Source organism: Cenococcum geophilum (genome assembly GCF_001692895.1).
Source record: "Cenococcum geophilum 1.58 unplaced genomic scaffold K441scaffold_39, whole genome shotgun sequence".
Taxonomy (NCBI): domain Eukaryota; kingdom Fungi; phylum Ascomycota; class Dothideomycetes; order Gloniales; family Gloniaceae; genus Cenococcum; species Cenococcum geophilum.
Window position 1 is genome coordinate 1,267,559 of NW_027137597.1, and position 68,946 is coordinate 1,336,504.

The window sequence follows — 68,946 nt, forward strand, 5'->3', positions numbered from 1 at the left end:
GAGACCAGTGTTTTTAGCCTATAAAGGTATTACCAGATCTTAGCATCTAATTCTCTAGCTTAATTCCTAACCTAGCCTAAGATTTAGCTTAGTAGTTATAGGGTAGTCTGCTCGTAGTAGGCCACGACTTATTAGCCGGTTTTACAGTTCGTCTACCATCCCGCCCATTTATATATTCGCCAATTGCAAAAAATTAGGGATAGCCAATTTATTAGCTTCTTCCATTATAAAGCGCATTAACGGCGTTTAACTTCTATAGATTAGTGAGTTTGTTTCCTTATTAGCACAGTATTATGTACTATATTCTATTACAATCTCATAATTTATAAATCACTAACGCTGGGAAGGAACGTTACTCTAAGAATTATACCGCCTACCTCTTAGAGTTCGCCGCCCGCAGATAGCTTAGATACTTACATTCTCCGCTATATAATAAACTTTAAAGGATCTACTCTGCTTTATTAGTCTCGTAATACAGTTCTATAAACACTACCACTTCTTTATATTTATATAGCAGCTCTAGATATTATACTTAGCATAAATAAATAGTTTAAAGGAATGAATTTTATGCATTATAAAGGGTATTAAAAAGGGTATTATAAAAGGCGTGTATTATTTACCGCACTGAAATAATGCGTATAGCTCCTTATATATTAGCACCCTTAGATAATTCTAGTTTTATATAACCGTATAGCATCAGTATATAATTTGGTTACTTAACCCTCTAGTACTATTATTACTAACACTTAACATCGCTAAACGCTCTCGTTCCTCTCGATTCAAGCTAGCAGAATATTATATTAACTAGATTCTGCGCTCTATTATATAGCGTAGTAAGGCACGGGACTAGTATAGAAGATATCTCTTTATATTATAAACACCTTTTTCCTCCTAGCTACTTATAGGTTGTATTTCTATTTTGTGTAACTAGACCTTTAAAAGTCTAACGAGTTAAAACCCCTCCACTTTCTGTTCTTTTTAAATGTTTGTCTTCTCTTCCAAGTTCCCTTTTTAAAGCCATTTCCAGTGCACTAAGTAAAAGGTATAAGGCGGTGGACTAATCCTTATATAAGAAGTAGTATAAAGCTGACGAGTTAAAGAGCATTAGAAAGTCTATTATTGGATATTTAGTACTCTATCTAGGCATTAAAGAGGCGAAAACAAAAGCCAAATTCTATTAGGTAGGTGTTATCCTTTATCGAAATTTATAAGTTACTTTACCTATAGGAGACTAAGCACCCTAGCAGAACATCTATAAACCGACCTTAGAATTATATACAAGGCCACTACCGGCTTCACTATCGGCTACTATAAAGATTAAGATAGCTAACTACAACCGAGAGATCTGTATAGATACTTACGAAGTTAAAACTTAATGGCAGACTTTATAAAGCTTAAAGGCATCAAGCTAGGGTAGGGTAAGAGAAGGTTTAGGGAGAGTGTTTTTATGTTACTAGAACAGATTAAGGAGCCGGTGCTTAAAGGCGTTTTAGGGGAGGTTAAATAAGGGTTTAGTAATGGGCCAGAAGAGATATATATTGGGTGCTATAAGCTAATTCAGTTTGACAGAGGTATATATATACATTTAGGGCTCAATAACTTTTTTTCTTAAATTAGGGACAACTGCATATTTATAGTAGGTAAGAATATATACGGGGTTAGTATTTCACTACTAACTAATAATATTTATAGATGAGCTGTTCGTTACTAGGCTTGCTACGAAACTATATTAAGACTAACTTTAAGGCTTCTATTGCGCATAGCGCGCTTCTAATAACGCAAATATATATAAAGAGCAAGCAGTATAATAATAAACACAGTACTGGCGATTACTATACCCGTAACTCCCCCGCCTCTTAGAGGTTTAAAAGATAAGTATTTAGAAGCATTTTGTCCTCTTATAAGAATATTATACCTACTTTCTATTTAGAATACACTTCTATATTATAGGGCTTGACCTACTCTAGACTCTAGAATATAGTTTTATATATTTAAATTGCTTTCTTTTAGAAGGCTAGGAATATTCTATATATAAATTCTAAAATAGGGCTAGAACTTAAAGAGACTAATTAAAAAGAACAATATATTTATATCTGGCCACGCTACCTTTACCCCTAATAGCTAAAAATAGGGGACCTAGAAACGGGCTCTATAGGTTTAAACACTACACTAACTAATAAGTAAACTAGTTTTAGGTCCGCATAGAACCTAATTATAGTCCTTAGTTCTAGCGACTATTGGAATTATTCTTATACTAGATCTCTAAACATTAGGTAATAGTTAGACTAAATTCTTCTCCCCCTCCTTTATACCTAAAATAGGCTACTAAATTTCGCTTATAAATATGGTAGTTGTGCTTAAAAAGGCTTTAGGTATTTCCCTAAGCTTTAAATACCTAATAATGGACTCCCTTAAGTGGGAGAAATTTCGTAATATAAGGAGCAGCATCACTACTAGTAAATTAATCTTAATTAGCTAGTTTATCTAGCCTAGGTATAAGTTACCTATACTACTCCGAAGGAGGATAATAAAGTATAACGTCTGTCCCTAGGTTATAGAAAACCCACTATACCGGAAAATATAAGGGGTACTTTAACTTTAAGTAACTATAACTCTACGCATACGTTGAGCTTTACTATAATTCTATACAAGTTGTATGCTATAGCTACCTTTAAATATTTAGGATCCCTCCTACCTATAAATTACATTTATATCGTTACCTTCGCGCCTAATTTGCAGAGAGCCTCCTTTTATAGCGTAATAATGTCCCTTTACTATAGTACCACCATTAAGCTCTTACTACTTATAATACTTATATTAGGGTCTTATCTAAGCCTTAGAGCCTTATTATAATAGTAGGAAGTTATTATTAGTATTATATCTGCTATAGCGCGTAAGTTAAAGTACCCCTTATATATTTCGGCACGGAGGGTATCTTAGCACGCAGGGAGGGACGGTAATAGCTTTCTAAGCTTTGCCCTCTTATAAATAGTTAGTACTAATCTCCTAAATATTACCGCTCTACTTAAACACGTATGCGCGACTTAAATCCTTATTAAGTTACCTCTTTTTATTAGCTTTAGAAGAGAATAGTAGATTTTATTTCACGAAATATATATTATATTAATTAACATAATTAATAGACTACGGTTACGAGGTAGGATATAGTCTTAAATAATACTTAGGAGGAGGAGGCAATTAAAATAGCAAGTAAAATCTTTAACTTGTTAGAAGTCGTTCGCCTAGACTATATACACTATGCCTTTATATTTATAATATGCTTATAATCTTAAATTTAAGTAGCACTAGGAGCTCGGCAATTAACCCTTCTATTATCGTATACGAGCACGCCGTTTCCGTTATCTTCCGCTATACTATTTATCTTCTTTATTAGTTTTATAGAGTATATAGATGTTTTACACTTCTACTTACTAAGATTAATAGTAGACGTTTTAAACGTATTAGGAGCACCTATTATATAATTGCAAGTTAATTCCAATGTATTGCTTTTTAAGGTATAGTCTAAACAGAAGCTAAAGGCACGCGGCTGCCCCGTATTAGCACGTATTTCTACTTTACTTCTTCCCTTTTTTCCCCTTAAGTAGTAGATTAAAGACTTACTTAAATAAATACCCTATATTCCCTATAGCATTTATAATACATTAATCTAGATTTACGCTTAAAAATATAGGTACGGCATTAATTAATACGCACGCGGCGCTAAATATATTGCCCTTAAAGCTAAAATTGAAGTAATTAGCGTCTGGGCTTAGGAGTTAGAAGCCAGCTAAGACGGTGTCTTGACGCTATATAAGGGTTAGGGTAATAGGGGATAAGAAGATAAGTTAAGAGATAACGCTAAGAAGGAAAGCGGAGCTAAAAGTTCGTAAGGGATATATTACTAGGATTGTAAATACGTTATAGGATAGAAGGTAGTAAATCTTAGTTTCGCGTAGTTTTTTTTTTTAGGTAGGGGAATTTGTGTAATTACTAATAAGTTAAAAACGGACATCCTTTTATACTCGCTTAATTATTATTTAAGCATCTATTTATAGATAGGATATAGGGATTAAATAATAGGAAGGATACCTAATTTTAAGCGCAGCTATAAAATATGTCTTAAAATAGAGAAGTATTTTAGGGATGCTAAGGGGGCTAAATATGGTCCCCTTAACATAAATAGTAATAGGGAAACATCTTTGGTTCTGCGGTCTTATCCGGCTTACGTGGCCTATTAATGCCTATAGAGTAACCCAATTAAGACGCTTAGCCGTATTAGCCACCATATATAAGATAACGGCAATTGCAAATGCTAATAGCTAAAGTAACGTTACACTAGTTCTTATTTAAACGTTTAAGATCCCTAAAAAGGTATTACATAGTTAGGGTATTACGTTTTTGCCGCTTATACTTAGTTCTAACTATAAGGGACTTAGATACTGCTAATTATTTATATATATTTAAATAAAGTGCTAACCTAAAACTAAACGCCATAAAGAACTGCGTGCATTCTAAGCTATTTAAGAAATTTTATGCTTCTGCTAACTTACGCCGTTAGTAGTTAGACCTTCCCGACATAGCCTTCTAACGTATTACAACGAAATATCCCTATAAAGCGCCCTTTTTCTCCGCTAGTTATACTCCTAGTTTTTAATTAAAGTTTTTTTTATAAATGGCTATTATAATCTCTAAATACGACCTTTAGCACCCCTAATTTCCGCCTCTATTACCTATCCTTTATTCTTGCAATATATTCTTAAATAATAGCCGGTATAAGAGTAGTTAGTAGTATTATTATAATAGTATAGCAGAGAGCTCCTAAACATAATCTACTTACCTTACCTTTCTCTATCTTAATCTCGGAAAATAGTTCTTTAGTCTTTAACTGGAAAATATATAAAATAACAGTAGGTATAAAGAGAGGGATATAATATACTATACCTAATACTAAATGAATTACTACCCTTAATTAAACGCTAAGCCTTAAAAGAATAGCTGCAATATAAAATAAGCCGCTAAATATTGAATAGAAGAATATAGTGGCTAAGATAAGCATTAAAACCTGTCCTATAATTAAGCAGTCCTAGATATATATAAAAGTGACTTTTATTAAAATCCCTTTTAGAGATTAAAGGTTATTAAGTTGGTCTCTAAGAAAGCTTTTAACCTCTTTTAGCACTATATTAGAGAGAGCTAATAGTAAGTTATTGTATATTATATTATAAGTAAATCTAATACAGAATTGTTTTATACCTAATAAGCAATTTTTAGGAATTAATTCCTTAATGGCTTTGGGAATAGCTATAGCGGCAGCGTTTACGGCGCTTTGTACTTAGCTAATAGCACTAAAGATAGCCGTTGCAACGCTATTGGTAACACTTATAACTTCGGTCTAAAAAGATTAAAGAATGTCTTGCTTTAGAAGGGCGTATAGTATAATAAAGGGATTATCTAGAGGTTTAACAGTAAAATTAAACTAAATTTAAGAACCTATTAGTTAAAGCCACTTATATAAATCTGGATAGAGAGTAATGTCTTATACTTAAGGTTATAATATCTACCTTTATATTGCTTTCCTTATATAGTACCTATAGCGCTAAAACTATATAATAGATGATAGTAAGTATAAAGGTAACTAAGACACCTCGCTTTAGCTACGTTCCTCCCTTTACTATAGTAAGAGGATAATAGACTTTAAGAGAATGCTTTAAAACTAGTTATATTAAAATAGGAATAGGCTAGTTTCTATATAAATTCTTTTAATACTTATATAAGAACTTTTAGTCCTAAAAATAGTCCTAAGTAATATAAAAATAGCTAACCTATAGTGATGTAACGGGGGCCCAGAATTAGGCCCTTTCTATTTTTTTTATAAATTAATATTATTAGATAATTTTATAAAATCTATGCTAGAAATATATATATATTATACTATCTCGTCTCCTTATTAACTAATAACATCTCTAATTATTAGTATATACATTTTTATTATTATTAAACGCCTACTATAGGCTATAGCCTTTACTAGGTCTTAGCCTATACTCTAAAACCGTTTAAAAACCCACATCTATTGTTTTTCTCATTGGGTTTTTAATTAGGCCTATAAATAATAACTAACGGAATTAAGTGCCTTAATCCAAAAACCTCTACTATAATACTTAATACTTAATAACAGGAATAACGTAGACGGCGTATTCCTAAATATTACTATACGTCTATATAATGATATTAATTTAGGTAGTAAGTTATTAGCGTTACTATACAATGATAGCAGTTCCGAGGAGAGAGTTTTGCTTAAGTTATTAAGCCCTAGAAAGTATATACTTAGGTAAAGTATTAGTAGCTAAAATCTTTATAAATTATAACTACTTGCTAGTCTAAAGTTAAGGATATATCTTTTTCTTAAGTTAGAGCGCGAAGCCTAACGCCTAATCACTTATTATATTTTTAAGGTAGTTTTTATACTTAGTATAACTAGGACGAAGATAAACGGATATTTAGTTTAACTAAAAGAACGCTTTTTGTTCTATACTCTTTTATTCCTACTTTATATACTTACTTACTCGCTCGCTCTTATAACCTTTTAAATACCTCTTATTTTTAGCGAATTTTAAATACTTAAATTTTTTAACTATCTAAATTACTGGCTTAGATTGGGGATTTAACCTAATAAAAGATATCGCAACCTCCTAGAGGCGCTTAGGTTTTTAACTCCTCTAATAGAAGCCCAATTAAATTAAGCCCTTAAATATACTTTATTACGCTGTTTTAAGCCTCTTATTAAAGTTGCTAGTTAGTATTCCTAAGCTAACTTACTTCTTCCTCTACCTGCTACCTAAGCTCTATCTCTATAGATATCTTATCTTTTAATTTACTTAACTCTTAGGCTAACCTAGCATTTTCCATTCGCAGCTTATTAATTTTTGCACTAAAGCTAACCTCTAGGTAGTTTAATGTCTATAAGAAGTTAGAAAACCTAATAATTTAAAACATCTTATATATATTTACTGATATTATAACGCCTTGCGCTTTTGCAGAGTTTATCTTTACGGTAGCTATAACCTATATAGCCTTAAAGGTTATATTAACTCCTTTATATAATTCCTTATAAGCACTAATAGAATAATCGCTTATATTTTTTTAAAAAATTCTTAAGAATAGTTCCTCCTTTTCTAGTAGCACTTTCTAAATATAAGGATTGTCTGGGCTAGGAATAAGACGAACTTATAACGGCTCTATTATAATTCCTAACTTACTCCCTATAGAAGCGTTAGTTATAATTAAATAGAGCTTACTCGGTCTTATATATATGTTTTAATAATTACTTCTAGCACTTGTTCCTCTACTTTCCGCGTTTAATATTACTCAATTATATTAAAGCCATTTTAGTTTATACCTCTATAATCCATAAAAATACAAATAAAAGATTTATTTATTTATTTAAACTAAGTAATATAAGGCTGCTTAGCTTGGTATAAAAATAACATAGGTTTTAATAAGATGCGATTTAGGACCCTAGAACTAGTCCTAGGATACTTATTTTAAATAGGGTCCCTTTTCTAGGAACCTTCTATTTATAGTATAACTAATATATACTATAGGAAAGATAATAGCGCAACATTTTTAAGAGGCAAGTGGTAGTAATACTAAAATTAGCGTAGGCCCGTATTACTGTATTAATTCTTATTATTTAGAATTTAAGAACTCTAGTCTATATAGTAAGGACATAGTTAGGGGCGTAAATCTCTATTGGTAAACTATAACTATAACTATTAAAGGTATTCTTAAAGTATCCTTAACAAAGTTAAAAGTTAAAGGAAAAGGGAAAAAAATTATAATAGAAAATAGTGCCTAATGTATCCGTCTAATTATAATAGGCTTGACCTTAAGCCTAGCAGGGAGTGAGAGTAGTAATTAAACGATAATCTCTTGGACCCCGGCCACGGTTATTCTAAGACGCTGAGGCGCTTCCGGGCTTTAAAGGCCTTAATTAAATTATTATATATATCTATCTTATCTTCCTAAGTGTTTTCGCTATTAGGATAACCTTTTTACTTAACTAGATATTGGATTTTCCTACGTCTACTAATTTAGCGGACGCGCTTTTCGACTAGCCGTTTAACGGTGAACTGATTATCCTCCGCGTTTATAGGGGTAAGTAGGCCAATATCTCAAATAGCTTATATAGAGGTTAATTCTCCAATATTACCCTTGGTGTATTTGGCTAGTAATAGTAGCATCGGGAAAATATTCGCAGGATGAGATTCAAGTAGACTTTGGTTTTCGCGTTTCGCGTAATTGATATACAATTTAACCAACTCGACACGCAATTAACCAACTTAACATATAATTGACCAACTTAACATGCAATTTAACTAACTTAACACGCAGTTAACCTACTTAACATGCAATTTAACCAACTTAATACACAGTTGACCTACTTAACATGCAATTTAACTAACTTAACACGCAGTTAACCTACTTAATATACAATTTAACTAACTTAACACGCAGTTAACCTACTTAACATATAATTTAACTAACTTAACACGCAGTTAACCTACTTAATATGCAATTTAACTAACTTAACACGCAGTTAACCTACTTAACATATAATTTAACTAACTTAATACGCAGTTGACCTACTTAACATACAATTTAACTAACTTAACACGCAGTTGACCTACTTAATATATAATTTAATTAACTTAACACGCAATTGACCTACTTAATATATAATTTAACTAACTTAACATGTAGTTAACCTACTTAACAACTTTAAAAGCTAACTGTATATTTCTTAACGTGCGATTAAGGTAAAGTTATATACTATATATTTAACTATTATATATAATCCTATACAATCTTATACAATCTCATACAATCTCATACAATCTTATAGTCTTATTACTTGGAGGCTCTGCACGAGGCTCTACACGAAGCTCTGCGTACAGAGGCTCTGCACGAAGCTCTGCGCATAGAGGCTCTGCACAAAGCTCTGCACGAAGCTTCGCATAAGAGGCTCTTCACCGAGGCTCTACACGAAGCTCTGCGTACAGAGGCTCTTGCACGAAGCTCTGCACGAAGCTCTGCACGAAGCTCTGCACGAAGCTCTGCACGAAGCTCTGCACGAAGCTCTGCACGAGGCTCTGCACGAGGCTCTGCGCGAGGCTCTGCGCGAAGCTCTGCGTTACAGAGGCTCTGCACGGAGGCTCTTGCGAGAAGCTCTGCGTACAGAGGCTCTGCACGAGGCTCTGCGCGAAGCTCTGGCGTACAGAGGCTCTACAACGAAGCTTCTGCATCGGGTCCCCGCTATATTCCCCGATAGCCTCTACACGTGCCTCTACCCTATGTAACCACCTTATTTTTTACCCTTCCTTCCTTCCTTTATATCCTCCCCTACCTAGGGAGGCACCAGAACGGCAGCCAGCAGAGGACCGTTGCTAGAACTAGACGACCCGTCGCCAGAACCAGATGACCGTTACCAGAACTAGACGACCATCGCCAACCAGACGACCGTCGCCAGAACCAGACGACTGTCGCCAGAACCCAGACGACCGTCGCCAGCCAGGACGACCGTTACCAGAACCAGACGACCGTTGCCAGAGCCAGACGACCGTCGCCAAGAACCAGACGACCGTTGCCAGAGCCAGACGACCGTCGCCAGAACCAGACGACCGTTGCCAGCGCCAGACGACCGTCGCCAGAACCAGACGACCGTCGCCAGCCAGACGGACCGTTACCAGAACCAGACGACCGTTGCCAGAGCCAGATGACCGTCGCCAGAACTAGACGACCGTCGCCAGAACCAGGACGACCGTCGCCAGCTAGACGACCGTTACTAGAACTAGACGACCGTTGCCAGAGCCAGACGACCGTCGCCAGAACCAGACGACCGTTGCCAGCGCTAGACGACCGTCGCCAGAACTAGACAACCGTCGCCAGCCAGACGACCGTTACCAGAACCACACAACCGTCGCCAGACGACCGTCGCCAGAGCTAGACGACCGTCGCCAGAAACCAGACGATCGTCGCTAGAACCAGACCGACCGTTACCAGGAACTAGGACGACCGTCGCCAGAACCAGAAGACCGTCCGCCAGAGCCAGACGAACAACGACTAGCCAGCGAACACTATAAACGATTTAATCGATCGATCGAATCAAGGCAGCATAGACAGGTAGGCACAAACAGGGAGATGCTGACGGGTAGGCAGATGCTGACAGGTAGGCAGATGCAGACTGGTAATTAGATGCAGATAGGCAAGCAGATGCAGACAGGTAAGTAAATGCTGACGGGTAGGCAGATATAGATAGGTAGGCAGATGCAAATAGGTAGGCGATGCAGACAGGTAGGGCGATGCAGACAGGTAGGCAATGCAGATAGGTAGGCGATGTAGATAGGTAGGCAATGTAAACAGGTAGGCGATGCAGATAGGTAGGCGATGCAGACAGGTAGGCGATATAGACAGGTAGGCAATGCAGATATGTAGGCGAGGCAGACAGGTAGGGCAATGTAGACAGTAGGCGATGTAGGTAGGTAGGTAGATAGGTAGGTAGGTAAGTCAATAGGTAGAATAGGTAGAAGAGAACCATTGCTATATTATATTAAATTATCTAAAATAATATTTATTTTACTAGCCTTATAAATAGCCTAAAAGTAGCTTTTATTTATTAAAATATGCTATTAGTATAAAAGAGGTAAATATAATTGTGGTTGCCAAATGCGCAGATTGCTGGCAGGTTTCGCGCAGGTTGCGCGCAGGTTGCGCGCAGACTGCGCGCAGGCTGCGTGTCAAAAAAACACGATATAGGCTAGTCGGTCGAGTTGCCAAATGCCCTCAACTGCGCGCCAATTGCGTCAACCACCAACCATTGAGGCCATTGGTAGGGTACCATATTTTGCCGATGAGGCTATTAATCTATAGATTAAAAGTAGAGGTATATCCTAAGTATATATTATAAGGGGTTATGCTGGAATTAATATACCTAGGGCTAAGTAAATTAGCACTATTAAGAATAACTAGAGCGTTTAGAGCGCTATACTCCTACTTCTTAATCTCTATATATCCTAAGCTTAGAGTAGCATTGGTTAAGTTTTTTAGTTTTACGCCGTAAAATAAGGCTTTAATAGTTAAATAGTCCTCTATATCTCTTACGTATATAAGATAATCTATACCCTAGTTAGACGTAATAATCTTAGCCGTTAGTTATTAATACGTACGCGAAGTTAAAGTTATATTAGAATCTTTTTAATTTAGAGCAAGCGTTCTATCTTTACTAGGGTTTATAAGGTCTACTATATTAATTATATTATGCTTAAATATTATACTACTCCGGGTTACTACTTAAGGGAGAAATCTAGGGTTAATTTTCTTAGGTATTCTACTGCACATAGATAGCGGCGGGGTGTTGGTATTAGAAAAACTTCCGTTCTTAGTTTAGCTACTACTTATATAACTACCGAAATCTAATATTAAATAGCTTAAGGGTGTTATAGATCTGTTAGACGGGTATTAGCTAATACTTTCTATTATCTTATTAATAAAACCGTATCCTACTTTAGCTAGAGCTTTATTACCTATACTTAATTCCTTCTTATAGCTGGACCTCTGCCTCTTAACTTTAGCTAGCTATATTTCTATCTTACAGTCTTCTTTTAATCTTTTTAGTGATTTTAGTTCCTTAATAAAGTTAAGGCAATAAATATTTTAGAGATGGAATTTTAGCTTCCTAACTAAATTAAATATTGCCCTATATTGTAAACCTAGGTAAGGGCAATTTAGCGGTTTACTCTTATTTAGGGTTTCTATATACCTATAAATATGCTCTTTCTATATAGCCCGTTTTAGGAATTAATATATTTATACCGTAGCTAGCGTAGTACTACTAAGGTAGAAAGGATAGTAGCCGGTAGTAGTAAGCACCCTATTATATATAAGAGGGTCGTATTAAATAGGAAGTGTTTTACGGTTGTCTAGATACGCTTTATAGTGGTCGCTTTATTATACTTCCCTAAAAATCCACTAGTTATATTAGAAGTATAACTTAAAAAAGCCATTGTACCTCTTTTTATAGTAGTTGTATGTCACAGTACGTGCGGACTGTCAAGGTACGATGTACGAGGTGACTGTATATGATTGACAAACGATGTCGTGTGAGGATCTATGTAGGAGGTGAGGCGGTATATATACGTGTCGCTCAGGGGTCAGGTCCGTGCTCATGTATACGCGTACACGAGCCATAACAACGCGTCAGGTCAGTGCCGTGACATTGTATATATACCTCTAATCGTAAGTGGTTTTTATCTTTATATCGCCGAGCGGAGATTAAGCTGTCTTCCGCTAGCCTGTTAAGTTAGAGTAATAGTACTTCTCTAGCTCTAAGCCTAGTTAAAACTCTACTTTAGTATCCTTTTAATATAGCGTAACTATGTCGCGGAGAGCGCTAAGACCTATAGGGCTTTATAAGGTAGCGACCTTAAAAAAAAAATATGTAAGGCGGTCCCGTTTAGGTATAAGAAATTAAGTTCGGTTAAATATAGTCTAGTAATAGTATGGTAAGGTATTATCCTTACTATTAATATCTGGTCTATATAGCTGCACCTTCTACTACTTATAGAGTTCTTTAGTAGTTAGTTTGTATTTCTGCGTATAAAGCTTCGTTTAATAGGTTATAGAGTTTATATCCTTCTTCCCTTTTAAAGCGGCAATCTCCTTCTCTATATTAATATATTTTAAGCTATTCTTAAATTTATACTGCTTCTCCGCTAAAAGAGATTGCTATAGTTTTAGGTTATAAGGAAGAGATAAACCGCGGAAGAAGTTATTAATAATGCTACATAGTTTGGTGCGGAAGTAGCTCGCCTAGCTATCTATACCACTATTATTGGGTATATAGTAATTATTAAACGTATTTAAATCTCTCTACCTAGCGTGCTTTATTTTTTAAGCGGCTAAATATAGCTTGTCTTTACCAGAAATTAATTAGTAAGTAGCCTAAAGATAGAAGGAATAACTAGATATATACTAATCTAGTATAAATCCTCTACCCTAAAGTTGTAAATTATAGGCGGCTAAGGGTATTCTGTGTAGATGCCTAGCGCTTTAAGGCGGAAGCTAAATGCGTTTACCTTCTTAATTTTCTGTCTTATGGATATGCTCTTAAAGAAAGGTATATTAAGTATACTTTCTTTCCATTATAAATAAAGTATCTCCCCCTTCGGTGGTACTATATTAAGGAGCTCTTTAATAGTATTATAGTCCCTAAATACCTTTACTGTAATAAGTATGGCCAGTATTAGGAGTATAGGGCTATAAATAAGAGGTATTAATATTATACCCTTATATAGAGAGTGTTCTGGCCTACTAATATAAGAATTAAAACCGCCGCTTAAATTAATAGGCTAAGTAACCTAGCGCTTACCTTTTGTCTAATATTGTGGTTATGTTTTTAGTATTTTAAATAATTTAAATAGCAAACTCTGCGTTTTTATACTTATTGCGAAATACTACAAAAGTTATATCTTATATTATAACTAAGTTAATCTATTTGCCTACTACGCTATATATATATATATATTAGGGAGGGGAAGGGGGGGGTTTCCTTACCTTATAGTGTAAACCCTAGCTAAAACCCGCTTAATAGCTAGACTTAATATATTTACCAACTCGCGCGGAAGAATAAATAATAGCTATAAGGTCTGCCTAATTATTTACTCTTATTAGTAAGTTCTTTAATTAATGTCTGATACGGATCCTATCTAGGCCCACGCAGACTACTCTGTACACAAGGGAAACTTATAAATTGACAAGAAGAAAACCCTTGTTGATATAGGGGACGGAAAAACCCTATAAGCCACCTCAGTAGGATGAAAAACCCCTGTTTTGCCATGTCCGTCCGTAGCGGCGGCCCTGCGGGCCTACGGCTACGTCCTGTCCTCCTTGGATGATTCGAACTCCTTAGGAACCACTGCTTCCTTCTTTGGCTTATCCAAAGCTAGGGTTCACTACGTCCTAGCTAGGCCTTGCCGTTCGATTGCTGTGCTTATGCTTGTAGTTATGCCCCGTATCTTAACCACCCCCTATATACTATCTCTTGTTAACCATTGCCATATACGCCATGCCTCCCCCCCCCTAAGGCCTATCGAAGGCGTAAGGGGGATTTATCCGTTCTACCATCCTAATACTAAAAGACGAAAGCGGGATGTGTGTGTATATCTGGGTATCTTTTGTGCCTAGGCCCTAGTCACTAGGCCCTCTCTAAGGGCACCACTCCGTCGAGAGGAGACAAGGAAAACCGTACGGGGTTATCCAGCTGCCGCTTTCAGTAGTATTACGGCAGTATGGCGAGTAACCGCATGCTCCGCGGGCGATCGCCCTAGGGGTTAGGAGGGGCCGTATATTTGCTCGTTCGTTCGTTTGTTCGCGTTTACTTATTTATTAATATAAGGTCGTCGATGCTTTCTACTGGGGGACGGGGGATAATATCGAATACCGCGTATCCATGTTGGATCGTACAGGTGCCCTGGATAGGAGAACGTAGTAGTCATCGCATTGTAGAGAGCCAACAGTAGTGGTTTTTAAGATCTCACCATCCGAAAATTTCTCACCACCGCCCTCAACGCCCACAACCACCACCGGTCCTGTCCGCACGCTATGCGACGTCTCTGCGTTGGCTCTGGATCTGAACTTCGAAGACCAGGTTCGTAGCCGTCACCACGTACAGGTGCAGAGTCCGATTTCGACGGCCTATTTACTCTTATTACTAGTTATTTATACGCAACCCAATCTACTATTTATAGCTGCCTTTCTAAATAAATAAAGTAGTTCTTAGTTATAAACCTTCTTAGCCTTTTTTTCCTAGGTATTTTTAGTTTATTAGCTAGCGGGCCTTTAATAAACTAAATAAAATTAGAACTCTAATAAGGAGAAAATAGGAAAATATAGATGAAATATATATTTATAATAAAGAGGGTTATATTTATGGGTATTGCGGTATTAATATAACGCCAGCTAGTTATAAAATCTTTTTAGTACTAGCTAATAGTATCTAAGGCTGCTGTTAGATTATCCTTAACGCCATTAATACTATATGCTATATTCTTAATAAAATCTTTTAAGGATTTTAGGTTATATAGAGAAGAACTAGGATTTTCTTTAGCGAATCTATTTAGTAAAGGGTTAGAGTAGGATAGAATCCGACCGCTATAGTACGCTAATTATAACTTACTAGTACTATAGCTCTACCTTTCTAAGATAAGCTTTCTCTATCTTTAGCTTAAGACGCTTTTAAACTTTACTACTATCTATACCCTCTCTACTTTGGTTAAAGCCCTTTACCCTTACTGCGGTAAGGAACTCGCAAGGGTTCTTCTTTTTTAGTATTTAATAGAGAAACGGACAAGGTAAGTAGAAGCTAAGGTAAAGAAGGAAGGGAAGAGGAATATAAAGACGAGCTTGTAGGAGTGGACTGGCGAGCTGCGGAATAGCAGATAAAAGGAGAAAGAGAGAGAAGATAGGATGGAAATTAAGTGGTAAGTAGGTAGAATGGAGCGAACGGGCGCGACTAGAGGAGATCTTATAGCAAGAGATAAGGCACCTCCTCTTTAACTAATACCTTTGGGGACGCTATGTTATATATAGACGCAGCTTAGGACGGGCGAATGCTCTATTTTAAGGGGGGCCTAGTTTTAGGAACCTGTGGGCCTAAAACACAGCCCTTAAAATTATTGTGTAGAGTTAATAATTTACATCAGTAAGGACGTAGTACTTTTAAGGCATAATTAGTTAATAAGATAGAGGAGCAGTAACGTAACTAAGTAGCCTAAGCATGACCTAAGCGGGAGGGTGAGTAGCCTAAGTAGCGGGTGAGTTGAGGGTGCTTGGCGCCTGAGTAGAGCGGCGATGCTGACTAACCGAGTCGGATTCCGCCAAGGGGAGTTTTAGTCTGCGACTACCGTAGTTATTACTTCCGGGTCCCCGAATATCTATATTAATTATTCCGCGAATCCAGTCTAGCTTATAAATATATATCGTACTTCCTAATTAGTAGTTGTTATACCGTTGTCTTATATCTCTATAAGGTAAGGTTTAAACCATTTAAGTGCCCTCCCCATTAAGAACAATCCTACGTACGCTACTTAATCCATAGGTGTCGCCAATTTTGCTCCTTTTTATGTAACTTTAAAGTGTATTTGCGTAAGGAATCCTTTAAGCTTTAATCTTTCTCCTAAGAATTGTTTAATTAAAGGTAACTTAACCTTAGCTACTTCTATTCTATTAACCCTATTTTTAAGTGCCGTGTTATTATCTATTAACTAATTAACTATCGCCTATAACTGTTTGACTGTGACTAGTTGCGAGTTATTATCTGCTATACTAGTATCGTTACCTAATCCTAAGGTTATTGCTGCCGTTAATGGCGTTATGGTGGCTGCTTTTAGTGGCATGTTGTTTAACTTCTTAATACCGTAACTAGGTAGTAATTGTGTAACGGAACCTTGTAGCGGGTACTACAATAGGTTCTGTTAATAGGCTAGGTGTGTAAGTAATACAAGGAAGTCAACAACGTAATAATAACTAGTGGAGTGGTTGCCTAACAGATTAACTCTAATTATATTCTAAGAATTACTACAAAGAAGGAACTATCTAGGTAGGGACTGTAGTCCTTTAAATACACGACCGTACTCCTAAGAAATTCTCTTTATACGTAATGTACGTATAGTACGTAAGGTACGTAAGTTCCTCTTATTTCTCTTGTTCTTTACGTAGCATATTATATAACCTTAGTTACTATTCCTCATTATATAGTTCTACCGGCTCTATCCTGGACCGTGCTTATATTAACTAACTAGCTTCTTCTAACTCTTCCCCAAGTAGTCGTAATATCGTACTTAAAGCGTCCGTAACACTAAGCGCCTAGGTAAAATTAGGGCTAATTCCTTTTAATCCTACTATTATACTTAGCCAAATTTAAATGCTATTACCACGGGTAATAACGCCTATAGATGTAGGTTTTATAGAAAATTACCTTTTAGAGACACTAGCTTATGCGCGTACGCTTATAGTACTAGCTAATCTACTAGATTAGGAGGAGGACGAAGATATATAGTATATTCTGCACGAAAAGTTTATATATAGTAGCCTAGCAATTGCGGTTGCAGCTAAGGCTGTATATAGAGACTTATTACGCACTACTGCTATAGCGTAGAAGCATAAGGATATATAAAAGGATGCTCGGCAGTTACTTTAAACGGGAGGCGTACTTTATATACAAGATAGGTGCAATACTATAGAGAATTCTGAACTCTTAGTGTTGTAGGATACATAAGAGAAGCTAAAGAAGCTTAAGAAAAGGGCTGCTAATAAGGTAATTAAGGCCTAGAAGCGTAAAGAGATAGATACACGTAATGTTATAAGGGCCTACAATAAGGCCAACGGAATTGTAGTACGGCGAGGGCCTTATAAAAATAAGTAGTGAATATATCGTGATTTTCTGGGTTCCTTGGTGGGCTGTGCACCGTGCTGGCAGCCACCTAGCTAGCGAGGTGGTGTTGGTTGAGTTTACGAAACCAAAACGTCACGGGTATTTGTTGGATTTTGCTTATGCTTTTTAACAAAACTCAAGAAGGAAGACGGCGTAGCTGTTATTCCGACGCTAGCCAAAAAAATCACGTCTGGGCTCACTGAGGTAAATAGTAGAGGTGTCTCAACCCGAAGTCCCGAGGTCCGTGCGTCGTCAGTCGAATCATCACTCCTTGCTCAGAAATTTACGGCCAGTGAATATCAATACGACGCCTCTTACTACCACCACTATCCCAAGTGCTGTCCTCCACGGCCACCGCCTTCTCCTCAACCTCCTCCCTCAGTAAATCTACGCCATTGGAAGTCGCGGGGAAGCTTCAGAAGGCGACTTAGCGCCTCGGAGAGAAACCCTACCGCCATCAACATCACCAACCTCCACCTCTTTCAAGATGACGATGTGCGTCCAAATTCTCCTCTCTCAACCAATTTAACATTCCAACTAACCTGCTGCACAGATGGGACACCCTAACCGGCCATAAATCCAGCTCGCCGCCCACAACCACTTCGCCCAACCCCACCGGCACCCTCGACTCACGGGACTCTTTCACACCCACACCATTCGACCCTACATCCGCACAAGACGTCTCATCCTTCTTGACCGACCCAGCGCTACTACATCCGCTCGCGGGCCTGAACCAAGGCACTCTCGACTACCTAACCCTCGAAGAGAGTGTCCTGAGCGACCTTCCCGGCTCACGCTCTGTGCTGCCATCCCGAGGCTGGAGCGACGACCTATGTTATGGAACCGGCGTGACATACCTCACGGCGCTGACAATCGGCGGCGCATGGGGGCTCGCAGAAGGGTTGCAGAAAACAAGTCCGACAGCGAGCCCGCGGCTACGGCTGAATAGTGTGCTCAACGCTGTGACGCGGCGCGGGCCGTTTCTAGGGAACTCGGCCGGCGTAGTCGCGATGGTATATAATGGGGTTAACTCGACGATCGGGTACTACAGGGGAAAACACGATTTTACGAACAGCGTGGTGGCGGGTGCGTTGAGCGGTATGATTTTCAAGAGCACGAGGGGCGTCAAGCCAATGATGGTTTCGGGAGGCATTGTAGCGAGCGCGGCGGGGGCGTGGGCGGTATGCTTATTTTCTACATTTGCTGGAGGGATCGCGGGCTGACTTTTACTTTAGGTGACGAGACGCGTTTTCTTCTAGAATAACGATTATAGCATTCCCCCGGGTTTGGGCTGCGATATGAAGCTTTCCACTTTATCTGATTGGCTATTTTCTCCTTTCGGAACAGGGTTTGGGGTTACTTTGGGGGTTTCAGGTTTGCGCGCACCTCGCCATTAGCGTCTTTTTCTATTACATTGTTCATACATGGATCTCCCCTCTCCTCACGGGTGTTTTGAGTGTATCATAGAAAGGTGGGGATAGGCTGCTGAAGAAACATCAGCAGGCCTGTTTATTGCATAGAGGCATCGATTAGGCATGATTACACGCGAAGATGGAGGAGGCGTAGAGCTGTGTAGTGTAGGATCATGAATGTGGAATACCTAATTATCAGGAAATAACGCATTTGGCCCTGCGATCTCGAAAGTTAGGAGGATTGCGTAGGCGATTAGCCCGCGTATCAGTCCTACTCTCAGTGCATATTTCACTGCTTTACTAGCTACTTGTCATCCTTTACGTTCCATGTACGTTACTCTTCTCTTTATCGTACTACGCAAGATCCAGACCTCTATAGCGGCTTTCCAGAATGCTAAACGAAGGAGTAGTGCAGAGGGTGCCACGGTAAAAACTTACTCAATGAACAACTTGCTACGTAGGAGGTATGATATGCCGAGGAAGCCTCCCGCTGCGTTAAGCAGAAAGAGCACGAAAGCAGCTAGCATGAGCACTTCGAGGAAAATGAGGGCTATGAGGGCTATGAGATCGGTGAATCAAGAGCAGGCATAGAAGTCTTGGTCGAAGGGATAGGTTGGCTCAAGGGGAGCAAAAGGACGATTCACAGGAGTACGAAATGTAAGGTCTGTCCGAAGGGCCAAGAATTCTCGGCAAGAACTCCTGGGTTCGCGCCAATGTCATCTCCGATGAAAGTATAGCGGACCGAAGCTCGGGTCGCGGATGATGGCAGTGTACAAAAGACATTTGATGGTGTAGAGCGTACTTCTTCTGACTGCATATGGAGAATCAAACAAATGTTTACTTAATGAAACGGCCGTAGCCATCAAAAGAAAAGGACGAGTAAATATCATCAATACAGTAACAAAGTCAGACAAAGAAGGTAACAACAAGGCTCTTTTCTAGAACCCACTACCTCGCCGTCGCAGCATTATCGGCTCGTATTAACATTGTATTGCCAAGAGCAACTTACACTTCCACTAAATTATTGTTGAGCTTAGATGGCGGGCTTGTTTCATATTCGTCGTCAAGCATGGCTACCTACAGGAAGATGTGATAGCGGGGCGGACGAGGTTTCCCTGAGTGCCAAGCCAGCCTATTTAATCTTGGCACCGAACTTTTTAGCGAACTCCACCAAATTTTTTTGTGCCGCTATCGATATGGCAGCTCGCCTTCAATATACCGTCCAAACTACCCACCACCAGCGAACATGAAGACCACGTGGAAGGACATTCCAGTGGTGCCAACCTCCCAGGAGTTTTTGGATATTGTCCTCAGTAGAACTCAGCGACGACTACCCACGCAGATTCGCGCCGGTTTCAAGATCAGCAGAATTCGAGGTGCGACCGTTTCCTACCATACTGTATATGGAAGTGCTAATCCAGGATATTACTACAGCTTTCTACACTCGCAAAGTCAAATATACTGCAGAAACCTTCTCAGAGCGTCTTTCAGCAACACTCGAAGCATTCCCGCGACTACAAGACATACATCCATTTCGTAAGGACCTCAAGATGGCGAGAATAATTACTTAAACGATGTAACTAACCAGGGTGGTATATCAGACAGAGATTTACTTAATACTCTTTATGATGCCGAGTATGTGATCAGCTTTTCCGATCCAGAAACATACAGTGGCTAACTTGGATAATTTGTAGCCATTTCCGAATCGCCCTCGGTCAACTCTCAACTGCGAAATCTCTTATAGAAGCAGTCGCCCGCGATTATGTTAGGCTTCTCAAATATGGACAATCCTTATTCCAGTGCAAGCAGCTCAAGCGCGCTGCACTGGGTCGGATGGCAACAATATGCAAGAGGTTGAAGGACCCGCTGGTGTACTTGGAGCAAGTTCGACAGCATCTGGGACGTCTACCTTCTATTGACCCCAACACCCGGACGCTGCTGATTTGCGGATATCCTAATGTGGGCAAGTCATCGTAAGTAGATCTCACGTTTTGCGCACGAAACTTGTTAGGCAAATATACTAAGACCACTCTAAGTTTCTTGAAGAACATCTCGAGAGCGGATGTTGATATCCAGCCCTATGCGTTCACGACCAAGTCTCTTTTTGTCGGCCACTTCGACTACAAAATGCTCCGTTTCCAAGCCATTGATACCCCAGGAATCCTTGACCACCCTCTCGAAGAAATGAACACAATTGAAATGCAATCTATTACCGCTATCGCACATTTACGCTCCGCTATTCTATATTTCATGGACCTCTCTGAGCAGTGTGGCTACTCGGTATCCGCGCAAATCGACCTTTTCCACAGTATCAGGCCGCTCTTCGCAAATAAGCTAGTATTTGTAGTCATCAACAAGATCGACATAATGCGTCCGGAAGACCTAGATGCAGAAACACAAGAGAAGCTACAGGGGATGCTGAAGTCTGGCGAAGTCGAGCTTCTCCAGCTCTCCTGCACAACGACGGAAGGCCTCATGAACGTCCGCAACGCAGCATGCGACCGTCTACTTGCGGTCCGCAATGCTGAGAAGCTGAAAGCTGGGACAAACAGCTCTGGAGAGGTGACAGGACGATTAGGCGACTTGCTCAGGAGGATCCATGTGGCTCAGCCGATGGGCGGTGTTACGCGTGAAGTTTTCATTCCGGATGTGGCGAGGAATAAGATGAAATACGACAAATCAGACCCGAATAGACCGAAGCTGGAGCGCGACATCGAAGAAGAAAACGGCGGCGCCGGCGTGTACAACATTAACCTTCACAAAAACTACATCCTAGACGATCCAGAGTGGAAAGAAGATCGTGTTCCTGAGGTTTTCAATGGCAAAAACGTGTATGACTTCATCGACCCGGATATCGAAGCCAAACTCACCGCGCTGGAAGAAGAGGAGGAAAAATTAGAGGCCGAAGGGTACTACGAGTCTGAGGAGGACTTGGAGGATGCCGAGGAGGCAGAAATCAGGTATAAGGCCGAGCTGATCAGAGAGAAGAGGCAGCTCATTAGGAATGAAGCAAAGATGAGGAAGAGCTTGAAGAACCGGGCAGTAATCCCAAGAACTGCGAAGGCGAAGAAATTGTCCCAAATGGAGTCTCACCTCGGCAGTCTCGGATACGACACCACTTCTCTAGACGCAAGGGCACGGAGCCAAAGCCGAGGCAGGAGCTTTTTGCGCGGGCGTTCGGAAGCTACAGACGGAGATGCGATGGATATCGATACGCCCAAATCTGCATTTGAGCGAGCGAAGAGTAGAGGCAGGAGTCAGAGCACGAACAGAAGGGATGACGGCGTCACAAACGAGGCTGCAAGGACGAAAGCGGAGAGGCTCGCTAAACTGAGTCAGAAGAAGATGAATAGGATGGCCAGGCAGGGTGAGGCCGATAGGCATACTACAGGTGCTTTGACGAAGCACTTGGTGAGTATCCTCCTAGTGATTTTTAATGCGCGTTACTAATATTTGAATTAGGTCACAGGAAAGCGTGGTATGGGCAAGACGAACAGGCGATAAGTGGGCTTGCTGCAGACATATGGCATGCTACCTGTTGCTATGAATCGGTTTCTTCAATGGTGTTAGTAGATGATAGGGTGATATCAACAAAACTGGCGTTCAGGACCATGCATCTCGTGACAGATGAGTTTCAGGGTTTCATAATTTGTCTATATAAGGAATCATCATATGAAAGCTTCCTCCCGGCTTTGATACATTTGCGCATTAGCGTGCAGCTAACCTCTAGGTTATGCCAACAACAAGAATTTTGGGTTAGACCTTATTCTTCAAGTATATCCTTGCCAGCTAACAAAAGTTGAAGGGAAGCTACAGTTTATGTCCTCTGAGATCACAGACCGACGTCCCCAAGATATTTGCGAGCCTGCCCTCTTTCTATTGAACCTGTAATAAAGACTTTAGGCCGTAATACTCGTCCTAGGCCTTAAGCTTTCCAGGGGCTTGGCCAATGCTCTGTCTTCCTTTAAAATCCACTCGGGTGCACCTCTCTGTTCTTGATTAGCAACCTTCCATCTCAAAACACCCTTTTATAGAACAGCAAGACTCATACCCCAAGTCAAGTACGCCAGCATCCCTGGATAGGGCAGAGTATTACCAAAACCGGCATACAGCGTATCGATTATGGCATCGCCCACAGTATCGACATGCATCAGTGGCATAAGGAAGTGGGATTGGCTCATCTCTCCTTTGAAAAGTGGTGTCTTAACGAAACCAAGGACCGCCAACGACGTGCGCACTTTCGAAGCCTAATATCGGGATCTGGGTTCTAGACTGAGAGCCTGTTAAAACCGTTGTATCAGTCATTGGGACATCTCGTAGTCAGGGTTCGGCATGGACCAGATATCTCCTACCTCATGGAATGCGATGATCCCGCTTTAGATGCCGCGTAATCCGCAAGCCCAGCCGGTGGAATGTATCCGCTCATAGAGCTGACGTAGAGGATATAGCCATGATTTGTGTTGATCATGCTAGGGGGAAATTCTTTGATAAGCAGTAAGGGCACTGCTAAGCTTGTTTGAATGGTGAGAGTAACATCGTGGTAGGAGCTTTCTGCAATAGTTTGCCCACGGGCCGAACCAGCATTATTGACTATATGCTTGTCAACATTCAGGAGAATATTTAGTCATATGATGGTAATATACTTAAGAATGGGACTTCTTTTATGCGATCACAGATGTTCTTGATCTCCTAAATATCACTCAAATCGACTTTGTAGTAGTTGATGCGCTTAGACTCTAGGAGCACATCTATTAATAATATATTTTTCTAAAATTCTATCAACTAAGCATTCATTCTACTTACGAAACTCGGGAGACAAAGGCGCAATGTCAACCGCAACCACTGTGACACCATCGTCTGCCAATCTACTAGCCACGCTGGCCTCAATACCACTACTGCCTTCGGTCACCACAATAATCTCACTCTTAGCGTTCCATGGCTTGGTATGAACCCAATTATTCCTCATCAACTTGGGTAAGAAGTTGTTGATGTGCTATTGTTCGTGCTTCAAACACCAGAACAAACTGCACAAGAGAAACCCAGAGGAATATGCTCAACGAATGTAAAATATTGTTAATCACTCGTAAGGAACCCCTGAACACCTAAACTGCGGCCCATTATACCAACCGTATCAAAAGCCTAACCCCACCGCGAGAATCGCGACCCTAAACCCGTCGGCCTAAATATGGCGGCAGATTCGAACGTTGCCCAAAATTCCTTCTTTGCCTTGAGTCCCTTGGGCGGAGAGATGTCTACTTTCTTCTGCATCTTTGTCCCGTGAATCCAGTCCGTAAGGCCGAGAGTGCTGTAGTTAACTCGGGACTTGGAATGGTGCAGGTCGTGCAACTCAGCGGGCGGTAGCTTAAGGAAGTCGTACCCGCTATGGTCCGCGGCGGCCTCCCGAAGCTCAAAGATGGAGAATATAAACAATGAAAGGAAATGCGTTCCCTTAAGCGCTAGGGGTAGCATTATCGGAAGTACATTGGCGATCAGATGCTCGAGTGGATGCGCATACTCAGCCGCGAAAGAAACGGTATTGTATACTTATGATGCTTCTTGTGGATGTGGGCGTAGATGCTTGGATGGTGCAGGGAGGTAGCTTGCTGAAACTCGGTCCAATAGGCGAACAGGAAGTAGAATGCCAGCGGCCAGGCATGATTAAACAGGGTGAGGAGCATGCAATGGCGTATCTCTACCCATGTGGACTGCCGTTCTGGACTCTGTATTTCATGCCGGCGCGAGAAATCCGGAAAGAGAATGTCCATTAGCAGGCACATGGTCGCAGGAAGGAGGAAGCCTGCGACCTGACTAGCCACCAGCCCCCCATTTCAATCAAACCTGGAGAGTATTGAGTGCAGGAGCGTACCCAGAACGACTCGAAATGGTTGTAGAGATNCATGATACGGCTTTGATTAAATTATTAGGCGTTGAGAAAGAACTTTCTCAGAAACGACGGTTTAGACAACAAAAAATGGGTCAGAAATTTATCTACAGACAACTGCTCATTGACTCCAACTGCTCTATATGTAAGCCTCAAAGGAGAAGAAAGAAGAGGAATTACAACAGCTATCGCTCACGAATGGCCTTCTAGGGCAACTGGCGATTAATGGTCGGAAGTTGTCCCGGCGGGATTGCGCTAGCGATGAGTATTAGGGTGCGGGATACGTCCGACGAGAAACGGGCACAAAGTTGAGACTGCTGTTTAGCGGCGGGTCAAACGATCCGTTGTTGGTACCCGCAGTAAGCCGACGTGAAGGGCACCCTCGGGAATGCCACAAATGAATGGACCAGACCCGCATTTCTTCATAGCACCAGTGATGCCAGAGAAGGGATTGATAATGTCAGACGGGTAGGACAACTCTCTTCGTGTGTACGCGCCCACCAGGTCTCTGTATATGTCAGACTGCCAGCTCCAGCGATTGCCGTCGAACCGCCGGAGACGCGCTGAAGCGAGAGGGTTTATGTAATTTCGAATTGGACTTCTGCGAGATATCCGGACGTATGCTCGGTAAGTTTCTATTAGCATGAAGACCAGAAAGAGCCACTATGGTCAACACAGCGTGACTGTAAATGGCATCCATTTAGTTGATGTCCCGGTGCTTTTGCTCGGCGTCGTCTTGGGCGATACATAGACAGGCAGTCCACAGATACTGCTCTTGGAGCGCGGAGACGAGAATAAGTGCGTCCTGGATGACCAAGGGTAATGCGAGAGATTCTGTTATTAGTACCCCTAGACGTTGTAATGCGTTTAGGTTAGATCTGGTGGCTTGAAGGCACTGGACACCACCCCATACGTAACTCAGAGATACGTATCCGGATTCTGAAGTAGAACGCACCAGGCGTTTATTTGTCACATCTATCAAGAGCAGGTCGGCCATTCGGCCCAATCTTTCTTGAAGCACTGTCCTAAAACACGTCTCTTAATGGTAATTTCTACACTCATCAAGCCAGCATTGTATTAAGGGAACATAGACCTACCCTCTACCGGGCGGATACACTGACTTTGAGGAAGAAGTGGGTGACCTTGAGGAAGTTGCAGAGATCCGGGATAGCGGCTCGTCTACATCTTTGCTCTCAACTTGGCCAAATGGGTCTCTCTGGGGTATTAGTGCTACATAGATACAGAAGCCGGTTACCGTCAAACGAGGGCTGATCGCGCACAAAAAAGACTGAGTTCATCCTTCTTCTTTGAGAATACGCGAAAATATTCCCGTTCTGCCCCTTTGTATGCGACTTGCACGAAATTTCTCAGGTCATCAGAATTGCGGACGTTTCTTCTTGGCTGGGATTCAACTGACTCAACATCACGAGAACGATATCGCAGAGCGCATCTTTCAAGCTTCCAAACATGATTCCTCCCTTCTTCTTGCCGTTTAGGAAAGCCAGAGCGCGCTTGCGACAAATTTGACACAGATCGCCTTTTGGTCACCGCTCTCCGCCCTTGGCCTCAGCTAAGCCACTCGAGCGTCGTATCCACGAAAAGGGTGGCATTTGGCCTAACACGATAATTATGCTGCGTTAGGATCGTAAAGCGTTATTTAAATTGTTAAGATTTGAGGCTTTGGTGTTGGGCCAGTGTCTCCTGAGAGGTGTTCTGGTGTCAATGATGAAACCGGCTTGGCCAAGCCACTACGGACCTCGGGAAAGACAGGACCAGAGCAGTCATGAAACATAATCCGAGAAATTCTAGCACAACTCCACCATCTTCATTACTCCTCCAGGGCTGCGATCTGAATCACCACTTTTCAGACGTTCTTCCAGCATGCCGAATCTTCTTGAGCTTCCAAGAGAGCTGCGGGATATAATATATATGGCTGTTCTAACAGCCGAAGCTCCGAGGCCATCGTTATCTAGCAACCGTTTGAGACCTTGGAATGCCCACAAGATAGCTGCTCATGNGGCCAATGCGCAACCAGGCGAGTTTGGGAATACTTATTCTCTAGATGAACCACCGAGTACATGTACTTCTCTCCTATGCAGCAGCCATCAGGTCAATGAGGAACTCAGTGAAGCAATATCTCGCGCAAAGTCCCGCGGGCAGATGCCACTCAAGATCGATTGTCTTGTCGAGGATGAGCGCATCATCTATGTTACCTGGATTTCATTTCCGCTGGCCAGAACGCACATTGAACGACCTTGGTTCAAGTCTCCGAAATGGTCGACAAACCTCCATCAGCTGCGGGTTGATGTGAGGCTTACGGGGACCCGCAAGCGTAAATGGGCGGATCCCCTTATTACCAGTAAACCTCCTGGCCGTATTGCTTGGGGAGTATGCGCTGCGTTGAAGCGCATCCTCGACTATGGGCCGGACTTTTCAGCGCAGCAGAAAGCTTCAAGGACGTACATAATAGACGAGCTGGTTCTCAATGTCATAACGCCCTCCGAGATTCCTCCAGAAGGATTTCTCCCAGAAGATTATCAAGCTCAGGACTTAAGGGATGGACTGATTCATCCAAAGTCTGTTGCGCGAGAACTGAATGAAGTCTGGAACTACATATGGGCGCCAGGTTTTGATCCACTGAGGAATCACTATTGGCCCTTGATTGAGAGGATAGGGATTGTCAGGGTGTGCATTGATGGCGAAACGTGGAGAACGCGAGAGCTGCAGCTTGAACTGAAGAGGGGTCAGGACGAAAGAAGGAGAATTGCACTTCGAGGCCGGTAAAATTCTTCAACATCCTGCAGTAGGGTCGCAAAATGCAAGCTCTCTCGTAGCAGATATAGTGGTGTTCTTGGTCCTATGTGCTGATGATCGCGAAAAACGTCCGGCACGGCGTTGGTCGGAGGAAAGGGATCTATGCACCAGGTGTTGGTCTGTGATCCTTTTGTTATTTTTGTTATTTTGGGATTAGCAAGCCTCGCTGGACAACACACGTCCACGACATTTTCCTTCATCCTGCCCTTCTTGGGGATAACTTGTGCATCTCAAGCAGACATCTCCTCGGCTACATGCTGATCAATTATATACGACCTCTGATATGTGCGTGATCTCGCCCAATTAGCACTTGCTAAAGAAGGATCTGGAAGAGTCCTCCACACGCGTTCCTCGCTTACATAAGCAGACTCCCTTTGTTCCTGTGCCGTTTTTGTGCATGTTCCGGAGGCGATTTCTCCTGCGACCCGCATGAGGCTGCAGGACCCCTGACGCCAAGCGGCTCTGATGTTTTGTGAAACAGCAACACGCATTCTCCCTTTGTTGCAGGCCCCGCCGCTCCAACCTCACCATGTCTTCGCTTGTGCTATTGGCGGCCATCTCAGGGGTACCGGAGCAGGGTACAAGGAGCGTCAGGCGGGCTTTTGTGACCCCGGATTACAGTCTTTGACAGCACTCCTGGAGCTGAAAATCTTTTGCTTCATAAGAAGCAGGCGGATCTCAAATCAATTTGCTGCTATTCCATCCACTCTTTTGTAGTCTTTCCTTCGCTCTCCCATACAAATATTTTTGGAATACTCTGAAGCTGCTGGACAGTTTGACCTTCTCATCGATCACTTTTACAGTACTGTTTGCCATCGATCATAATGGAGTCGAGTAAGGACCTCCAACCAAATGAGACCGAACTTAGATCGAATGGTGTCAATGGCACGCAAAACATGCCTATGTCTCCAGTGTCATGGAAACAGCCACTTGCCATGCGTAAGCGGCGGACCACTACGAGTGTTGAGTTGGACGACTACTTTGTAAGCCTTTTCTTCGCAGCCAGATTAATACGAATACTACGGTATTTCTAACAGCGTACTAGGTCGGTCCTCGCGACATGAATAGACACTCCAAATGGCCCTTTTTCATGCGAATGCACGGCAGCGTCCTGCCCAAGATGATTCTACCCTTGACCATTGTATCATGCTGGGCAAGTCTGATCACGATCGTCTCCGAATTGTTGTTCAAGCTTAAAGTATCCAATCTCCTGCTCACGGTTCTGGGTTTCGTCGTCGGTCTCGCGCTTTCCTTCCGCAGCTCCACAGCCTACGAGCGTTACGCAGAAGGTCGGAAATACTGGGCTCAGCTCACCTTTGCCTCTCAAAACCTGGCGCGGACGATTTGGGTACATGCGAAGGAGCGAGAGGGTGATCTAGGGAAAGAGGATGTGCTTGCAAAACTGTACGTGTTGTCTTGCTTATATGCTCAAGCTTTGTACTAACACGCCGGGGTTGTAGCACTGGACTCAACCTCATCGTTGCATTCGCCAATGCCCTCAAGCATAAGCTACGCTTCGAGCCTGGTATCAATTACGACGATCTTCGTGGATATGTTGAATATCTTGACACCTTTGCCAAAGCCGCTGAAAAGGACCTAGAAAAGCCGGGCAAAAAAAGCCCCTGGAAGTCAGCGGGCGAATACCTCGGAGTGCCTTTCGCGGAATCCAACCCCAGGAAGCTGATCAAGCGTTCCAAGAAGCCTCTTGGAAACTTGCCAGTGGAAATCCTTACGCATCTTTCAGCCTACGTTGATAGCCTCATCACCAATGGAACCCTCTCCGTTCCTATTTACCAGACCCAAGCAGGTATATATCCCATATTCCCATCCTCAATTATTACCCAAGCCCACTAACTTTCCCCAGTCAATTCGGTTGTTGCTCTGAACGAAGTTCTCACCGGCACTGAGCGCGTCCTCCACACCCCTCTCCCAGTTGCCTACTGTATCGCCATCTCGCAAATCACCTGGGTCTACGTTATGATGCTTCCATTCCAGTTAGTGGACTCCCTCCGTTGGGTCACTATTCCCGGAACCATTTTTGCCGCCTACATCATCCTCGGTATTGCTGCTATCGGCCGCGAAATCGAAAACCCCTTCGGCATGGATGTCAACGATCTGCCCCTCGACGTCTATTGCGACGAACTCGCTACAGATATTGATATCATTACTAGCTCCCCAGCCCCAATCGCGGAGGATTTCATCCAGAGTAGCGAGAATCTAGTGCTATTCCCGCTCAGCTTCAAGGGCTATGATGCGTGGAAGGATAGGAGCAAGTACGAGATTAGGCAGGCTTTGATGACGAAGACGAAGGCGGATATGATAGTTAGAAAAAGTATGAGTGTAGAGAAGGATAGTGAGGATTTCGATGAGAAGGAGCATGCGCCGCAGGAAGCGCATGTGTGAGGTGGTAAAGCTTGACCTGTAGTTCAATTGTGAGTGTTTGGATATAGACGAGGGTAAGGGGCGTAGATTAACATTTCATGGGCTTTGGTTGCATTATCACTAGAATTATCGTATGGTTGAAGCACAAGGGCATGATAAAGCGTATTAGATGCCACCCTCAATCAGTCGTCTTGTATTTATTCCGGTACTCTAACCTCTTGAGGTCGTCCTCAGTCCTCAGCCCTTTCAGGTATTCCACAATATCATCTAACGTCAGTATAGCGAGCACTGGAATCCCATACTGCTTCCTGACCTCACTAATAGCGCTAGGCCTGGACGTCATCGTCTGTGGCACTAGGTGTTTTTTCTAGCCTGTCAAAGGCAACGATAACCCTCACTACTTTTCCGCCTTCCTTCCTATTGATCTCAATAGTCTCCCGTATTGTTGTCCCTGCAGTGATTACATCGTCGATGATGACGATCCTCAGCCCAGCCAATGGCGCACCAATGATATTGCCACCCTCACCATGATCCTTCGCCTCTTTGCGGTTGAAGCTATGGATTATGTTCCTGTACTTTTCCACATCTAGATCCGCAAGTTTATCAACGGTCGCCGAGGCGAGTGGAATGCCTTTGTACGCAGGAAGAGGATATCGAACTAGAAGGAGAGGTTTGCGGCAGCATGAGAAGCGAGCGTATGGGCGTATTCTAAGGATATTGAGCGGAGCAGTCGCGCACGGTGGAAGAGGCCAGCGTTAAATAAGTAAGGCGATATGCGTTTCGACTTAAGTGTGAAAGTGCCAAATTTGAGGGCGTCGGTGGAGACAGTCACTCAAGAAAGATGATTTGTAGGGAAGAAGGGAAGGTTGATTTGAGGCCATTTGAGGGCGAGGACAGCAATTGAAATACGCTGAGAGGTATACCTTGTATGAGGACAGCAGTGGGTGGCATCAAAAAATTGTTGGTTGTTTTTCCGCTCCGAGTCCATACCCCACCAAGCCCAAATCCCAAGTTACTTAAGTACCTGGAACCTGTTGACCGGACGATCCAGAATGAGAACTCTGTCTTGTTGGAATGAGACTTTAGAGCCTCTATATATACAAGAGGTAGGTAATCCAAACTAATGTAGGACGACGATCGCGATCGGCGCTCGGTCGACAGAAACATCATCCTATTCACAACTTATCCCAAATTATTTAAATGACTCCATTCTGGCATTTATTCCATATTTGGTCGTGGCCTTCGAAGCAATTCTTATCTTAATGGTTCCCACTAAACGTGGATTTTTTGACTGGGAACCGGCACTTGCATATACCGTCGTCATCATGCTTGCTCTGTCTCCTGCGGCACTGGCAGGGCGGATTAGATCCGAGGGCGTCATCCGTAACATCATTGCTGGTTATATCCTACGCATGTTAATGATCCCGAGCCAACTCATTTAGGCCCTGTTCCCTGAAGCGCCTGCATAGCCGTATCCCTTAACACGTCAGGGTCCTCAGGATAAGTGGTCCGTGCGGAACATCGTTCTCAAAACAACGCGTGTATCTATATAGAATTCAATCATCAATTACACCACCACTATGCCTTCTAATCGTGCTAGAATTGACGTAGACCTTGTTCAGAAGACTCAATATAAGGTCCCCCCAAACAAGACGGCGAAAACAGCACCTCCTAAGCCCTGGCCGCTGCCCGAATTCAAACCTCTCCATATTGACAATTGGGACAACCATGGCTCACCAAACCTGCCTCCAAACGTCGATACACATGATCCTTTTAGGCTATTTAGCCTCTTCTTTACGGATGAGATTATGGATAAGCTTGTAGAGTGGACGAACAAGCACGCGGAGCTCTATCCACCAGATGAGGAAACGGCACACCCACGCGCATGGCAGCCAACATGTAGGCAGGAACTCTACGCGTACTTTGGTGTGCTTATTCATATGGGAATCACCATAGAATCAGCCATTGAAGACTACTGGAAGGATTTAAACTCGCATGGTACCGAGCATATCGTCAAAAAGTATATGGGAGTTGTTCGATTTCAGCAGCTTGATCGCCACTTTCGAGCCTCACCACCATGGCCAAAGTCTGATAAAACACCTAAAACGACGTTCACCCGAATCGATGAGCTTAGTGAGCATATTCGGCTTACTTGCAGAAGGCTCTACTCCCCCGGAACCCACCTCGCCGTCGATGAAACGATCCAGCGCTTTATGGGCCGTGCCTCTGAAATCGTCAATATTCCATCTAAACCTACACCAGAAGGCTTCAAAATATGGGTTTTAGCGAATGAGGGCTATATATTAGACTTCATGTGGCACGCTAAAGGTGATGGGAAGGGCCCGGTTGATTTGGATGAATCCTTTGTTAATAAGGAAGGCTTTTCAAAGACGCAGGCAGTAGTCCTCGATTTCCTCCTCCAAAAAGACGAAACAGAGGAACGCCTCTACCCACCTAAAAAGCACGTTGTATGGCTTGATAATCTGTTTACAAGCGTCAAGCTCCTTACAAAACTACGAGACCTTGGTATTGGAGGCGCAGGAACCGTTCGAACGACCAAAACAGTGCGGGAGGAACAGGGGGACCTAGAAGGCGATATTCAGGAGGCTTCATCTATATTAGGAAAGAAGAAGGTGCCTGCCGAGCAAATCAATCGAGCGCTCGCTGAGCTAAAATTGACCCACGCAGCCCAAATACCATAGAGAGAACTCTATAGGGCGGTCTCTAAGAACGGTCAGGTAATGGAGTTCGCCTGGAAGGACGCCAATGTAGTGCTTTTTATGAGTAGTGTTGATGACGGTGAGTTTTACAATTCAACTCTAAGGCTCAAAATCTAATGACGTCATACATCACCAGGTCGCCAAACCAAAGTTACCTTGCGAAAACGTCCTCCCCTTACTGCCAGTGGCGCCAGACAGACTAGGAAGGTCTTTGGCGATGATGTGGAGAAGATGTTGCCTATTCCTACCTTCATATTCTGGTACAATCACTATATGTGCGGCGTTGATATTGCTGATCAATTGCGCTCGTACTTTACAACGCAGAGGACCCACAGGCAAACTTGGAAGCCTCTATGGCACTTCCTTCTTGATACAGTAATTGGCAATTGCTTTCTACTGTCCTCTTATACTCCCACCGATCGCCGCGCGAGCCGTCAAGAAGGCCATAAACAATTCCGAATCGACCTCCGCACAGCCTTATTCGAGCGTTCGATTCGGAAGCGAAAGCACCCAGCACCCGAACACCCATCTCGACGTTCTACAAAGGATATAATATGGGTCCCTACAGCGCAGCATAAGCTGATTAAGCTGTTTACAAAGGAGGTTCATTGCTCAGCTTGCATAGAGGCCGGCAGGTGTACTCAGGTGCAGAATATTGGGCGTCGAAAGGCTCTATCAGATCTTTCACCCAATACTACAAGGAAGCCTCGCGATAGTAAGGAATGGGAGAGGCGGCAGCGTCCTCCAAGGACTCATTTTGGCTGCAGTATATGCAAAATACCATTCTGCAGGAAGGACGACTGCTGGGGGCCTCATATTGAGCGACTCAACTCCAAAGAATAAGCTTATATATCAATTTATTATAAAATCAAAAGCTTTGTATTCCTGAGTACGGGCACCGAATTTATGTGATCTAATTGGCTACTCCTTATCGATAACCTGAGGACCCGAATTGACGTGTTAAGGGATAGGCCTCATAGGCTCGAAAAGTTGCGCATAATCATCATAGAGTTATAGAGTTCGACTTAACCGTTCGTCTAATTTCGGAATATCCTCAACTCACGCCTGAATCTATGTGGGGGCTCGGAACAACCCACCAAAGCCTAAAAAACTGGGGTCTTAATGCATAAACTAGCACATAGCCCTGGGTGGCAGATCTGCCCATATCCAGTCACTCTTACCTCGCAGTAGGCATAACGACATTTTATGGACCTAAACTTTAATTTTATATCACGACTCCGCGCACGTGAAGACTTCACCTATGCATAAACCGGAAGAACTTTTGGGGCTGTGTGGGGGTTGGTAGATCAGGTCTATCATGGATGTAGACACCAATAGATCCTTCAGGGAACAGGGCCTTATGAAGAAGACGTATACAAAGGATTTCTCTACAAATTGTCTGACCCCGACCCCGGAGGAACAGTTTTGTTGGGCGGAAGACCCCCTTTCAATAGCGAAACAGCCGCGAATTGTAAGCTCGCCCTTGGTAAAGAAGTTGCAACGGTTGCTAATATGGTCCGGGACTCGCTCCCAAGAAACAATAGTGTTTTCGTAGTTTAATGTTATTAACTGATCCGTCTTATGTGACTTTTTTTGTCAAAGACTCAAGGCCTTTCCCACGCCTCTGCCATACCATCTCGTATGTTCTTGTCCAACAACTAAATCGAATTCGGTACTTGAATATACGAATCTTACAAACATGAGTTGATAGAGGAGAAATGGCTGGACAGTTAGGAAGTACGATATGTTATTGGAAAGCAGGACAGGCGGTATAAGGATCTAAACTCCTAAATCTGCATGCAGTTATAATTAAAATAGCTGACTAGACTAACGATAGCTCTTCACGCATACTTCATCAGTATTTATGACTATTTATGGAAATGGTTAAGAGCCCCTAATATAGGAACACTTATAAATAGAATGACCTCAAAGCACACTTAAAACCGCACTATAAGAAAAAAAACACCCGAAAAGACCAAAAGGACTAAAAAGATACGGCAGCTGGTATTCGCTAGTGGTCACCCAACTAACTACTAATCAAGCCGGTTGATTGCTTAAGTACCTGAGAGCGGACGGGATCGGCTGTTTTCAATCACCTATGAGTCGTATCTGACAAGAGCGCTGAAAAAAATAATTCTTATATCCCCATGAGACACCTGGAATAATTTCTCCATAAGTCCAGAACGTGCGTACTCTGCATTCGGTAGTCAAATGTCTAAAACAGTAAGATGTCTTGAAAGCGCTCCTAGGCTCCTCTACCACGGTGCAATTGCAGCGTGCTCAAATTTGTCCTCAAAACCTAGACACCCTCCACCTTGATTGTTTTCTCGTCTCACTCTGGCAACATGTCGGTCGTTACTATTACATATACATCCACAGATTTCTTTAATTTAATATTATCCCTTCTCTTGGGTATTTTCTTTTACATTGTTGACAAAAGCCATTGGTACGCAGAACGCTGTGGAAAAATATCAGGTTTCTTCCGTCGACATCGGCCTAAGAGTGATTGGGACGAAAGAGTGGAGAGGCTCAGCTTTCTCATCCAGTTCCTCATCTGCTGGTCAGGACCTTGGCTCCTGAGTCAAATCGTGAGCTCCGATTCCCTGCCTTGAAGTAACCTCCACTGACTGACTTCAATGTAGTTTGGCTCCTGGTGGAAGTGGTCACTTAAAATACTATGAACCGGGCCCAGTCTATACTTCATCAATGTGGTTCGTTGCTTAATTCTCTCCCATTGACCTCTCGAAGAAATCCTCAACCTTTTCCCTCCGGATCTTGCTGACAGCGATGATTCAACGCAGGGGATCTTCGGAACTCCAACCTTGGAATCCCACAGCGGAAATATCCAGACTGAACCCTCCAAGAACATTCCATTAGCGCGTGTTGATCACGCACGGCCGTCAAACGTATCGTTTCCTGCTTCGGACACAAATTTCCCGAAAGGGTATAAACTTTCACCGTTTCATCTACGAGATCAACGAGATCAACGAGATCAACGAGATCAACAGCCGGTTTTTTTTTCAGAGTCTATCCACTGACGCGTCCTCAGAAAAATCACAAAATTAAGGCAATTTCCGACCAATGCGATGCTCGTACAGTCTCCTTATTTTTAACGTTCTCAAAGAATATCTGCCATTTAAGCAATACTCACCGAGTCAGGAGTACTTCAGCTGGCTATCATATGACTCTTCCACATCTGAGAATGGGCCACAATAACTCAGAAGGCGATATCAACGAGGCCCACCAGTCGACTTCTAAAAGAAGTAGTCAACAACCGAATCAGACCGTAGATTTTCAACAACAACACTCTATGTGCTGACAGCTGTTAATTTTCAAGTCCAACCGCAGCAGCCGGAAAGGAAAAAGCATAAGTGTAACTGCAAATATGCCTCATTATATAGAAGGAAGTATGGATACATTCGGTAGTCAACTTCAGGTCAGTAGTCAATCAAGCAGACATGTTGAAGCACTCTTGAGCTCCCGGCGCAATGCTGTGTTTGTAGCACTTTCCACTTGGGATCTTTTAGAAGAGACGCTTCCCATATCTTCTCTTTTCCCTCTTTGTCTGACTTCAAATATATCAGCTCCTTAAACGAGTGGAACCGGTCAGTGCATGTCGTAGGACCAGCAGATGATCTGCATCTCCCACTGTTACTCGCGCTTAATAGCGGGTTTGTTATTCTTCTCATTTGCCTCTCGAAGTCACCCAAGATGTTAGGGGAGGTGACTGGCGGACTCCAAATCTCGGCGGATAACGGACCTATTGAATTGTCTAGGTTAAGATCGTCTACCATCTGTTTAACTACCTGTTCGCCAACTCTTCTGCGCAGTAGGGAAACCGCATAAAAAATGAAACCCCAGATTTTTTTTAAAGAAACAAAGTCCCAAGTCAGTTCTCTTACCCACACACTGCCTCATGTGCTTTCCTCCAATTTGGATTCTTGCTAACACTTGCCGTCGTAGAAAAATTGACAAGCTAGCAGCACCCCTTCGCTTTGGGCCAGGGTCTGGCGCCGTCGACCATTATTCAGGATTTCCCCCTCCGGGGCTTGGGAGTAGAGGCCCAGACGAGTCCGAAATACGATTTTTGTCTTGAGCTCACGAAGTTAATGAGCCTGACACCGTTGACCGTTAGCTTCGTATCTTCCTTCGAGGTCCGAAGCAAAGTTCCAGGGCAGAGACATGGACAATACAAATTTTCTTCTGAGCTCCTGAAGCAACCCCGCATCTCTCATTCGTAAGCTTGGGGATTGCAAATCGTAACTGAGTGGCTTCAGCATCACTTCTCGGGGATGTGGAAAGCGAATCACCAGATTTCAAGAGGCGTGGAGCATTGCAGACATAGGTAGTCGTTGATGCGTAAGGCGAAACAAGTTTTTTTAAGTCAAACAACGAGAACTAGTTGTTTAGATAACGTCTAGCTTCGGGTGAACAGCAATGCGTGCAACAGCAAGAATCACATTCACAGAGATATATACAAAAAGACAAACCGCATGCATACATCGACTATCTCCCACCACCCACACTACGCAGAAACACAGTAGCTGTATCCCAACCAAAGGTTCGAGCAATCGCTGCTCAGCTGCGTATTCCAGCTCATAAGCTGCGCCATTGTAATGCCGAATTTCTGCTCCACAACGCCGCAGTAGTCGCCACTCTGAACGGTATACCAGCCCTTGCAGCTCGCCGACGCGCCGGGAGCCTTCTGGGCCGACGGCGACGGATCGCCGACCGTAGTGGCGCCGCCCGTGTTCCCGCCCGTGGTCGCAGGCGTGCCGGTGTTGTCGTTGCCGCCAGAGGTCGTCTTGCCGGTCATGGAGCCGATGGTGGCTTCGGAGCATGTGTGCGCTGCGGAGACCCAGCCAGTCAGGCGGTTGGCGATGTCCGAGGCGTAGCAGTGGGTTGCAACGCCGGCGCCGAGGTTGCCGCCGGCCGCGATCGAGCCCGAGTTGTAGATGCGCGCCGCCTTGTAGTACATGCTCACGTCCGTGGCGCCGGACTCGGCGAGGCATTGCTTCAACCCGTCGCCGCTGCTGGTGCCGGCCGCACCGTCGCGGATCATCTGTGTGATGGTGGAGGAGGGGCATGGGTTCTGCACGCCGTTCTCGTTGCAGGTGGCGGCGCCGTTGTGGTCTTGCATCAAGCCGGGGTTGCGCACGCCCCAGTTGGTTGTGGGGGCGCGGACGCAGCCGTTCGATTCTTGCATCATAATAGCGAGAATGAAGCGGGCGTCGATGCCGGTTTCGCGAGCAACGGTCTTGATGCCATTGCAGATATCGTTGATTTCGGAGGCGGAGTCATTGGGAACGGACCATTGGGGGCAGGAAGATTGCATGATAAATTTGTTGTTGTTGAACCTGCATAGATTAGTATGCCGAGGTGATTAAAGGTGGGCTTAGTGTAGGGATAGTGCACTTACATAGTATCAAAGCTAGAAACCCAGCTACTCTGAGCAGGCCATCCTTGAGAGATATCACCATTGCCTCCATAAATGGTGTACGTATCTGCGCCTTGCTTTACCAAGGAATGAATGGATGCAGCAGTGCTGCGTGAAGAATGAGTGAACGGGATAGGAGCCCCAAAAACGAGTGTGGACAGGCTGCCAGCAGCCAAGATCAAAAAAATGACAAGCATGATGGCTCTTGGTAAAAGAGTGACTAAGGAGCGGAAAGAATGAAACGCTTACCTGTGGTGGTGGTGCACTACCTATGGCTGTGGCCTACATCTTATAGCTTTGGTATCTTGAAGTCCAGACGGAAGCAAGGCAGAGACTAGATTAACCCAAACTGGATCCGGTACTTTAACGGCCAGAACAGTTCTAATACTCCGTCCGCGCGCGAAGTAGCGAGGCTAGTTCCTACGAGAGATCAGGGTAGGAAGACCCTTGGCAGAGAGTGGGGATGCGATTGCGAGCATAAAAGGAAAATCGGGTACATGGATGATGTTCCTTTGCCGATACCTGATAGACATATTAATCGTTCAGAATACTGCAATTGGTCATTATGGACGTGGGTCCCTCGCTAGGTACTTTGGCGTGACATGATACCTCCCAGATGAGCGGAGCTTGTCGGAGATGACGGTTGCATAGCATCGAGACATCTCATCCAGCAGTGTGACAGCGAAGAGGCAAAGTAACCGTGCTGTACCAGCTCTGGGGAGACCGGGCTCCACCCCACGTTTCGGCGGCGCCACAACGCCAGAGACCCTAGCAGATGGAACGAGTTGAATCCTGGTTGCGGAGCGCTGATAGGATGTGATGAGGCTTTGCTCGGATATGAAGAAGCACAAAAGACAACTCTAAAAGGACGTCAAGACTGCCACCGTTGCTAGACTCGGCATTCTCGCAAGCGGACCCAAGCCTTCGGCGGCGCTATGAAAGCTTGATATAACCCAGAATCCGCGTCGAATTACCTTGCATTATGCCGGAAAATAAAGAGCGTATCGGATCAAGGGAAGCGGCCCGAGGAAGTCTATAGTCTGCGTACACCCCCTTGGTACAGGCCAGCACGCAATTTCCTCTGAAACAAAAGCTTCGAGGCTCTGCCTCTTGCATCGCTCGGTTCCGTAGATAAATGCTTCAACCCTATTGTGTAACATGAGAAGACGAAAAGATGATAGCAAAAGTCCAGTACGAGAAGCAAGGATGAAGAGAACACTAAAAAAGGCACCCGTCTCAATCAATATGAGGTGCAGAGAAGTCGAGATACATACCCTTCTCGCCGTGCGCCTTCGTCTCATTTCGGCGATCGCCCTGGTTCCTGGCCTTAAGCGACTCGGCCGAGAAGTGAGGTAGAGGAATCAACTTGTCATTGGCGTCTCATCAAAATCTAATCCCGCTCGGAAGCCGGCAAAGATGGCGAATGGGGAAGGTTGAATTTACCCCAGCAATTACGTTATCTCGGGCCCAGACCTTCTTCCGAGGTTCAACCATGTACACTAAACCGTTTTGGGCTTTACCTTCGTTAGAAGGTCTGGTATGGGCATTAGATTTTGGGTAGAGAGACATGAGGTGATTGGGCCAAAATATACCTTTCTGCTCCCAAATCTATTAATCACCACAACACTTGAAGTTATTCGTGATAGCTAGAATTACTAAATCAGCTGCGGTTAGCAAGACCGCGTCTTCAGATCTCCTAAATTTGAGCTTGTCGCGTCGCTGCGTGCGTCGTTGGGTACGTCGTAAAACTACCAGGTCAAATTAGATTTTGCTGCATTTGATTCGCCTTGTCTAGTTCTATAACGTCACGTTGGCCGTTAGTTCATATAGACGTTGGTTGATAGTTAGTTGGCGGGTAATTGTATTTATATGACGCTTGTCTTTACATGTGGATTCATACAAATCGGCGCTTGCCTCTATTAATTTTCCGATCGGCACTTACCCCTTTCCGCTAAACTTCGTTTCATCTAAGTTTGCTGAGGTAAGAGATTGCTGGTTTGGCCAATTATAAGAGCAAGCGCCCCAACTTCACGAGAAGATGGATCGAGAAGATAAAACTCATAGTGGACGCCTCTTCAAAGCTAGTGGAGGAAAAAAAAAGGTACTAGAGATTCATACACGTGATTTGTTTAGTCAGCAAAACCTTTCGACCTCTAATTTTCTCCTTTTCTTGCGTGCGGTTTTCTTCTCCTCTTCTATGGCCAGAGAGACTAACATGTATAGTACACACTTAATACTCAAGTCATGGGCTCGATGAAATCGGCCTCTGCACCTCCACGCGGTGGAGCCCGGGAACCTGGCAGCTACTATTGATGTNCCNNTTGGATCGTGTCAATAGANTACCAGAGCAAACGCAGAGACGTGTGTACGGCTGCGCAGCGCCTGCGCAGCGACGTGGTGGTGGTGGTGTGAAAATTTTTCACTGGGGGGTGAGCCCCAGCAAAAAGTTTGAACACAGCTACCACGTCTATCGTACACGTTCGGTTATTCGAATTGACAAGCAATCATCCCTCCGGCGTACCCCCTCCCTTCTACGAATACTATATATACCGCACAGCAACCATACACATACGCAAACAATCCGCGCCCTGAGCGTAGCAGAGGCCCCCTATTTTAACATTACCTGGTAACCTGGGTATCTAGTTATAGGGACTGGTCCCCCCTATCTAGAGCGTCCTCTTATACCTCACGAATAGGTATAAGGGCCTAGGTTTGGGCCCTAGGGCAAAAGCGATACTAAGTTATATACACCCTGTTGTAGAAACCTTTTGATGAAGGAATAGATAAGAGACCTTAGCATGCAGGCCAGGGCGGAGCGCAAGCGTTATTATCAGGAGATATTTATAGGAGACTTGGAAAAGGAGCTAGGGACAGGCACACGACTTTATACAGGCAATATATAGACGTGGCAAAAATGGTTTAAGTGGCAGATGGGGCAAGACAGGCATTTTGGACACTCCTACGGAGTCTCAGAGCAGTAACCTGACGGTGTTTTTCCTCTTGTTGATGTAGTACGGATGCTATCTGGAAGTATTACCTCTCACGTTTCCCCTAGAGGTTTTTTGTACACCTAAAAAATGGGGTTTTTCTTAGATAAGGAGGTTTTTTCCCATAGGAATTAGTCTGTGTGGACCCATTAGGGGGACCAGGTCGGACGGTAAATTGAATTTATTATTAATACTCAAGTCATTATGCGGTATTGGTATTTATTGTTTTTCCGCATGATAGAGGCTGTTTCAATTTCACTAGCCCAGCGAAACTCCTTTGAGCAGCGTCTGCGCATCTAATTGACTTTAGAAGCCAGGAGCACGAGGGAACATGACTGAGTTCTAAGACTAAGATCATTTAATGGACAGAGTTAGATATTGATAACTATGTTTCAGAAGTGGAGCCACTCAACGGGTGCAATGATTCGAAGTACGATTCCCTCTGAGCACGAACGTCCATTGCAACATATAGCCAATTTGAGCAAGGTAGTACTGGAACATTTCAAACCTAGGACCCAAAGAGCCGCAATCATAGGCATTGGAAATAGATCATCAAAGAGGGTGTTTCATAACTCCTGCTCCAGAACCAGAACTATGGTATTCAAGGACGCATTTGCACTACCCTAAAGACGTTCAGCAGGCTTACCCGAATACAGTTTTGATATGGGCAAGACTAAGATGACCCCCGGGAGTACTATTTCTTGCGTAAGTAGTTTTGAAGCCTAAATAGCTTTAACTAGCTCCAGGAGAAAAGACCAAATGTTCAGCACCTCTCTGTACCACGCAAACAACTAAAATCGCTGTTCTGATCAGAGCCTGAAGTCGCCCACGAAGATTCGATAACCAGCACTGGATTATATTTACAAGTTGCATGACATAACGGCATAGAATTTTAATTCTATCTTATTTAGGATGTTGCATTTTAATTTTATACTAAAAGCCTTTTATACAATTAGCACATGCATTAATGTAAAACAGCTTCTTCCTAATATACGCATTTACCTATTGCACTTTGTTGGAAGGGTAACTAACATTTTTAAACCACTTTCAATTCAGTCGGATTATTAGAGAGATTTAATTCCACCCAGGGTAGGACCCATTCTATTTTAACGCTAATGAGAGTTCGAGATAGTAGTGGAAAGGAAACTATAATACACAAAAATTAAGGGATATTCCACCAGGACTTTCGTCGCTCCCCAACACCAACCGACCCTAATAGTACACCGGAACCGCAAAACCAACCTAAAAAACCGGCCTCAACGCCCCAAACGCCAAATCAAACGCCTCCTTCAACAGCTCCCTAGCCGCCGTAACCGTAACAACCCTCTCCGCACCCTCTGTTGCTGGTTCATCAACCGCAATCAGCCACTCTCCCGCCTCCCTCAAATGCTTCAGCCAAATCCCACTTGCCCGAACCTGCGACCCCATAAACTGCCGACTCCTCAACGGCATCCTAGCCCCATCAATCGGTCGCTCAGGCCTCCGCCACCCACACTCGGCCTGCAGAAACCGCTCCAGCGCCGCCCAAACTCGCGCAACCGTCTCGCCATACACGGTGGCGTCGTTAACGTCCTGCCCCGCGTTTCTCGCATCCCGTATCACGTTCCGCGGACTCGCGACCGGCGCCTCCCGCCCCAGCAGCACGATCCGCGCGCGCTGGCCCGCCCCGCCAACCTGTTCGCTCAGCCGCGCTAGTACGGCCACATCCTCGGCATCGAACGCAATGATGAAGTCGTAGCGGCTGAAATCCTCGGCCTCGAGCCCGCGGGCCTCGTGCCGCTGCAGCCGGTTCCGCACGTCGCGCTCCTCGAGACTGGTGCGGCCGGCGTGGAAGAGCGCGCGCAGGGCTAGGGGCTCGGGTAGGGCGGAGGCGGTGACGGGCACGGAGCGGGGGAGGTGGACGGCGCCGGCGTGGACGAGGAAGGGGCGGGTTATAAGGGTACTGGAGACGTAGAGGCCGGCGGAGTCGAGGCGTGTGAAGGGGTTTTTGGTGCCCGAGTTGAGGGTTTGGAGGCGGAGGAGCTCAGCGGCGGCATGGGCGATAATTGAGCGATCTGGGGGGTGTTAGTAGGGGAGAGGAGGGGGGAGAGATGCGGGGAGGGAATGAAGAGGGAAGGGGAGGGGGAAAGGAGAAGGCGGCGCACTCTGGTTGCCCTTGTCGACGAAGAGGATGGAGACAGGCTGAGGGACCGGGTACTCGTTCGTGGACCGCTTCGCAGGCTTCTTGGGTGGTGGAGGCGCGCGAGGCTGCGTCTGAGGCTCTGCAGGGTAGGGCTGGGCGAACGTAGGCATCGGCACGCTACGTATGCTGTTCTCCTGGTATCAAGGTACTATATCAAAGACAATAATTTGAGATCGATGTCGTGCAGCACCCGTCAGCCAGGCAGCACCGGCTCTATATACCAGCTACCCCACCATCTTTTTAATTCCTCATCCCCCTATGCGCCTGTCTCGAAGCAATCGCATGTGCCGGGCTGTGCACGAAGAGAATTCGTCATCCGTGGCCCTTGTTCCTGGGTCCAAAATGCCTGCGGCTCGTCTCGCCGAATGCCTAGCTGAAAGCATGGTATTACGTGAAGCGGCTGAAACGCCGCCTTTCTAGGATGGTGTAGAGCGAGGCAGCCCTATGGGAAAGCTATGAGTGGCTTGTGCGACGCTCGCGAACTGGTGGAGTGGCTGAGTCGCCAAATCACACCACTGGCCTCCCGACGACTGGCCCTGCTTCGCCCAGTGGCTGCTGCATACGGACTAATTTCCTACCCTTTCCAATCATGAGGCCTTCAGGCCGTGGCGCAAAGTTTATACGAGATGATGATACATTCTTAAAGTAAACAGAGGCTCTATTAAGTACAATGAACAAGAGAGAGCTATTTTGTCGGCCGGCGGTTAAGGTCCTTCGTTAGCATACTCTTCGACGTCGCCATCATTGTCGCTGTCGCTCGGTCTAAACATCCCTCAGAGAATCAACAATTTCTTACTTTCACTTGTTCGTACCGTTTATACTTGCATTTCTTTTACACGGCAGGCATTCACAGAGGCTCATACACCTAGCAGCGATTGGTCTTGATAAGGCTCGCAGCCTATGTTTAATGAATGTGTGGGCATAAGGCGCATTCATATAATTTTTCTGCGATCACATTTCTACAATCGTAGTATAGAGGTTCGTTGTAAAGACAGCACCCCTTTTATCCTAACCCGCTGGCGTCTTACCTTATCGATAAGACTGTGGTCCGTGCATGCAACACCAAAAGTTCGTTCAATCTAGGGCTCCTCATTGGTTGAAGTCTTATCGATAACGTAGTCACTATAACCACAAATGTCCATGATATCCCCAAATAGGCCATTTCAATTCTTACTCTACTGCTTGTTATACGATGATGTCAATGCATTTCATTTCCCCGTCATTTTGCCCTCTAAAATCAATCTCGCCCTCATCTTTGTCTCTGATGGCACCGACGGGCATTCTTAAGCAACGCTCGCCGCCCTCTGATACGTGACCTTTCACCAACCCAGTAGAAGGGGCATTCTCGAGCAACACTTGTTGCCTTGGCCTCTCATGGAACCAGTAGAAGGCGGGTGAAGTACGCTTACCGCTCATCGGTATGTGACATCTCATTGACACAGCAGAAGACACATGAACCACGCCACCGCCCGGTTAAGTCTTCCGGAGAACCACAAGATCTCTTAACCCGGAGCGCGAACTCCAACATACAAGGCGTCGCTTGTTACGAATCAACTTGGTTGCACAAGCCGAGTTTTTTGCCACCAGTAGGATCGCACGGATCTACAAGGCGGTGAGCCTAAATCTGCCTCTATATCTGCGAATGCTAGCAGTTCATTCCTAACTATATCTGTACCCTTACCTATCTTATCGATTAATCGCCCTGAGCCCAGTGTCTTTAACAAGATTCAAGTCAGAAATCATGTCACAAAATGCAAAATTACAAGTTGCAGTACTACGCACATTCGTACATGTTTGACTCAAGCCAAAATGCCTACACTAGCCCGCAGAAATGTAATTCGTTATGTCTAAACAACCTACCAGCATTCTCGACCAGTAATATCAACTACCAGGCCTACCTGAAAGGATTCATTGCATCCAAGGCTCCAGCAATTCAAGTGGACAACACAGGAATTCCATCTCTCCGAGGTCACTTCTTAGGACTGCGAGCCACATTCCGATTCCGATTCCAATCCCAGAAAGCTCACCGCGATGTCAAGTTGCTAGGCCTCCTCCGAACGAGAACAGCTGTTCCACGAGTGCAATTGAGACAATACCCACCGATCATAGCGCCGAATGTGATCAACGCGTTACTGCGGCCATACAGCGGTTTCTTCGAGGCCCTCTGAAGCGAAGCTTTAAGGCGCTTAAGCTGAAGGAAGAGTTATGGATTACGCTTTGATCGAACCTGCAAAAGGCTGAACAAGCGATCCCTGGAAGCACAGCAGTTTCTACACAGTGAGACAACAACACGAATGATGGGTGAGGGAGCAGCCTGGAATCCTTTCGAAATAACTGGCAAGCTCAATGGCAGGCGGTAGGATAGGATGTCAAAAGGTTCGAGGATGACATCAACGATCAGATCAGGTATGTTGGATTAAATGTCAGGTATCTTCCGACCTTCGCTGACTCTACCTCTATCAAGCCTGCACCTGTCGCTCTCAACTGATTACTCGAACGTAAACTACCTCGTCGTCCCCACGAGAACTGTATACCTAGGATTGCGCCGCCCCTGTCGCCGCTCGTGACAAACTCACGCTGAAGGAACCTACTTTTAGCACGAGGGTAAATGGCGCAAACGGCGTGATGGTGACTGTTATCCCGAACATAGAGAATAAGTTGACACAGGATCTCACAACACACTCTAACAGCCTAACAAAGAAGACGGACACGATGGCACAAGCCTTTAGTGCAGAGCTAGCAGCCATGCAGTGTCGAGGAAGCTGCCATAGTTTAGTCAGTAGTTCTTAGTGATCGACTCTAGGCCTCACTTTCGTAGAAGTCTAGCTACTCAAGCCAATATGCACTCTCTTTACAATTGACCCTTCTCGCGTCCTGACACTCTAATTCTGAGGCTAAAATAGTCCTGGGACCGGGACGCCGACCTTCTTAGGGGCCCGTCCTGTAGCGTTCCCCGTTAAAGCATCGCGCTACCTAACCTATTCTATTTCTGTGGCTGTTTCGAATGCGGATGGTGGAGTGACATTTTTGCCAAGGGAAGTGCGGGGAATTGCCTGGCCGTGGCTCCGGTCGTGGGTTAGTTGTTCGGGCGTCATTTTCACGAGTGCGAGGAGGGTCGTCGAGTGCAAAGATGTTGCAGGTATTAAGAGGGTGATTACTATTCTCTACAATTTGGTGGAAATATATCTAATAAAGACCTTCCAGGCGCGGTATCCCGTTATCTGCCCCGATCATGCAAAAACCCAACGAGAGACCACGGCATCATTATCCGTCCTAAGACTGCTTATCCGCCTTCGATGAACCGTCCCCAGTCGCTTCTATGTCTGTTGTCCTGCGTACTGGGTCGTGTCCGTGTAGTGTGGTTGTGTTGCTGCTGGCGAGGCCGAACCCCTCGCCGAATGTGTATGCGGATTCGCCGTGGATCGCGTCGTCGCCGATGACAAGGTTTTCTTCACTCATGCGGAGCGGGATACGTAGGACGTATTTGATGAAGAGCATGATTGCTGACGTCCAGAAGATGTTCCAGCCGATGATAAAGAGCGCGCCGACAATCTGCAGCCAGACCTGTTTGCCGTTGCCCTCAATGGCACCGCCAGGCGAGCTGATGGCAAATGCAGCGCAGCCCTCAGCTGTTGCGAACAGACCGACTAGGAAGCCACCGAGCGCACCGGCAACCATGTGAGTGTGAACAACGCCAAGTGTGTCGTCTACGATTTCGAAAATCTTGAATTTCTTCCCTGCAATATTCATCGAGATCCATGGAATACTGCCTGAGCAAGCGCCAATGATAATTGCACCCCATCCTGCTACCACACCAGCTGCCGGTGTAATGGCGACCAGACCTGTAATCATACCTTGGACTGCGCCAATGACAGAGGGCTTCTTGAAGAAGATGATGTCCATGACAGTCCAGACGAGAAGACTCATAGCAGTCGCAATGTTGGTGTTGATAACGGCTGCGCCAGCGTCAGGGCTGGCAGCATATGGATCACCTCCGTTGAAGCCGTTCCAGCCAATCCAAAGAATACCCGCACCAACAAGGCATAGGGTGGTGCTGTGAGGGACGGAGTTCTCGCGATCTGACCTCAGGCGAGGCCCTATCCAATATGCGCCGACAAATCCAGCCGTTCCAGAAGAAAGATGGATGACGTACCCGCCAGAGTAGTCAATAACACCCCGCTGGAAGAGGAAACCGCCACCCCAAAGGCTGAATGCGCCAACGGTATATGAAAGCGTTAGCCAGAGAGGCACAAAGACCATCCAGGCAGTGAAGTTCATTCGGCCCAAGAAAGCGCCAGCCGTGATAACGAGAGTAATTGCGGCAAAGACAAATTGGAAGTACACCATTGTCGACAGTGGAAAGTTTGCGGTGATATTGGCTGCGGGAATGACAGCTTGGCGGAGCTCCATATCCATAACTAGGACAGGACCTGGCCGACCAACGAATGGAAGCATATACTCTCCAAAAGCGGCTTTGTAGGCATAAATGACCCAGCATATCAGAACGGCGGCGAAAGCATACAATGCCATGAAGGCAGAATTGACGGCCCATTTCGTCTGCATAATACCGGCGTAGAGCACCATCAAACCTGGCACGCTTTGCAGCGCGACCAAGCTGGCGGCCGTGAGCTGCCAGGCATTGTCGCCTTTATTCAGCCAGTCCGGATTCGTTGGGTTAGGAGTTGCCATGATGAAAGGATATCTCGAAGCTCTGACGGAGGAGCAATCGAGAAGAAGGAATGACGGCGGTAATTTCAAAGCTCACCCTTATTCTTGGAGGACCTGCTTAAATATTATCGAGGTTCCTTGTCCTTTCGGATAGGTAATTTTGTGATGACCCCCATGTTTTCGCCTGGAAACCCCTAAACGAGTGCTCAAGGCGGCTCGGGGTGGGTGCTCGGTTGTTGATCGGTTCCTCAGCAGTGGTTCGAGCGGAGTGTATGAAGAGTTGAAAGCATACGAGGTAACCTTGGTGGTTGTTGGCCTGACAAGCCCCTAGGAACGCCAAACCTATAAACGTGCAGTCCGTTATCTGTGGCTGAGGCTTATCTGCACGTCCTGCGGCAGTGCGCTCTAGGGCCATTCATCCCGCCGATGGCGACGACCCGAGAACAAACGATTTGAGGAAGATGCGGATGACGAGCGTGGTGGTGTGGGGATAAGTAGTGATAGCTGGAGCTTCTCGTATTGTTCTTTGAGCTCTATTGACAATTTGGATTGAAAAGCCCTTTATCGGGTAGTGCGTCGAGATGCGGAGGAATAATGGTCCTTGCGTTTGTTTCTATCTCGGCTTGACTGAAACGCGCACTTCCAAAGTCCCTTGTGGGTTAGCGCCCGATACCGCGTGTTGGGCCCGATCCCCAGATTAACATGCTCGACGGATAAATGGTAGGGAGGTGATAGCCATGAAAGCTGGTAAAGGCCCAACGGCCGTCCTGCATACATCGCTGTTTGGTACGTTCAGACAAAGAACTCCGTCACCTCCCAGAGCAGTCAAAAGAGTGATACCCTATCTTTGCAGTATTATTGGAGCTTGCTACAAGCGTCGTGTCGCTTTCTCCTCCTACTAAACGATAAAGCCCCAGTTTTTCGAAGTGACTTTATTCCCGCAAATTAGGCTTCCCACGACTGTATACTCCTACCTCATGAGACATGTGTGCTACCATATTCTCAGGTTGTGTTCATGACTCAGGGTCCACTCTGCCACCAAGCAAAAGGCTGTTTGTTAGCCCACAAGCCATTTGGACAACACTACGGGCGTGGAGGTCCCCTGCAGGCAACCGGTTTAGCCGAGGTCCAAATGTTTAAATTTCCCAAGAACTAGGACCATATCTTGCGCCGGCGTGATGATAGTGTGTCACCAAGAGATAGGCGGAGAACGGTTGTGATCAGTAGTGTTAGTAAAGATAATTGTACCATCTAGACTTAGTTTCAATGGTGTTATCTTAAACCTAGTTCGATCAAGCATGTTGAGGCTTGAGGGCATCGAGCTGATCCTGCATTGAATACTCAAATCATCCTGGACGACTGCGAGTCGGCATATGATAATGTACGGAGAGCTACTGCCCTTCGTGCGCTGAGCCTTCGGGGTGTGACACGGTAACATGGTCAAACGCTCTCGACGCGGGTCTCGGGCTCCGATCGAGGGTTTTGGCGAGAGTTCCCGAAGCCAGGGCGTTTTCAAGGCATGTGTTATGGCACGGTAACTAGAGGGTGCCTGCGTCTAGTTATCCGGCGAGCAGCTGGGCCAACAAATATTAATTTGTCAAGCCGCCGACACCTGGCTGAACTGCATGCGTCAGAAACACTGAAAGAAGGTAGCGCAGTGCAGATTCGTGGTGCATTTTGAATGGGTGGAAATGAATATATAAATGAAATTGAGTGGAGTATCATCAGGGTCAAGTTAAGGTGTTTTATCCCCAGATATTCAAGCAACAGCGGACTGTCTTGGCCTCCACTTGGATTCTTGGCAAGGCTGGCTGAAGTGCACGTGCAGACGGGTTCCGGAGGTCCACTTTTCGATATGCGAGACTGATCTGAGCGGAATATTGGGGTTTCAAGACCACAGAAAATGCTCAGGATATATCGGTATTACCACTATCAACCCCATCGTGGGATTGTGCAGCAGGTTTGCTTTGGCGTTTGGACCACGTCTTCAGACACCAGCCGTCTCGAAAACGTTCCGTCCATTGCCGGTTACTATCGTCAGCAAAGGGAGATTGTCGAGTCCTACACAAGAATATTCAACTGCTTACAAGACTTAAAGAGCCTGTATGCGAAAAGCATTCCCAAAAGTCCTCTGAGGGTTGAGTATTCACGTGATCACACTCACAAAGCCTTCCTCTAAGCAATGAGTCAGAAGCACGACCTTGGTATTTTGAGGTATGTTCTTCATCCCACTCACACCCCCAACATGGATCCCCGCCCACAAGTCGGCGTCGCTGTCCTCGTCCTTGACGGCAATGGCAAAGTCATCATGGGCCAACGCCAAGGCAGCCATGGAGCAGGTAAGCAGCTACCATGCCCCGCCGACTTTGTGTAAACGAAAGCAAACCATGTCCACATTTAGGCACATGGGCCTTTCCTGGCGGCCACCTCGAGTATGGCGAGACGTTCGATGTATGTGCCAAGCGTGAGGTTCTCGAGGAGACGGGTCTACCTGTCGTTGGAATCCAGTTCCTGGCTGCGACAAACGACTTTATGCCGTCTGAGGGAAAGCATTATGTCACGGTTTTCGTGGGCTGCATGATTGAAGGCCAGAATAAAGAGCCTGTCGTGAGTAGTTTGTATTTCTTAGGTGCCGATTTTTGGTGAATTTGATGACATAAACATGGTATATCATGGGCTATAAGGGGCTAACATGTTATACTGGCCCGGCAGGCCATGGAGCCCAACAAGTGCTCTAAATGGGAGTGAATTTGTTGACAAGCATGGAGCCCAACAAGTGCTCTAAATGGGAGTGAATTTGTTGACAAGCATGGAGCCCAACAAGTGCTCTAAATGGGAGTGGATGCCTTGGCAAGACGTGCGGAAATGGGTTAAGGGGCAGACAGAGGCAGAGGCAGGGAAAGGCAAATGGAGTGGAGAATATCTGTTTCTGCCCATTGTGAATCTGTTCAGGCAGCATCCTGATTTTGATCCAACTACAGTGTATGGTGAGTCTTGAGTGCGACAAGCGTAGAATCAATCTTGAGCCCTCCTCCAGCTACTTCCGTTCTGACGATTACACCAATCAGACATTACTAGAGCTTAGAAATACACACATAATATGCCACTACAACTGTCTGTCATCAGTGCGTGAATGTCTACAACTTGATACTAATTATTCATATCCATTTCCCATAAACTGCAAAGCGTCCTCCTACTCCCTGAGCTTGCCGGGGCAGAGATGGTTGGAATTCCTGGTACAGCGGAATCCCCGTTATTACTATTGCCGGCTACCATTTTATTGCAATCGACATTTATGACTTCTTTTCTGTACCTATTTCTAAGTCGCCAGCAACGTCGGCACGCTTTGTCTGAGCACGGGAGTGGGGTGTTGGACAGGTATCCTGACACTTGCATCCCTTGTATTTGCCACTCGCGCATATATACACTCCGGGAGAGATGAGAGACCTGCAGGGCATGCTCTGGGGACATTCGAGTGCGGGATGCTCGCCACAAGCTACTCCTATGTATTGGCTAAATTCTTGAACATTTTGTGGACGAGCGGCATACCAGCGCGAGTTCCACTTGCGTCGAAATACTGAAAAAGGATCGATAGTCTTGATAGTGCAATTATGAGAGCGGCTATGACCACCGCCAGTGTGGCTATAACGAAGGATCGTGGTACGCGCACCGTGATGAAGCGTCCTAAGAGATCTAATTTATAAATCATTAGCATAGGCGGATCAGAATTGACTGTTTCAGGCCTTACGTGGACTTGACTGGACGTGATGCTAGGATAGAATGGCCGGAAAGCTAATTCGCTGATATTGCTACACCCGATGGGCGTGGCAGCCGGCTAAGTTGCTAATGAGTTCTCCCAGTGGCCAATGCCGAAACCCTAGTATATTAGGTTCCTCTATCGTTAGTCCTGTTTACCATCTGTGTTAGGAGCTGGCTCCAGATGGCTGAACCGTTGATGCTTTTTCCCGGGTGTTAGTAGCGCGATGACTTGCAGTAGTGGATTACGATGTCTTGCAGGCCATGCAGCTACCTGGGTTAATCTGTAGCAGGGCTTATCAGGACTATGCAGGTACTAGATCGCAGAATGTGGAGCGGCGGCAGGGGAGTCAGATAAGGTGGCATGGTCCTAATAGCTTGGGTGATTAGCGCGGTTTACTCAGCTGCCAACTTCAGCGCTGCAGTCCGTGACGTTGATTCACCTAAAAAACGAGACTGTTCAGCTTTTGATGAAATAGGAGATTGGGTGGGCATCAGCAACGTAGGGTAGATTCAGCGGCCCTCTCGTGTTATGAAGTGAATGCATTCATTGAGCTGAGACTGCCTATGAATGCTAGTGTGTACATAGGTGCTCTTGAGGCTCGTTAGACCATTGCAAGATTTTGCTAACCCCCTCACGTCTATGAGTGTTTGAGGGATTCGCTCATTCGCAAAAATCCCTCATCTTTCTAATGCTTTAGCTGTGACGAACCTCCTCAAAGGTCCTCGAGGACTCCTTAGCTCATCTATTTATGTCATGCTAGGCAATTCTTCGCTCCGGTGCCATGTCTACATTCGTGTTGTTGTACAAAGATCAAGCTAGATGAAGTCTTTCACTTCGGCCTTCTAAACGGATGCGCCTCGGTGTTCAGCACGAACTCGTCTAAGCTGATGAGGTCGGGCGGAGAGAAAACCAGGTAGAAGTATTTTAGCGTTTCCGCCAGCCAGAAACTCTGTCTAACATTAACACTAACGCCCAGGAATTCATAGGGAAGGCGAATTTATGATCATACCTCCATCGAATCATCCTGCATAGGATATTCATCTATTACTGACACATCCAATATTGCTGCATTTGCAAAGGCCGTTGATGTCGCATTCATTACGGCTGTGAACATGTCCCATGCCGCTTCCTGGTACTCCTTCTGGCCGGTGGTGCGATACAGCACGAAGACGCTCTCGATCGCTTCTGGCCGCAAGATGTACTTTCTGTCTCTGATAGCGGTAAACCCTACCGGCAGTCTTTCGGTCTTCACTGCCCTATTCACATCGTCAAGATATACTGGATGTGTTCGCTTGATGACTTCAGCCTCCCACTTCTTTTGCTCCCATGGGCAAGCTTCGCGCGATGCGCAAGGGAGCATAAGGAAGATCTCAGGCATTATTCCTGTGGGAAGTGCTTTGTATGTATAAATGCAGCCCTTGGCCAGCTTGGCGCCGATATCAACATGGTGCTTGTTCTCGAAAAGTCGGCCTCCAAGTGCAAACATGCCACCCACAAAGCATGTCAAATGTTGACCCTCTGGATCCAGTTCTGTATTGTTTGCAGACTCAGCCCTGACATTGCCAGATATCAAGATGTCCTCTCTACCGGGCACCATGGGGCGGAAGAGCATATGTTTGTCGACCATATCCATCGAATTTTCATACAGTTTCTTATACACGGGCTCCAAGCCTCCCAGGAGTGCAAATGTCTTAGGGAAATACTCGAAAACTGAATCAGCCATAGCTCCGAGAGTAAAAGACGAGTCATAGCTAAGATCCTGATCATACGCATTCATCCAAATCGGAAACATCCCAGGAAGTTTCGTGGTGTTCTGAGCGCGATCCAACAAATCTGTGACTCTTGCAACAGCGTCGTAGTATTTGGCATCTCCAGTAAGTTGCGCGAGCCTCACAAACTCCATAGTTAACGACCCGATACCTGCTATTGAAATATGGGAGTCGGCTGTAAAACCTTCCCCAAGCTTAGCTTTCTCGACGTCTAGACGGTCAATAGGCATTCTGTTTGGAGTGTCGAAAGCCCTGTAGAGCATCTCGCCAACCTGTACAGCTTTCTCCAGAAGTACCTTTTCATGACTAAGGTCATAGGCGCTAATAAGGCCTCCAAGATAGCGAATCGTGGTCTCGAAAACGCTGATTGTGGTCGAGCTGGTCTTTCCGAAGTCAATTGTAGCTACGGCTGCCACTGCTTCGTTAAACTCTTCTTTCAGGCCCATTATCCACAGAGTGTCCAGCGCATCGACTAGTGTCGCTGCCCAGCCGCCAAATGTGTCTTTCCCCTCGTTGGAAATTGGCTTCAGCTCATCCCGCATCCACGCCGACTTCTTATAGCTATTCCAGGCCCTTTGAAAGGCATGTCTCACAGCCAGTTGTCTCTTATCCCGTTTTACACGTTCAGGCTTTTTTTCGGCCACAAAATCGTATTGGATGCGAGGAAGAGCTAGGGGTTTTCCCGTAGGTATAGTTGCGAATGATTGCGGGGTATTTTGGACAGGCGCGCCTCTCCAGTCGAAACTGCTTATATCTGTGTATTTTCTATGTTTGCCATTATTCATGTACTCTTCAAGCCTGCCACTGTCGAACGATAAAGGATCAGCGCGCTGGTTGAACAGGTAAAGGATCGACAGGAGAGTTATGACGGTAATTGCATAGAGTCTTGTCCGCTTGTTGCGGTAGTTGGAGAACATGTCGCGTTGAAGGGATATCCGAGAAGAAACGAGACCTAAATTAATGAGCGACAAACAAGAGGTCCTACGCAAAGAAGAATGAGTTGCTCCAAGGGAAAAGGGAATCAATATCGGTGCCAAGAGGCTTCTCTACCCCACGCTTGCTCAAGACTGCAGCCCAATGCTTCCGAAGCAGGCCACCGGATAAATAAATGGATATCAGTGAAGAGGTATGTAGGTATAGAGCGCACCAAGGCAATACATCTTTGTATGTTTTGTCAGCAACCAACTGTAACCAGGGCGTGACACAGTTTAGGCGTTGGATCTTGTTATGCCAAGAAAACGTAAGACCCCGCCAAGCGCTTGAGAAGGAAGCCGGGCGGCTCTTCAGCTGTGCCGTCTTCATATGAGCCTCAGCTGCCTCGCCACCATCGCAACAACCAGAGACTATTCAAGATATGAAGACATGCCCGTTACGACCAGCAGAAGTTCGGATATTAGGATATGGTTGCAGCTCTTAAAGTACTCTGGCGGCTAAATAAGTCTGCATCATTCGATCAAGGCTAAGCTATGGCCGAGGATCCCCAAAGGTGACTTCAACTTACAAAACAGCCAATCAAACGTAGCGAGCAGGTTCCGACCAGACCGTCAGACTAAGCATCTCACCACCCGTTCAAGAAACAAGTATCAACCACAGAGGCTGCGTCGTATTTCCTCAAGCATAATTTTGTAGCACTATTTATTGACCCGAGGTACGAGTGGTCTATATTTTCGGGTCCCAGATTTCAAACTTTGCCAAGCCAGCTTTTGATTGGTTCAAAAAATGTTGCGCGCGGTAAGTTATGGCAGAATCCACGTGACGAACATTAAAATATTATAAACATCAAAATATCCTAGTATTGCGCCTTCCTTTTTGTTAATACCTCTATTAATACCACTATATATATTATAAATATGGCAGATCCTACTGTAATTGAGTGCAGCAAGTGCTATATCCATAAGCCCCGCCTTAACTTTGTTAAAGACGGCCCTTTAAAGAAGCTTTTAAAGCTATGCCAGTTATGTCGGTTAAAGGCGCGTCTTCCCTATATACTACTTCTACCTCTACTTACTTTTCTAGGCCTTTAAATATGTTTTAAATAAGCGGAGAGCTCTTATAGAGCCAGGTTCTGCTACTAAGAGTTGTCCTATAAGGCGCTAGTAAATTACTTTACCTAAAAATGATACCAAGAACGCCTTCTTGCCTTGCGGCTAGAATAGCCAAGATACCCCTAAAATAGCTTAACGGCGGAAGATAATTAGGGCAATATAAAGGGAGTACTGCATTCTTAATCAGCGGGGTAAGGCTTACTTGCCTACTCCTCCGCTATATACTATAGACGAAGCTCCATACAGTAAAAGAGGCACTTTAGATAACCCAAATACGTCCTTGCCGGGGCTAGCTCCTATGCCTACTCTACTGCCAATACCTACTCCGGCTACGGCCACACTACTACCCGTTTCGGCTGTTAATTAGGAGTAAATTAAGAAGTTTAGGAGTATATTATAGGCTAAATATATAGAGACGTGTAGTTATTATAAGGAGCGGTGGTTCTAAATGGGCCTAGCTATAAAGGGTAATAATATAGGTATATATAAAGCCTATATTAAGGACGCCAATAGCCTTAAAGATCTAACCCTTTCTCCCCTATTTGGTAAAAGCAACGGGCTCAATCCGGGGCCTATTTCTAGCTTCCTACCTATACTTACCGCGGTAGAGGAGCTTCTAATTACGCGCGTATATATTTATCTGCAAGTCGTACGTATACGCGGCTAGCAATATCGCTATACTAGCCACGTCTGCTGCTTTGGCTAGAATACACCAAAGACTTAGAGGCAGCTACTATGGCTACCTACTAAACTTAATATACTGGTCGTAAGGCCTACGGTAGTAGAGGGTGGCAAATACCTAAGTTAGCGGTTTACCAAGCGGTATACTATAAGGCGCTCTACTATAGTATAGTGGCTTTACTTTCTAAAGGTTAATTATCCTAATTATCGCGATGTTAAAATATATAGCACTTAGCTTACTAGCTTACCCAAAAATAGCTCTATATTAGATTAGCTACCTTATATTAATAAGTTAGAGTCTAATTCTAGTAGCCCGACGGCTTACCCTACTACTCCTATATAACGTCCTTTTACTATTAATCCTCTACCTACCAAACTTAGCAGTAATATACTAAACGGCGAATTTAATAATAATATACTAGATACTTTGGTTTCTAATCTAGTGCCTAACCTTAGTAAATTAGAGCTTTTAGGTCGCGAGGTTTAATACTAATAAGACTTACAAGCGGGCCTAAAGGTTCCTACTATACGATAGACACCTCTCTCTAAGCGATTAGCTAGTTTTATTATACGCAGCGCCTTTTTTACTCTGTTTCCTTATAGTAAAGCCGATTTTAATATACCATAAAGCCGTACAGTTACCCTGGCTACGTACACTAAGCATATGCTTAAGTATTAGGACGGTCAGTTTGGCCGCTACCCCTTATTTTACTACTATATATTTAATTAAATTATAAAAGAGCAAGCCCTTAACGCCACCCGCTTCCTCTACAGCTAATTAAATAAAAATAGTCTATCTTTAGATAAGTTTAGTAATATTATAAATAGCAATAGGGGTAGCTAGTTGCTAAATAAGATTGTACGGCATATATGGAACCTTAAGGGCACTAGACCTTACTAGAGGTAGAAGAGGAATAAGCTTACAGCTTATACTAAGAATATTAAAAGCGGGTCTCTATTCTTTAAACTTAGCGCTACTAATCTATATTAGCATAATCTACACTCTTATATACCTCTATTTAACAAATATAAGGCTACTAATAAGGCTTAGCGCTACCGGATTGTTTTTTAGAATCTTAACGATAATCCGCATATTATTGCTTACTAGCTATATCGCCGCTTTAATCTGTTTAGGAAGCACATGCTTATAGGCCTATTTAATAGCACTAACTTTTAGTCCTAATATAAGTGGTAAGTATAAGGTAGCGGCTATATATATAGCTTCTTATAGAGTTTAACAGCCCTAAGGCTAGATCCGTTAGCTATTAAATTAAGGGCGGCTTTTGCTAAGTACTAGGCTACTTTTATATCCGTAATCAATCCTAATTAATCTAGGCCTCCCGATCTTTAATATCCTTCTACTCTTAGCTATAAAGAACAGCTTAATACTAGTAAGCTTCTTACTACCTACCTTAATCGATTTTAACAGCACCATAATTGCACCGAATTTTACTGCTTATAATTAAAGAAAGGCTCCACTAGAGTAAAGGAGTACCGCTTTTATTTTCTACGCTCTTTCCGTAATAAGGCCGCTGTATTAAAGGATTAAAATCTATATTACTAGACGTTCTATCTATAACGTAATAATAAGCTTCTTAATAGTTATAATGCAGCTATAATATTAGCGTAGATGGCGAATATTAATACGTCACCCGCTATAAGTATATTAGTAATAGTTAACTATATAGGCAAGTATTATAGTAAGAAAGAGAAGAAATCGACTTCCTACTAGGAGTTACTCTAATCAGTATAGCCGTATGCTAATAGCCTTTATGCCTTTAGTTCGGTCGTGGCTAGGTTTATAAATAAGCTTATTACTAAACGCGATTAGTTAGCGCAGGAGGTATACTATTTACTTCTTAATATTCCCCTTTATAAAGGCTCTAGGAATATAGTAACTTTAAACTACTACTAGGAGGATAATTAAAGCGCTACGTATAAGCTTAATAATGGGTAACTAAGAGGGTGTGGACTATCTAACTATAAGAAGTATAAGCGCCGCCCAGATAGGGTAGAGGATGTTACTTTCCTCAATTTTCTACTCTATTTTAATTACTCTACTTATAAGCGTCGGCTAAGAGTAAGGCCTTAAGTTATATTATACTTTCTATAATATAACGGCGATCGTTTCTATCTGTAGTATCCTAAGTTCTATCGCGTAAAGCTTATTCTTTATTACCCGTAGAGGGAGTATAAGGAAGTAGCTACTTATACTAATAGATTTAGGGCTCCTAATTATATAGCTTCCTATTAGGCTTACGTTAACTCTTATTAGCATCTGCCTAACTACTTCTATAATTAGAAACTAGAGGAAGGTTACAAAACTACTAATAATATTAATGAGTTTAAGGGCGATTTTGCAGACAACTTAGAGCTATACTAGTCCTTTAAGGCCCTATATACCCGCATTTAAAATACTAATAGAGTTAAAATTAAGGATTCTAACAGGCTTAGTAATAGGGAGCTTAATTATAACTATAACTAGAGTACGCATCGGGGTACGTACCCGCAGCTTAATAAGAGGACTTATTAGCAGGAAGCACGGCTATAGCCTCTACCGTAGAGCCGTCTATCCCAAATAGCAACTCCGTCCTCCTTATAATTAGGTTAGCGTTATATTTATAATATTATAGTTAATCACTACAAGCAGATCTAATTAGGCCTTAGCCCCCCCCTACTACGGATTAATATTAATAGAGAGGCGGGAACCGGTAAGTTACATCTTATTACTATTCTATTTACTACGCTTTATAATATAGCTATATCTAATAGCAAGCCGTCGCCATTAGTTTAAGCCGCCCCTACTAGAGTAGCTGCCTTTAATATTAACGGTAGAACTACGTACGAACTATTAAGGTTGCCAGTAAATCGCCCCTTTAAGAAATTGCCTACTGCTAGTCTTATACCTCTATAATAAGCTTTTAAGAATATTTACTATCTTATCTTTAACGAGAAATCTATAATCGGGTAAGTATATCTAGCCTAGATTAATCGCCACCTTCATTAAATCTACCCTACGCGTAATGACAACTACTTTAGAGGCTTAAACATCTTACTAGTAGGCGATTTCCATTAGCTTCCCCCTATAGGTTAGGCGGCCTTATACAGCAATCTACCTACTAGGCCGTTAGAGCTCGCTAGCTATAGAAAGGAAGCCTATAAGGCAATTAACCAAACAGCTGTCCTAGATTAAGTTATGCGGTAGGGTAGTAATAACGCTAAGAGCTCTGTATTTAGGACCGCCCTTATAGAGCTACGTAGTAATTCTATAAATAAATTGACCTAGAAGCTTCTTTTAACTAGGTATAAGCAGGGCTTATTCACTAATAAGGTTGCGGGCTTTAATAATATAATTCAGCTATATAGTATACGCGCTGCTATAGGTAAGTATAATACTACTTAGCTTCGCAACCTTTTATAGCCAGTAATAGCTATTAAGTTAGTTAATACTAGTATAGGTACGCGGAAAGTTACTCCTAATTAGTGCGATACTATAGAGAATCTAGCCCTATATATTAGCGTGAAAGTAATGCTAATATATAATATCTGGATTGAACTAGGCTTAGTAAATGGTACTACTAGTATAGTTAAAGATGTTATATAGAAGGGACACGCGGATATTAAAAAGGATTAGCCTTAGTTACTACTAATTACAGTAGATAGGTATAACGGACCTGCCCTATTTACTTAATAGAATAATAAGTATCGGTATATGTCGGGAATAAGGCAAGCGGTCGTCACGTGTCGCCGCGGCACTAGCGTGGCGAGGAGCCTTAAGCTCCTCGCCCTTCCTCATTCCAATCAAAAAGCTTTATTAACCAACATCACTGTAACCTACTCAAGTAGTCGTTATTAGTGAGTCACCCTATATAACCAACACTAATTAGTGGTTAAATACACAGTTAACCATAGAGCAGCTAGGTTTTTAAACAGAAGAGACAGTCTCGTGCAGGGGTGCCATATGCGCTCATATGGAATGGATCCCAGCGATACTGTGCTACCTTAGACTTGCGGAAAACTAGTAATAGAAGTGTTACTAAGTACTAGGAGATACTAAGTTGCGTCTATTATATAGAACAACCGCGTTTATAAAGATTTAGTTAAGTACTTTAGGTCAGAAGTATTACTAAACCTAAGGTCCTAAGTTAACATCTAAAACGCGTCAAATAATATCTTAAATTGCCTACCTCTTAACAGTAAACCTACGAGATCCTATAAAACCGAAAATCCTACCTACCTTTAACGTACAACACCCCGTTAATTTTATACCTACTATAGCGTTAACCTACCCAAAGAAGTATAAGGAAGATATTAACCTAAAGACATAGAATAAAGCTATAATTAACCTTGCAAACACTAATAAACAAGACTTAAATGGATTTTTATTATACCATATGGCATATTACAAGGACAGTAAATATAACGATACCGCGCTATAGGAATGTATAAAGGAGGACTTTGTTAGATAGATAAAGGAAATATAGGCCCCTATAAATAAGGATATTATATAAGACTTCCGTAACTTCCTTTAAGAGAATAAAGTATTTATCCCTAAGGACGGGGGTACTATTAGAGATAATATTTAGGAGCAGGTTCTTAACACAAAAAAAGAGCACAAATAGACTGCATAAGAGATTAAGCACCAACTACGCACTATAAGGAAGCTTAACTTACGATGGAATCTAAGTAATACACTATAAGAGACGCGTTCTAATTCCATTACTCCAGGCACAAGTTCTTCCGTTCTATATCTATCGCCTCTACCTCTATCTTTAGTTCCCCAGAATCCACTAATTTAACCCGCAACTTTAACTACTACCTCTTAACATAAGCAAGCACAAGATCCCCTTACTTCGCGATTTACTAACCTTTAAACTCTACCGACTAGACCTATGTCCCCACTATAGCCTGCAATACAACTTCTACTTCCTCTATCTTAATCTTAAATCGGAGGTAGTTTAAAATTACTTACAGAGCTTGCGAAGCTCTATTTAGATTAGGAGAAGAAGTTTAGCAGGGAATTATATAATATTCTTAATTTAAAACTATATATCTTCTATAACTGTTGCTAAAAGGTAGGAATAGAGTCTAATTAATACCATAACGCCTATTCCGTTATGCTTAAGGGCCGAGCTAGTACCTTCTATTATAATTGTTTGGTAGGAAAAGGATATAATTTTAACCGCATAATATATAAGTTAAGATACTACTTTAAAATAAAAGAGAATAAGTAGCAGTATATATTAGAATAGAGAGAGACTATCTTCCTAAAGATTATTACTACAAACCCAGGTATCCCTTAGCTTAATTATCTTTAAAAGCTCTTTAATTAACTTTAGATAATTTAGCGTGGTTTATCCAAATTATATTAAGAGGACTTTAGCCTACGTAATTAAGTTATTAGCGTATATTAAGGTATTAAAGAATATAACCTTACTCTCTTTAATCCTATAAATACTTACAAAGGAGTATATACTTAATTAAGATCTTCTATTAGCACCGCTCTACGCTCTTAAGAAGTATAGCAATTTAACGCCCAACTCTAACCTACTTTAATTAACCCGCCCGACTAATATAATTATAACTAAACTAATCAAATATATAGTAGCCGGGGTAGGCAATACGGTAGAGGGTATAATTAACGACTATAAGGCAAAGGTGGAGGTCCTTATAGAGGTTCATTTCAAAGTAATTGCTAGAAGAAGTGCTACGTTTATAAGAAACCGAATTACTAGTTAACTAGGTATTCTCTTAATAAATAAAAGGAGGCATATAACAAGTTCTGCTAGAGTATAAGAAATGTTAGAAATTATAAGGTTACTACGGCCTATTTCTAAAGCTTCCTAGTTTAATATAAAGGCGTAGAAGATCTTAAGGGTAAGGTTAATAAGGCNNAATAGCTCCTTATAGATATAGAAATTAAGGAGTACTTACCCAACCAATACTTTACTAAGTATGGTAAGGTAGATGGCATATAAACTATTACTATTCTTAATAACCAATCTACGCTCCATTTTACTATAAAGTCAGATATCTTTAACGAGCTAAGGGAGAGTTCCGCGTTCTCCTTTAATAACAGATACTCGGCGAACGTCTTCTATAGTATTATACTAGATACTAAAGCCGCAGGAGTATCTATAGTAGGAGAACCTTAAGTTCGAGCCCTTTAGCAGCTTAATAGCTCTATTTAGATTAACTATTTAACGGCAGGCTAACACACGATTTGTTTTAGCAAGGGTACTATAATCTTTATTAGCACAATTAGGGTCTAAACCCCCTTAGGGTACATCACCTTTTACGTCGTTCCTATAAACACCCCGTTTCTATTTTGCATTAGAGATATAAATAAATTAGGCGTTAAGCTTAATAACCTTAAGAATATACTTATTTAGGGAGATAATTAGGTGCCTATTATATATAAGTAGGGTTACCCCTAGTTACTCCTTTATTAACTAGAAAAGAGTATTACTTAGAGCTATTTAACTAAGTTAGAGTTACGTCAACTACACCGTCGTTTTGGCCACCTATCCGTTTACTAATTGCTTAGGGTTCTTTAGCGGGTAGGCTATAAAGTTAAGGTTAAGGCAATTAAGCATCTTATAAAGTACTGCTATTAATACCAAATAAACCAGAAGTCCCCTAGCCGATTTAAGTTCACCCTTAAAGATAACTACAACTTTAACTTCTGTATTATTATTAACGTTATATATCTTAGCGGCAAGCCAGTACTCTAAGTTGTTAACTTCTTAACCTCCTTCTAAGCCGCACAATTCTTAAAGAATATGTTAGCTAGGAACGTATAGGATACCCTTTAATTATACTAAATTAATGTCTACCTAGGACCCCCTAATTAAATCGTCTATAACGTAGGAAAGAACTTCTTATCTACAGAGTTTTAATAATAGACAAAGGTAATAGCAATTAAGGTTAAGGAAGTCCCTATTAAGGCATATAATAGTATTAGAAAAGTAAAATAATATTATACGCCATTATACCGCGCATATAAGATTATCTCTTTAGAACTAGAAGACGCTAGCGAAGAACTTACCTTATAAATGGCTATTAAAGCTATTAACAATTCCGCTAGCCTAGATAGACTCGTACCTATGTTACTAGTCTTTAGCGCCTACCCTTAAATAACTAATAATTCTCTACTATCTCCCTCTATTGTATAATGAGCTAAGGCTATTTATAAGGCAATAAAGGAGGTATAACGTCTCTACGCTACACGCTAGGTTAATAATGCACTAGGAATAAGAAATGGCCTAAATACCTTAACTACGCTTAATCTGCCACTTTAGTCTAAGGTACGCGTATGGCGTAAAAAGGGAGAATAGTTAGGCCTATATTAACTTATTATAATTAATGGTTAAACTTATACTATTTAGATGCCTTACAGACCCACTTAATTCCGTTTAACTGTTATTAAGCCTTACTACAAAGATAATAGTTTTAAGCCTTTATAGGATACTATAGAAGATACCCTAAAGGAGAGCTATAATTAACGTGCTCTAGAAGGCGACCATAATCCTAATATAATTATAGTAGATATGCCGCAACTATAACGCGGTAGAGGTCGCCTAAAGGGATTACAAAATCGCTAACATCTTATTAATTTCGAAGAGCAATTTATTGCCGCTATTAAGAATGGAGTTAAGCTATTAATGGCCTTTATAATAGCTAAGAAGAAGGCTAACTTTAAACTTATAAAACAGCTCTAAAAGGAAGGTTATATTATAACTCTAGGAGCTCCTTTCTAAGCATCCGACAAGCAGGAGATCGATAGTCTTATTATAAGAGGGGTCTTTAAATTTAAGAAGTATAACCCTACTAAGTTTAATAAAGTTCGCATCTTTAAGTTAAGAATAGTTAATAAGATTAAAGGCAAAGCTACTAACGCCCTATTTAAGAAATTAAGGCTTATTATCTAAGGCTACAACGACAATAGTAAGGAGGTAATTCTTATACAATCTCCCATAATTTAACGAGCCAGTTAGCGAGTTATTGTTATACTAGCTCCCTCCCTAATAAAGAATAAAATGGCAGTCTATTTATAAGATATTACTTAGGCCTACACCCAATTAGAGACGCACCTTTAGCGCTTAATATTAGTATACCTTTTAGAGTAAATTCGCTACTAATACTCCGAAGATACGATTATAGTTATGCTTAAGCCATTGTATAGAATTGTAGAGGTAGGAACTTACTAGTAGGCTACCTATAGCAAGCACCATAAAGAGAAGCTTTTAATAACTACTTCTATATTCGATCTATGCTTCCTTATTATAACTACGGGAACTCTATTTGGAATCGTTAGTATATAAACCGACAATATAATTATCTTAGGAGATAACTAATTCTTAGCTCTTAAAGAAGACGAGCTAGTAAAGGTAAATCTCATAGCAAAGCTAAAGGAAAAGCTTAATTTAATAATACTATTACTCTTTAATAGATATATCCTCTCCCTAAACAAGGATTCTATTGCTTTATGCCAGAAGGGTTAAGGCAAGAAGATTAACGTTATTAACGTTAATTCTCTAAAATAAGGATATATAGAGTAACGCGCTTATAGAGCTTATATCGCTTCTATCTATTAACCTAAGGCTTTATTTAATCTCTCTATTGCCGCTTAACACCAGGAACTAACTAAGGATAATGTCCTTACCCTAAATAAGCGTCTCTCTTAGTAAATAAACCATCTTAACCGGGGACTACTCTATATACCTATTAATCTTCCCACCACTAAGCTCTTTATATTTATTAATAGATCGTTTATAAATAATAAAGATTTTAGCTCCTAGCTAAAATATAAGATTATTATCGCGAACGAATCTACTAAAGAGAATAACTTTACGATCTACAGCAATCTTATCTATTAGAGCTCAACTAAGCGTAAGCGCGTTACTTAAAGCGTTCTAGCGTTAGAGATATATAGAATGGTTAGCGGAGTTAACATAGCAATTACAATTAGAACTACTCTAAAGATAATTATAGATTGACTTAAACTTCCCGTTATCCCTATAATCGTGTATACCGACTTATACTCCCTCTATAAGTGCTTAGTCAAGCTTAGTACTACAAAGGAGAAGCGCCTTATAATTAATATTATGGCACTTTACTAATCCTACAAACGGCGAAAACTCTTTAAGATTTAATGGATTAATAGTTAAAATAACCTAGTAGATATAATAATAAAGGCAAACCCAAATAAGGCTCTAGAAACGTTTATTAATATAAATACTTTACGCGTATAAGTTAAAGGTTAGGTTAAAAGGGAGTAAGAGCATAACGCTCTATAGACCCTAATTTCAACCAGCCAATTAGGATTTTCCATACCCGGTATAGAAAATCGCTATTAGCTCGCTTATAGCTAGCGCCTTAGCGGCCCTAACGACCCTAACACAATATCCACTAACAACTCCTTAGCAAGAAAGCACTATGTGCTAAGAGGCAAATTTTAGGATAGCGAGACTTATATTACAATAGCAATAGTAAGTAAGAAGGATTGATATTTATTACGCTAGTTAAGCAGTAGTTATATATAGATAGCAACCATAAAAGAAGAGTTGCTAGTGTCGGGAATAAGGCAAGCGGTCGTTATGTGTTGCCGCGGCACTAGCGTAGCAAGGAGCCTTAAGCTCCTCGCCCTTCCTCATTCCAATCAAAAAGCTTTATCAACCAACATCACTGTAACCTACTCGAGTAGTCGTTATTAGTGAGTCACCCTATATGACCAACAGTATAACTCTCTTTATCAACGTGCACGAATATCACTTATAGTGGTACGTATACGGTGTTAAAGTTAGTAGTTAATTATTATCTAGAAGTAAGGGGTTGCTTTAAGGTTAGGTTAGCTAACCTCACTATATAGTCTCGTAACTACGTTATATAATTAACGTTCTAATACTAGAGTAACTCTAAAAAGAAGGCTAATCTATACTTTAAAGTTAAGCCTACTTCTAGACTATTTATAGCATATACATAATAGCTAGCTCTCCCGTCTATAATACGCAATAGCTATAATAGCGCTAGGGCGCGGCACATGCTATATTCTGCCGACTTATCAATTTTCTACTAAATTCTGTTATGTTACTAAATTCTGCTAAATTCTGCCATATTACAGAGTTCTACTAAATTCTGCTATATTACTAATTTCTGCCAAATTCTATTAAACCTAACTTCTACTAATTATATGACTTTCTACCATCTTCTGCCGGTTATATAAGTTTCTACCATCTTCTGCCAGTTATATAACCCGCAAGCCACCTTCTATTACTCCTTACATTCTACCTAACCTATAGCCTATATATTAACTTAGTTTGTGTTAATAAGTTGCTATAGGGCGATATAAGGCTTCCCCTTAGTTATTGCGTCCGTAGGGTTAGCTTCGCTATTAATCTATTTAACCTTTATAATCTGCTAACGTTTATAGGCTTATTATAGGCATATTATATTAATTATTAATCGCTTCTTTTATATAGTTCTAAGTTATATAAGACAGTTATATAGCGACTTAGAATCGGTACAAAGTATAAGTAGGAGGTTGGTCTATAGGACCTTGTCTGCTATAGACTTAATAGCGACGGCGATATTAAAGCCGTAAGTTATTCCGTAGAGTTTAGAGGCTAAAACGCTTCTAATGACTCTCTTATACTTAATTAAGCTTTAATAGACGATATTGGCCTTCTTAGTTACGTTAGCTAGTACAATAATATAGCTAATTTATAAAGATAGGTCCTTATTATTGGCGAAGGAAGCGTCTATAAATACTAGGAGTTGTAAGGTATTAATATCTAGCTTAATAAACTTTAGGCCTCTATTTACGTTCTTAATCTACTAGCTTAATCGCTTATTAAGACTCTTTATATTATCTTTAACTAGGTTAATTACCTAGGTAGTAAAGGATAGGTTAAATAAGGCCTCTAGCTAACAGACTAAGGCAATATAGGCTCCTCTAGCGCGTTAAGCGATATACTAGTCCTTTAGCATAAGTAGGCCACGCGTAACTCCTCTAGAGCTAGTGCTGTCTACTAGCGTAGTATTAACCATACTAAGGTTCTTATACTAGTGCTTTTGCGTTAGCGTAATACTTCCGTCTTATATTAATTAAATAAGTCCTCTATTAAACTTAATTGGTGTATTAGTAGTTAGTTGCTCTTACTCCTTAGCTATAAATTCGGCCTTATATAGTTCGCTTTATTTAGCCTCTATAAAGGTATTATCTATAAGGAATAGTATATTATTAGTTTATAGGCTAACAATTCTAAAAGGCTTATCGCTGTAAAGCAAGCAAGGGTCGTATATAGACTAGTCTATTCGCAGCTAATTAACGTAGTATAAATGGTATGTCTTAAACCAGTAGTTTCTAGCTTTAGGTACTCTATAAAGTGGCTTTATAACCTTTAGAATGGAGTCTATATTAATTCCCAATTGTTTATTTAGCTTGTGTAGTAGTTATATATAGAACTCGCGGTTTAGGTTTATAGTAGACTGGATATAGGCTTATAAAATATCTCGGAGGTAAAGTTATATCTATAGTAGTATAGTAGCGATATAAAGAATTAGCCGCTAGCTAACTTGTTAAATTGTTAGTAACTAAGTAAGAACTAGCTCTTTCTCCAAGTTATTATAGGCCTGTACGACGAGTTATAATTTCTTAAAGGCTTTATCGGTTCCCTTATTCTTAATCTTGTTAATAAACCATAAATTAAAGAGTCTAACCCCCTTTGGTATATTATACAGCTTAATAATCTTAAAGACGCCTTTCTTAAGTAGGCCTATAACCTCCTTTTATTATAAAGCACTAAATTAGGTGTTACTATCGTTCTATAAGTAAATAGTGGTATTAGCCGTATCTATGGTATTATCGTCCTGTAGGTAGATAGCGATATTAGCAATATCCGTAATATTACCTATAAAAGCGCCTATATCTATTATAGCATCCGTAATAGCTATATCTGCAACGGCTATAAGTAATGGGTATTTATGGGGGCGACCTCTACCTCGCTTTGGCAGTGGCTATGGTTTAGCCTTAGGTAATAATTAAGGTTTAGCTAGTAAAGGTACTAGTTTATCTAATTTAGCAGACTCTTGTGGTTTAACTAGGTCTTATAGGTCTAGTAGGTAAGGTTTTATAACTATAGAGCAGAAGGTTGTAGGCCTATTTAGTAGCTTTACGGTGTAGGTTTCGCCGTTAACGGCAAGTAGTATATATAGTCCGTCCTAATAACTACTTTAGCTAGTATTGCCTTTTCTCTAGACTAAGATAGGCGAACTAGGTGGGAGGCCGTAAATAGCGTTAGTTTATGGTCTATTTTATATATTAAGAGCGTTAGCAATCTATCGTTTAGCTTATAACTTCTAGATTTCCACTATTACTTTCTTAATGGCCGCAGCTCGCTATATAACTAAAGGTAATAGTACGTCTAATTTAACTATTTAGGGGTAGGCTCTAAAGACTAGGAGTATAGGGATTAGGCCTTCTAGGCTAGCCGTGTTATTAATGGCTTTAAAGGCCATTTATAGGGCTATTTCCTTACTAATTTTAGGGATTTTAGTTGTAATGATTTAGTAGGCTTGTCGTAGCGGACTATAGTAGCATTCTACTATTCTAATAGAATTATGTAATTCGACCGGAACTAACTTTATGGTTGCTCCTATAGTAGTAGCGTAGTGTTTAAACTCCTTACTAACAAAGTTCTTTCTAGCGTCTATAGTAATTAA

The 68,946-nt window shown here is 42.9% G+C and overlaps 17 protein-coding genes across 17 annotated transcripts; 6 read left to right on the forward strand and 11 right to left on the reverse strand.

Moving 5' to 3' along the window:
- Positions 1-17,972: 17,972 nt before the first annotated feature.
- K441DRAFT_688932 (mitochondrial import inner membrane translocase-like protein subunit tim23) lies at positions 17,973-18,744 on the forward strand (the record flags this gene model as incomplete). Its single annotated transcript, XM_067652248.1, has 3 exons — positions 17,973-17,980; positions 18,039-18,666; positions 18,721-18,744. 3 exons carry the CDS (start codon positions 17,973-17,975, stop codon positions 18,742-18,744), a joined length of 660 nt encoding a protein of 219 aa, XP_067500975.1.
- A 1,354-nt stretch (positions 18,745-20,098) lies between these two features.
- K441DRAFT_664780 (nucleolar GTP-binding protein-like protein) lies at positions 20,099-22,613 on the forward strand. Its single transcript, XM_067649401.1, has 6 exons — positions 20,099-20,273; positions 20,332-20,433; positions 20,499-20,532; positions 20,592-20,870; positions 20,934-22,308; positions 22,360-22,613. Exons 1-6 carry the CDS (start codon positions 20,144-20,146, stop codon positions 22,399-22,401), a joined length of 1,962 nt encoding a protein of 653 aa, XP_067500976.1. The 5' UTR covers positions 20,099-20,143; the 3' UTR covers positions 22,402-22,613.
- A 1,336-nt stretch (positions 22,614-23,949) lies between these two features.
- On the reverse strand, positions 23,950-24,796 carry K441DRAFT_729286 (uncharacterized protein). The gene has a single exon (XM_067654191.1). It carries the CDS (start codon positions 24,364-24,366, stop codon positions 24,037-24,039), a length of 330 nt encoding a protein of 109 aa, XP_067500977.1. The 5' UTR covers positions 24,367-24,796; the 3' UTR covers positions 23,950-24,036.
- On the reverse strand, positions 24,061-24,660 carry K441DRAFT_664782 (uncharacterized protein). The gene has a single exon (XM_067649402.1). The coding sequence runs from the start codon at positions 24,573-24,575 to the stop codon at positions 24,387-24,389; it is 189 nt and encodes a 62-aa protein (XP_067500978.1). The 5' UTR covers positions 24,576-24,660; the 3' UTR covers positions 24,061-24,386.
- A 337-nt stretch (positions 24,797-25,133) lies between the features above and the next one.
- On the reverse strand, positions 25,134-25,761 carry K441DRAFT_664784 (uncharacterized protein). Its single transcript, XM_067649403.1, has one exon. The coding sequence runs from the start codon at positions 25,476-25,478 to the stop codon at positions 25,296-25,298; it is 183 nt and encodes a 60-aa protein (XP_067500979.1). The 5' UTR covers positions 25,479-25,761; the 3' UTR covers positions 25,134-25,295.
- K441DRAFT_616311 (uncharacterized protein) lies at positions 25,134-25,775 on the reverse strand (the record flags this gene model as incomplete). The annotated part of the gene is made up of 1 exon (XM_067645739.1): positions 25,134-25,775. One exon carries the CDS (start codon positions 25,773-25,775, stop codon positions 25,479-25,481), a length of 297 nt encoding a protein of 98 aa, XP_067500980.1. The 3' UTR covers positions 25,134-25,478.
- An 821-nt stretch (positions 25,776-26,596) lies between these two features.
- On the forward strand, positions 26,597-27,876 carry K441DRAFT_664786 (uncharacterized protein). Its single transcript, XM_067649404.1, has one exon. It carries the CDS (start codon positions 26,708-26,710, stop codon positions 27,560-27,562), a length of 855 nt encoding a protein of 284 aa, XP_067500981.1. The 5' UTR covers positions 26,597-26,707; the 3' UTR covers positions 27,563-27,876.
- Positions 27,877-28,416: 540 nt separating this feature from the next.
- Positions 28,417-29,995, forward strand: K441DRAFT_575165 (UPF0187-domain-containing protein; the record flags this gene model as incomplete). Its single annotated transcript, XM_067644145.1, has 4 exons — positions 28,417-28,575; positions 28,638-28,996; positions 29,053-29,399; positions 29,457-29,995. The coding sequence occupies 4 exons, from the start codon at positions 28,417-28,419 to the stop codon at positions 29,993-29,995; spliced, it is 1,404 nt and encodes a 467-aa protein (XP_067500982.1).
- Positions 29,996-30,152: 157 nt separating this feature from the next.
- Positions 30,153-30,925, reverse strand: K441DRAFT_688936 (orotate phosphoribosyltransferase; the record flags this gene model as incomplete). The annotated part of the gene is made up of 4 exons (XM_067652249.1): positions 30,153-30,320; positions 30,373-30,632; positions 30,713-30,805; positions 30,898-30,925. 4 exons carry the CDS (start codon positions 30,923-30,925, stop codon positions 30,153-30,155), a joined length of 549 nt encoding a protein of 182 aa, XP_067500983.1.
- Positions 30,926-37,219: 6,294 nt separating this feature from the next.
- On the reverse strand, positions 37,220-38,328 carry K441DRAFT_679679 (carbohydrate-binding module family 50 protein; the record flags this gene model as incomplete). The annotated part of the gene is made up of 2 exons (XM_067651293.1): positions 37,220-38,051; positions 38,114-38,328. 2 exons carry the CDS (start codon positions 38,326-38,328, stop codon positions 37,220-37,222), a joined length of 1,047 nt encoding a protein of 348 aa, XP_067500984.1.
- A 732-nt stretch (positions 38,329-39,060) lies between these two features.
- Positions 39,061-39,474, reverse strand: K441DRAFT_208564 (uncharacterized protein). The gene has a single exon (XM_067640527.1). The coding sequence runs from the start codon at positions 39,430-39,432 to the stop codon at positions 39,112-39,114; it is 321 nt and encodes a 106-aa protein (XP_067500985.1). The 5' UTR covers positions 39,433-39,474; the 3' UTR covers positions 39,061-39,111.
- A 2,699-nt stretch (positions 39,475-42,173) lies between these two features.
- Positions 42,174-43,708, reverse strand: K441DRAFT_698503 (uncharacterized protein). Its single transcript, XM_067653070.1, has 2 exons — positions 43,263-43,708; positions 42,174-43,172 (listed from the first exon to the last, which is right to left on the reverse strand). Exons 1-2 carry the CDS (start codon positions 43,408-43,410, stop codon positions 42,361-42,363), a joined length of 960 nt encoding a protein of 319 aa, XP_067500986.1. The 5' UTR covers positions 43,411-43,708; the 3' UTR covers positions 42,174-42,360.
- A 1,185-nt stretch (positions 43,709-44,893) lies between these two features.
- Positions 44,894-45,622, forward strand: K441DRAFT_208695 (uncharacterized protein). Its single transcript, XM_067640529.1, has one exon. The coding sequence runs from the start codon at positions 45,052-45,054 to the stop codon at positions 45,466-45,468; it is 417 nt and encodes a 138-aa protein (XP_067500987.1). The 5' UTR covers positions 44,894-45,051; the 3' UTR covers positions 45,469-45,622.
- Positions 45,623-46,573: 951 nt separating this feature from the next.
- Positions 46,574-47,989, reverse strand: K441DRAFT_679682 (ammonium transporter; the record flags this gene model as incomplete). Its single annotated transcript, XM_067651294.1, has 1 exon — positions 46,574-47,989. The coding sequence occupies one exon, from the start codon at positions 47,987-47,989 to the stop codon at positions 46,574-46,576; it is 1,416 nt and encodes a 471-aa protein (XP_067500988.1).
- A 2,224-nt stretch (positions 47,990-50,213) lies between these two features.
- K441DRAFT_729322 (uncharacterized protein) lies at positions 50,214-51,022 on the forward strand (the record flags this gene model as incomplete). The annotated part of the gene is made up of 3 exons (XM_067654192.1): positions 50,214-50,307; positions 50,370-50,586; positions 50,777-51,022. The coding sequence occupies 3 exons, from the start codon at positions 50,214-50,216 to the stop codon at positions 50,964-50,966; spliced, it is 501 nt and encodes a 166-aa protein (XP_067500989.1). The 3' UTR covers positions 50,967-51,022.
- A 1,535-nt stretch (positions 51,023-52,557) lies between these two features.
- Positions 52,558-54,414, reverse strand: K441DRAFT_574939 (glycoside hydrolase family 47 protein; the record flags this gene model as incomplete). Its single annotated transcript, XM_067644130.1, has 2 exons — positions 52,558-52,677; positions 52,738-54,414. The coding sequence occupies 2 exons, from the start codon at positions 54,412-54,414 to the stop codon at positions 52,558-52,560; spliced, it is 1,797 nt and encodes a 598-aa protein (XP_067500990.1).
- K441DRAFT_208691 (uncharacterized protein) lies at positions 54,358-54,927 on the reverse strand. Its single transcript, XM_067640528.1, has one exon. The coding sequence runs from the start codon at positions 54,797-54,799 to the stop codon at positions 54,479-54,481; it is 321 nt and encodes a 106-aa protein (XP_067500991.1). The 5' UTR covers positions 54,800-54,927; the 3' UTR covers positions 54,358-54,478.
- Between the last annotated feature and the right edge of the window lie 14,019 nt (positions 54,928-68,946).

Coding starts and splice junctions, on each gene's coding strand:
- K441DRAFT_664784 (XM_067649403.1), bottom strand. CDS start 25,478: ATGGATGCCATTTACAGTCACGCTGTGTTGACCATAGTGGCTCTTTCT.
- K441DRAFT_729286 (XM_067654191.1), bottom strand. CDS start 24,366: ATGCTACCCCTAGCGCTTAAGGGAACGCATTTCCTTTCATTGTTTATA.
- K441DRAFT_208564 (XM_067640527.1), bottom strand. CDS start 39,432: ATGAGACGAAGGCGCACGGCGAGAAGGGTATGTATCTCGACTTCTCTG.
- K441DRAFT_208695 (XM_067640529.1), top strand. CDS start 45,052: ATGCAAAATTACAAGTTGCAGTACTACGCACATTCGTACATGTTTGAC.
- K441DRAFT_208691 (XM_067640528.1), bottom strand. CDS start 54,799: ATGAAGACGGCACAGCTGAAGAGCCGCCCGGCTTCCTTCTCAAGCGCT.
- K441DRAFT_664782 (XM_067649402.1), bottom strand. CDS start 24,575: ATGCTCCTCACCCTGTTTAATCATGCCTGGCCGCTGGCATTCTACTTC.
- K441DRAFT_698503 (XM_067653070.1), bottom strand. CDS start 43,410: ATGCCTACGTTCGCCCAGCCCTACCCTGCAGAGCCTCAGACGCAGCCT. Junction 43,173..43,262: donor CGTCGACAAGGGCAACCAGA/GTGCGCCGCCTT, acceptor AACACCCCCCAG/ATCGCTCAATTATCGCCCAT.
- K441DRAFT_664780 (XM_067649401.1), top strand. CDS start 20,144: ATGAAGACCACGTGGAAGGACATTCCAGTGGTGCCAACCTCCCAGGAG. Junction 20,274..20,331: donor CAAGATCAGCAGAATTCGAG/GTGCGACCGTTT, acceptor ATATTACTACAG/CTTTCTACACTCGCAAAGTC. Junction 20,434..20,498: donor ACAAGACATACATCCATTTC/GTAAGGACCTCA, acceptor GTGGTATATCAG/ACAGAGATTTACTTAATACT.